Source organism: Dermacentor andersoni, chromosome 10 (genome assembly GCF_023375885.2).
Source record: "Dermacentor andersoni chromosome 10, qqDerAnde1_hic_scaffold, whole genome shotgun sequence".
Taxonomy (NCBI): domain Eukaryota; kingdom Metazoa; phylum Arthropoda; class Arachnida; order Ixodida; family Ixodidae; genus Dermacentor; species Dermacentor andersoni.
The window spans coordinates 72,693,706-72,765,794 of NC_092823.1; the positions used below are offsets into that span (position 1 = coordinate 72,693,706).

Here is a 72,089-nt window from a genome sequence, read left to right on the forward strand (position 1 = left end):
CAAAATAACGGTAATTAAAAACCGCTAATTAATTAGCAATAGTTTTTCATCAACTAACCTTCATAAATTTTTCAGAACAACTTTATTTGTAGCGTAGACAATAAATAGAACGACCAAAAAAATTCGACTACGAAACTAGCGGTAACCGTGTGTACTGTTGCTAAAGAGCGCAAAACGAAGTGCGGTTGCACTGGCTTGCGCGCACACATACACACCCGAACGCTACCTTGACGTTCGTCGCGCCACCTAGAAATAAACATTACTACTAGTTTTGCTATTTTTACAAAAATAAAGCTTCTAATATAGTTTCTAGCGCCTTTGCAGATGACGAGGTGAGAAGTAAAGTATGATAAGAGTCCGTTACCTGTATTTCTTTTATTTTCCTTTGGTGTTCTTAACTGAACATACGAGACCTGCAGGCTTGGGAGATGAGAAGACAGTTCGGTGAGGCTCAAATATATCGCGTGCTTCTGGCAAGGCGAGAGACGGGAGCAGCCGCAGATACAGCGATTAGCTGTGATACTGTTGCGGCTGTTGCTGAATCCGAAGCTCTTTGAAGTCAATGGTTATAGCGGCTGCACGCTGCGATCTCAAAGCGCGTTCGTTCTTTGATCTCTAGTACCACGGACAATGGATAAAAAACTATATTTGCTTTACGGACAGAGGGTACGTCGCAGGAAATTCGAAGACGCTTGCATCCTCCGTTTCCCACAGCGCGTCCGATGCTCGAAGGTGGCGTCGTCGCCTGTCGGCACATGTGTGATCGCCGGCCGCTTTCCGCCGTGTCTCTCTTTGCCGCCGTCTACTCTTGGGGAACTCCACATGCGCGTATTCACCGTGTTTGCAAGTGAATTTCGCATTCTTCTGCTCCCCGAAACGTGCTCATTTCGGATCGTACCAAAGGTTATGTCATCTAGGGTGCGATTTTGTACGAATTCTATTACTTTTTCTATGCCTTTAGCCGCCATCACTGAGCAGCCATTGGTCGAAAATGACCGGGCCGCACCCATTTTGTCTGTCAATCACGCGACGTCAGGAACCCGCAAAAACTGTAATCGTCATCGTGACGTTGACGCACTCATTATGCGGAGCAAAAGGAACGGATTTTTGGCACGGCCAGAGGCAGGGTCGTTTCCGAAGGCATAAAAAAATGGCCGCCCCTCTGATCGCTATGGCCGTGGCTCTTCGCCGTCGCCGACGTGAACAGGGAGAGCCAGACGACGCGTTTGACATGCCGGATGACCATTTTCGACGGCGTTTTCGCCTCTCGAAGGGAACGGTGCGGTTGTTGTGCGAGGAACTGGCGGGGGAACTAGAAGCTGAGCGAGCGACGGGACTGTCGGTGGAGCGGAAAGTGTTGTGTGCGCTGCGCTTCTTTGCTACCGGGAGCTTCCAAGCGTCCGTTGGGAGCGAGGAGACGATCCGTGTGTCGTAGTCGACGGTGAGCGAGTGCGTGCGACGTGTGGCAGAGGCTGTCGTGAACGCAGGGGCCCGCAACAAGTGGGTCCATTTTCCAAAGACAGCCGAGGAAAAGGCAGCCGTGAAGAAGGGTTTCCTTCGGCGCGCCGTTATCCCCGGCGTCATCGGATGCGTAGACGGCAGCCTCATAGCCATTATCGCACCCAAGGGTGAGCGCAAGGCTGTGTTCATGTGCCGCAAGGGATACTACGCCCTCAACTGCATGTTCGTAAGTAAAACTCACGTTTTCTGCGATCCTTTATGAAAGTTACGTTGCTCCTGCCAACGGGCACTTTCTCTGGTTTACGTTTTACCTCAGATCTGCGACGCGGACATGAAAATCTTGGCCTTGGACCCTATGCGACCGGGGTCGGACCACGACGCTTTTGTCTGGCGGACGACATGGTTGCGCCGGCGGTTCCAAGCGGGGCGCATCGTGAATGCCGGGGAATACCTCCTCGGTGAGAAAAAAACATTTCTTTTGGCGCAGTCACGCTTCAGCAGCGCAGAACGCCGTGTCCGCTCCAACCCAAACTTTTAACGAAACCACAAGAACATGAGTAATTCCGGAGTAAAAAAAGAAAATTAAGACATTGACTGCCACCATTGGCAATGTTCGAAGTGTTAAGTTACAAGCACATTAGGTGTCTGCGAGGAGCTGACGAAAGCAACACGTATTAGTGCTCTCTGCACCCAGTGACTGCCTGAAGCAGAAGAAATGAACACACATTACTGCTACTACTGTCATTGATAGCAGCAACAAGTGTTGATTTCTTGTTTGTGGCAGGCACCGAGTAGTGCACATGTATATTGGTTAAGAGTTTGTGTCGGGTATGGACATGCTCAACTCATGCTTTTACTTGGGACTTGCAACCCTGAAGTCTACCTTTGTTGAATGATGCTCTAGCTTTCCTCAGTTGACAACTTGCCTCTCGTCAGCGGAGTACTCAATGTACTATTTCCATCTTTGTGCAGGTGACAGTGGCTACCCCTTGGAGCCGTGCCTCCTGACCCCGGTTCCTGGCCATCCTCCAGTGCACACAGCCGAGGGGCAGTACAACACAGCACATGCCGCCATGCGTTCCGTAGTGGAGAAGTGCATTGGGCTCTTAAAGAGCCGTTTCCGCTGTCTTTAGCGATATCGCACCCTCCTCTACGAGCCGGAACGTGCAGTCAACATTGTCACGGCATGTGCTGTGTTGCACAACCTTCGCCTTTCTGAAGGCGACGAGTCAGGCGATGACAGTGATGACGACAGCAGCAGCGGCAGTAGTAGTAGTGAGCTTGACAATAACGGCGACCCCATGCCGCACAGTCTGCCCCGTAACACGGGCTCTAGAATGCACTACTTGAGAGGGCGGGCTGTTCGCGACAATCTCATTGGCATGTTTGGCACAACCCGTGCGCAGCACATGCGTTATTTGAGGAGCGTGCGGCGGCAGCTGCGACGTCAACAGCAGCGTCAGCATCGTTAGGTGCATGCACACAGTTTTAAGTAATTGCATTGTGCATTTCATGCTGTGAAATTGCAGATACATTTCCCGTGCTAAGTTGTAGTTGATGTCTGCGTAATGCAAAGCATTCATGATTTGTTGAGAAATGTAAAAGTTGTTAAAAAATTAAATTATGGGGTTTTGCGTGCCAAAACCACTTTCCGATTATGAGGCATGCCGTAGTGGAGGGCTCCGGAAATTTCGACCACCTGGGGTTCTTTGACGTGCACCTAAATCTAAGTACACGGGTGTTTTCGCATTTCGCCCCCATCGAAATGCGGCCGCCGTGGCCGGGATTCGATCCCTCGTGCTCAGCAGCCTAACACCATAGCCACTGAGCAACCACGGTGGGTACATAAAAGTTGTGTAGCGAAGGGTTATGTAAAGTCTGCACTTATAGTAAGTAAAACAGTATCGTTAGAGGTGACAGATGAGATTGAAAGCAAGCTAAAAATAAGTGCATATTCAAAGTGTCTTCCACAATTTGCTTGTTGCTGCTGTCGTCATCTAGATGCATGTAGCCTGATTCTTACTCGTATCACCTTACGCATTGATGGACATAAGCGCCTGTCTCCTCACTTTCTACTAGCACAGAGAAGCTCACAGAAGCCAAGATGTACAGTGCACGTCACACCTTCCGCTCCATGGAACGTGCTGTTGCACGCGCAGCTTCTAGGTCCTCCACCATTTTGTCTCGCAACAACGGCAAAGTTCCTTTCGAGTGACGAAAATGCCGTCCAACTGGTCATCCGACATGTCAAGCGCTGTGGCTCCCGCGAAGTGTGTGCACGCACGAGCAGTTGATTGATTTCAACAAAGTGACCTCACTTGTATATAGCAGAACTCAGCAATGTTAAACAGTAATATTTGTACAGTGCAAGCTAGCACTAGAAATGTGGTTGCGATGTGTAAATAAAAGCACAAGAGGAAAACTGCACCTTTCTGTATTTCAGCCTTCAACATACACTTGTTTATGCACACATCACATGCGACAGTCTCTACATTGAAGAAATGTGAGAATCATGAGTACTCAGTAGTAGAGACATTATGCAACATATCACAGACACGTTGGCATAAATATTGGATCACATTTTTCTTGCATCATAATATATCACAGGTAACGGCATGCATCGCTTAAGAAAACTGTTGTACACGGCACAAGTACACAGTAATAACAACTGGCTTAAACTGCACCAGAAACAAATGAGCAGGTGCTTAAATCACACGCCAACCGAATATTTATCACAGCGAAATGTATAGGTACATCACTATATGTGAAAGGAACATGCTGTTGTGGCGCTCTGAAACTGAAAGAGCCATAGCACCATATGATATTCATTAAGACAAACTGCATAAATATTACACACAAATTGCACCACAAGGGCTAAATTACAATGTAGCACAACCTGAAAGTTACTGAATGACAACAAAATGTTTAATAATGAGAAAGATGTGCAAGAAAAGAGACATTCCAGCTCAGCAGGTAGTGACACAAACAAATATGCAACAAACAAAAAATAAACATTACAAATGAAAAGAAGGAGCATAGGCAAGGAATTTTCATAACGTTTTTTCTTTTTTGCTGTGTATAGTGACAGGTTGCTTTCGACATTATAGTAAGGCCTGAAAATTTCACCATTCGATGAGAAGGATTAAATTGTAGAACACTTGCAGTGTGGCGTCGTGCTTAAATTGACATGACAATAACTAGGCACCTCAAAATTGCAGCGCCGCAGTCGGAATGCCCGCACACACCAGGCCTACAGGCACTTTTGCAGGCGAGCCTGATGGTGTGCACGCTCTTATGGCTGAAGTAAACCTTGAAGAAAAAAATCATGCTGCAACGGCTATGCTACTTATGGTTGCATTAAAGGGTGAGTTCAGCAATTATTTATTTGCAAACTAGCAATACTTGCCCTTCATATCATTATTACATCAGCAAATTTTAAGATAAGTTACAAATTCCTTGCCTATGCTACCTTTGCATCCTTTAATTATGTGGGGCCTGAGAGGGGGGAGGGGCTTGGCTGCCACCATGCCGCAGTGCAGCCAGCAGCAGCTGAAGCAGGCGCTCGTTGGTCTCGTGCGACCGACGCGCCACTTCGAGGCGTTGCCGCTGCACTTCGAGGCGCTGCGACTGCACTTCCCGCATTCCCGCCACCTCCTCCCCGAGGTGCCGCAGGCTCTCCATGTGGGCCTCGTGGTGCTGCCGCAGGCTCTGCAGGTGGGCCTCGTGGTGCTGTTAGCAAAGATGTGTAATTAGTTTAATTACAGAAGCTCAGTAACAAGGCCTTCGTGTGTTGCATCCATCCCCATTTGCAGTCTATTGTCTTGTCATTGTATATTCAAACACTGGAAATATCTTTCTGGCCCATCAAACTTGTGCCGTCGCATTCCATTAAGATGTGTTACATTGCTATACCTGCTTCCTTGAATTCAACGCCACTTTTTTCTTTTTGCCACATAATTGCGTAGATATTCACACATGTTATATCACGCGAATGTGTACAAGATATCACCACAGGACTACACGTATACATTATGCTTGTTCACTGATTAATATAATTTTTAGAGAGGTCATATGCTCATCAATTTCATACGCAGAAATATATACATCTGTGGCCTTACACATACCTGCCGGTTTGGCGGAAGCGGGTGTCCTCTTGAACTCTGGCTTCCTCCAACTGGCTCTGGCGAACGTATGCGGCAGTAGCTGTCATCACAGCACCATCAAGTTCCTGCTGCCTGGGCTGTCTACGGGGTGCCCGTGGCTCTCGAGGGGTAGGCTGCGGCACCTGGGGGGTAGACTGCGGCACCTGCGGGGTAGGCTGCGGCACCTGCGGGGTTGGCTGCGGCACCTGCGGGGTTGGCTGCGGCACTTGCGGGGTTGGCTGAGGCACCTGCGCGGTTGGCGGAGGCACCTGCGTGGTAGGCCGCGGCACATGGGTGGTAGGCCGCAGCACCTGGGGCGTAGCCGGTGGCTCTTCATGCAAGGCAAAAGCAAAGACTGCTCATTCACTGTTATCCGACCTACATAGATTGATTGTCCTAACCAGTCACTTTGAAATGTCATTATAGCTGCATAGCTACAATAATGATACAGAAAACAGGTAGTTAGAGCAAAAGATGCCACAGAAAGTTGCTGTAGCAGTAACCCTTAAGAAGCACAAGGAATCTCTATTACAACATCATGTCATTTGTAGTCTTGCATTTCTCCTCCATGAATAAGAGCTGGATGTTAGACACAAATGTAATAGCAGCACAGTGACGTACTTTACTTCATAGCAAGATCATACAGCAACTGCAAACAACAATGCTATTACAAAAGCTAGGTCACTGCCTTACGTGTAAGGCCACTTGGCCCAGCCACAGCTGCAGGGCCCGACACCACGAAAGCAGTTGTCGCTGGTGGATGTCCGCGGGAACCGCTGGGCCCTGCAGCTTCCTCCGAACTTGCCTCGTCCTGCAATCAGAGTAGTGTTCAGACATTGCGAGCAGTGTGTGCAATGCGCATCATTTACACAAGTTGCTGCTCGAGTACATAACCTATATTGTCACTTGCACAAAAAAGGGCTTAAACATTTTGCAATATTGTGTTACAATGTAATGCTGAAAATTTGTGAGGTCGCAGCAGGTCACACAAACAACACTTTTTTAAATCCAATATACGCACCTCGCTATCGGGGAAGTACTCAGGGGGGGAAACAAGGACCCCTCCTGTCCTCATAAGGACGTCGAGGACGCGGCCGTCCACGCCACCCACTTTGCCACCTCCAGTAGCCCTGCAAACACGGGAACAACGACAACGTGAAACTACGTTACTGTCAGCATCATTAGAAGCTCAACTCTTCTCGCTTGCGGCCCTGGCCGCTTCTTTTTTCGCTTTATGGGCCATCTTGGCCCAATGGTTGCGCCAACGGCTGGTGGCCTTTACGGCTGGCCCCTGTGCGTTAAGCACCGCCGCCACCTCCTCCCACAGTTCGTTTTTTCGAGCAGCAGTCATACGTGGCGAGAACTCTGTAGAAGCTCTCGCCAGGTATGGGTGCTGCTCGATGAACTGCACGAGAATAGCCGCCTGCTCTTTTGACACCCGCGGCCCTTTTGCTGCCATTTTCTCTTTGTCAATTTGGGAATTTCAGCCGGCCCGCAGCACAGTAAGAAATTTAGAGGCAAACATTCTGTCTAAGCTAAGCGCCTGCATAAAGTGCTCACTACGACTTATTTCTGCCTTTTTATACCACTAATGTCAAAAAAGGTGAAGTCACTACTCAGATTTATTGTTGTAGCAGCTTCTTTCTGGGAGCGTATCAGTGCAGGAAGTATTACCGATGCAGCGATAACTTTGACGAAGCTACCGTTATGTCATGGCGGTGCCCTATGGAAAATGCCTTGACAGTTCTCGATCCACCATGTTGCAAAGTTTGTGGGAGATACGTGTTTCTCCTCCGTACTCTTGGGGACAAAGGAACGACAACACAGTAGTGCTAACAGTCACAAGGGCATTTATTGCACCTTTCATAGATCCATGCCTGCTAGCCGAGTGGCTATCCACAAAACATGCCGATGGGCGCGCGACAAATCTAGAAGTCCGACTCACCGCGAGCGAGCGAATATGTTCGCCCCATGCTGGATCCCAACGCCTGGTCGTTCGCGTGTTCGGTCACGCCAACGGAGGCGCGCTCGAAGGCCGCCACGCGAGGCGGTCTCGCAGAAGCATGGGTCGCCGCGCGCGCGTGGGACGTCCACGCCGTGCGCCGGACCCGCCGGGAAAAAGACAGCCCCTTCTCCCTCGGCGCCCGAGTAACCCCGCCGCGGTGCGACGGTCGCGCCATCTCTCGCACCGCGCTTGTACCACTCCGAGCGCCGCGGGCGCCAGGCCACGCGAGCCGTGCGGGAAAACAGCATATCAGGGGATGCGCTATGCGGGAAAACATCAGGGGAGGCGCGAGGGTCGCGCATCCCCACATCCCCCCAACCTTAAATCACTTATTCCGGCGAAACATGTGACACGGTCTAACATCAACACGTGCTTCGCGAACAAGGTGGTACATGCAACAGTGGCCGCGCCGGGGAAATGTCCACACGCTGTCCATAACATGCGAGCCGACTGTCCTTGGGGTACACCGCTGGCGTCCGCCGGTCACCACAGCAGCTTTGCGACTCGACGGCACGATCCCAGGCCAGGACTCCGGAGACGACGACGCAGTAGTCGGTACGAGCAAGCGTCGCTCGCGCCGACGCGCCCTGCTGGCAAGAGCCGCCGTAGCTGTCGGTGACCGCTGGCTCCTTTGTCCGCCGCCGAGGGTTGTGAGCTGGATGCAGGAGGCCGCCGAAGTCGCTGCGCCGAACTGGCCACAGCATCACCATCGCCCGGGGTGACACGATCGTAGTCCGGGGCAGCCGCGCAGACGATGTGCAGGTGACAGCCAGCCAGGGGTGACTCCAATCACGCTGCGTACACTCAAAACACTCGGCAAACACTAAAGTAGTGCAAGGGAGAGGAATTCTGCATGCGCATCGCCCACGTGGTACGATGTTCAACTCGGCTAGCAAAAGATCGGGCAGCTACTCAGATGCTAAGTTCACGTGAACGAAGCTCGCTTTCTTGAGTCGAACGAGTAATTTCAATTCGTGCGAGGCTAACTAGAATGAGGGAAGCAACTTGCAACACCTCAACGCCACGGTCCACCAGGTTGTGTCCCTCCACGTGCGACAGGCAGCTTCGTAAAGCCTTAGACCTAAAGCGTCGCTACCCTTACAACAACCGGCATCCAAAAACAACACTCAAAATGAGCGCAAAACAGGCAGCCGCGAGAAGACGTTAGCTCTGTGAGGTGGTCCTACTCCGCTCGGTGCACACAGCATCCGAGTTGACGGCGCCCACCGTCCCAGACGGTGTCGGAGCGCCCGGTGCCAGGCCGCAATACCAGTCAGCCCGTCGTGGCACCCGTGGCCCGCGGCCACCCGGCTCCCAGAGCCGCGACTTCATCCGAGTCAAAGAGATAGTAGAAGCTATTTACATAAGAAATTCGGACCACCCACGAGGCTTCCGTACTCACTCGCTTCAGGCTTGCCACTGCTCCGCGGGCACTCAGCCTCGCTCTCCCAGGATGAAGACCACGTGGCTCTCGTACCGACGAATGTCATCAAAAAAAAAACACTTGCGAAAAGGCTTAGCATGTTGACATGTTCAAACACACTACAGCCACCGCCGCCTCGCTCAAGAAAGCACGCCGCCGACGCTAGCGATCAAAATCCACGCTAGCCCTACGCTTCGGTTCGAACAACGGTCTCGAACGAAGCAACACTTAAAATTATCGTCCTATGCCCCAAGAGGTCCACGTTGGGCAGCCAGATGTGGGAGATACGTGTTTCTCCTCCGTACTCTTGGGGACAAAGGAACGACAACACAGTTGTGCTAACAGTCACAAGGGCATTTATTGCACCTTTCATAGATCCATGCCTGCTAGCCGAGTGGCTATCCACAAAACATGCCGATGGGCGCGCGACAAATCTAGAAGTCCGACTCACCGCGAGCGAGCGAATATGTTCGCCCCATGCTGGATCCCAACGCCTGGTCGTTCGCGTGTTCGGTCACGCCAACGGAGGCGCGCTCGAAGGCCGCCACGCGAGGCGGTCTCGCAGAAGCATGGGTCGCCGCGCGCGCGTGGGACGTCCACGCCGTGCGCCCGACCCGCCGGGAAAAAGACAGCCCCTTGTCCCTCGGCGCCCGAGTAACCCCGCCGCGGTGCGACGGTCGCGCCATCTCTCGCACCGCGCATGTACCACTCCGAGCGCCGCGGGCGCCAGGCCACGCGAGCCGTGCGGGAAAACAGCATATCAGGGGATGCGCTATGCGGGAAAACATCAGGGGAGGCGCGAGGGTCGCGCATCCCCACAAGTTTGACCTCGGGGGCTACGGATAATTCTTCTTGGCCCTTCCTAAAAAAGAAATTATCACACGTCAGACATGCAGCGAAAACCACACGACAATGCAAGCAGTACACGAGCAATAGTTACTCACCTCAATCCTGATCTGACGGGGGCGGGGCCGCAATTACGGACACGCAAGGGACTGTCAGCTGTTCAGACGGACACGCTAGAGGCTGTCAGCTGTTCACAGGTAAACAAAGGCTGCCATTTTGCGTGCGCTCAACGGCATGGATTGGATGCACATCCGACTACTATGTGGCTACGGCTTTAAAAATAGAGCACTTGCGTTTGCATTTCTTTGGACTGCGGCAGCTTTTGCGTTGTAATGTAACAAAATGAATTTGCTTTGCGCAGCATGGAAGTCCGCTTTTATTAAGTGCCGTTTTACAAAACAAATTTGCCATACAGTCCCGGAAAAAGAGAAGAGAATACGAAAGAAACATCCGGCCAATGAAGGGAGCTTCTGATTGGACGATCCAAGAAAACGTCGTGCCTACGTATACAGAATTTCCAAAATCGGTGACGTCACGCGAAAAGGTGTTGGCATGAAAAAAGGCATTCCTACAAAATCGCACCCCTAGTGTATGTTAAAATGACTATGGGCATTTGTACACCGGCGAAGAAATAAATCGTTTTGAACTTGGGCGGTCATGAATCTAGTCTAACGTCGCAGTTTTTACGTAGCGAAAATGGCTACGAAAGTGGGGCGGTCCCGGAGATAGGCGCTTTAAAGCGCCAGCTGTAGCGACAGCACCAGGAAGTGGCACGCGGCGCACGCGCCAAGCACTTCAGAGCTTACTGGCTGTCGAATGAGAGGAGTATGCGCGCGCTCGTTGGTTAGAGTACCGGGCTCCACGGCCGACGTTTGATTCCACCCCATCGGTCACACATTATTTTCTTTTAATTAAAGCGTGGCGAAAGAAGAACCAACCTGCCACAAAGTGACAGGAATGAGGTTGTAACGCATCGAAATAAATGTTTGGAATGTTCATATGCGAGTCCCAATTATTGTATACTGGACTCAACTGCTACACAACAAAAGAACAACTAGAAAAATCAACACAAATTACCCAATAAATTGTTTATATAGAACACTCAACGGTAATATTGTTTTGCAAGGGTTGAGTGAACTCAATTGCTCTTGAAAACTTGTTGAAGTCCGTTGTTTCAACAGTTGCCCAAAGATATCTCAATGGTTAATCAACAATCATTTTTGTACTGGAAGAGCGCGGGTTATGGCGTAGCGGGTCGCGTAGTCAGCCGCGACTACAACCCACTTGTTTTGTGATGTAGATTCCAGAAATGGGCCGAGAAGGTCTAAGCCAACACGATGGTAGGGCTCGGCAGCGATGTCGAGCGGCTGCAGGTAACCAGAGGGTAGCTGGGAAGGCTTCTTGCGTCGTTGGCAAACTTGACAAGCGGCGACGTAACCTCGTACGGAACGGGCAAGGCCCGGCCAGAAAAAACGGCGACGTACACGGGCATAGGTTCGAGATACGCCGAGGTGTCCTGCCGTTGGTGCGTCGTGAAGCTCTTCTAGAACGGTTGAGCGGAGGTGTTTAGGTATGACAAGAAGGAACTCAGAGCCGTTCGAATGAAGGTTGCGACGGTACGAAGTACCGTCGTCGAGGACGAAGAGGCGTAGAGTGGAATCGGCCGGAAAGTGTTCAAAACAGTCGATGAGTGCTCTGATGTAGGCGTCACGAAGTTGCTCGTCGGCGAAATGAAACAGCTGGGATACAGAGAATACGCAACCAGCACTGGTAATATCGGAGGAGTCAGTATCGCCAACAGGGTAACGCGACAAGCTTTCAGCGTCTTAGTGCAGGCGGCCAGACTTGTAGCCCACGGAATATGAAAATTCTTGTAGCCTCAAAGCCTATCGACCAAGCCGGCCTGTAGGATCTTTTAACGATGGGAGCCAGCAGAGAGGGTGATGGTCAGTGACTACGGAAAAAGGGCGACCGTAAAGGTAAGGACGGAACATCGCAACCGCCCAGACAACAGCAAGGCACTCTCGTTCCGTAATGGAATAGTTGCGCTCCGATAGTGCTAGGAGGCGGCTTGCATAAGCAATAACGCGATCCTTGTCCCGCTGACGCTGAGCTAAGACGGTACCTACGCCATGACCGCTGGCATCTGTACGCAATTCTGTAGGCACATCAGGGTCGAAGTGGGCGAGAATGGGTGGTGAGGTTAGAAGAGTGACGAGACTAGAGAAGGCGGCGGCTTCTGAAGTGCCCCAGGAGAATTGTACACTTTCTTCAAAAGATTAGTGAGGGGTCTAGCAATTGTCGCAAAATCTGGAACGATACGACGAAAGTACGAGCATAGTCCTACAAAACATCGGGCGTCTGCAGCTGTCTTCGGTACCGGAAAATGTCGGACAGCGCGGGTTTTGTCGGGATCAGGCTTTACTCCGGAAGCGTCAACGAGATGGCCAAGAAGAGTAAGTTGACGGTGGCCCAAACTACATTTGGATGAGTTAAGTTGCAGCTTCGCCTTGTGAAATACATCAAGTATAGATGTTAGATGCTCATGGTGAGTGTCGAACGTTCGCGAGAAGACAATGACGCCGTCAAAGTAGCAGAAGCGTGTGGACCATTTGAAACCTTGGAACAAGGAGTCCATCATACGCTCAAAGGTGGCAGGGTTGTTGCATAATCCAAGTGACATTACTTAACATCGATATAGACCATCAGGTGTGATGAACGCGGTTTTTTCTCTGTCCATATCCTCAACCGCAATCTGCCAGTATCCAGAACGCAGATCAGTAGACGAGAAATAGCTGGAACCGTGCAGGCAGTCAAGTGCATCGTCTATACGTGGGAGCGGGTAGACATCCTTCTTAGTAATGTTGTTCAGATGACGGTAGTCTACACAGAAGCGCCATGTGCCATCCTTCTTAACCAACACCACAGGTGACGCCCAGCACTTGAAGAAGGCTCAATGATGTATTTCTGTAGCATTTTGTTCACTTCACTTTGAATTACTTGGGGTTCCGAAGCAGAAACTCTATACGGTCGTCGGTGAATAGGCGTAGCATCGCCAGTAAGAATCCGATGCTTGACCGCTAGCGTCCGGCTTAAAGGGCGATCGTCGAAGCCGAAAATATCTCGGTAGGACGATAACAATTGGCAAAGGTATTCAGCCTGCGCAGAGGACAGGCCCGTCGCAACCATTTTCTGTATCTTGGGATCGGCGGCCGAGGCTGGCACGATGGGCCTGTTAAGCCCGCAAGAAGCATCTGTTGACAACGGTGCCGCGTGATGGTCGCCGAGACAACGTTGGCAATGCAAATACCTTGCGGTAGGTTTTGCTTTGCCAATCCAAAGTTACAAACAGGCGTTCGAGTGTGGTTCGCAGTAATAGTCAGTATACTGTGAGGCGCGGTGACGTCATACAGAAGTGGAATGTCGGGCAGAGGAGTGACGAGGTACTCGCCATTAGGGACTGGTGGGGAAGAAAAGAGTTCAAAATAGGCTATTGATTTTGGCGGCAGGCGAAAAAAGCCGGTGGGGCGTTAGCGGCACTGGGGTGCTTCAGAAGGTTCTACGAGAATCGGCAACTCAAGGCGAAGGGCGAACTCAAGGCGAGCAGTCAATAAGGGCAGAATGCGCGGAGAGAAAGTCGGGGCCGAGAATTAGGTCGTGGGGGCAATGAGCAATCACGGTGAAGATGACAGGGGTGTGGCGGCCGGCAATGCTGACTCGTGCCGTACACATGCCGATGATAGGCACAGTACCGCTATCCGCAACGCGCACGACGCGTGCCAACGCTGGGGTGAAGAGCTTTTTGAGTCGTTGTCAGAAGGCAGCACTCATAATAGAAATATGTCCGCCTGTACCGATGAGTGCAGTGACAGGATAGCCGTCAACGTTAACGTCAAGAAGGTTTTGGTTCGATGGTAACGTGAGCAGAGGATTTGGGGGCATGGTCGACAACGCAGCTTCACCTCCAGCAGCTGCAGTGCCTAGTTTTCCGGCTGGGTCCGGGACGCGATAGGCGGCGAAGAGAAGCGGCGGGGTTGGGGCGAACGAGACTGATGGCGGCGAGGTGATGGCGGCTGTAGCGAAGGTTCGGGGCAGGGGCAGCAGCAACAGTGGGTTCATGGCGTTTGTCATATGGAACAGAAGGTCCAAAAGTGCGGGAAGAAGTGGCGGCGTATGTCCGAGAAGGTGGTATCCATCGGTTGCGGTAGAGACGAGCGACGTAGCCGATGCGACAGCAGTGGAAGCAGATCGGCCTGTCATCAGGGGTACGCCATTCGGACGGGTTGCGGGGAGATAAGGCAGAAAAGGACTGCCGGGGACGAGGAGGGCCCGTAGAAAACTGGGGAACGTTGAGTTCAAACGTTAAAAAAAAATTTAATTATGGGGTTTTACGTGCCAAAACCACTTTCTGATTATGAGGCACGCCGTAGTGGAAGACTCCGGAAATTTCGACCACCTGGGCTTCTTTAACGTGCACCTAAATCTAAGTACACGGGTGTTTTCGCATTTCGCCCCCATCGAAATGCGGCCGCCGTGGCTGGGATTCGATCCCGCGACCTCGTGCTCAGCAGCCCAACACCATAGCCACTGAGCAACCACGGCGGGTGGTTCAAACGTTGTACACACGGAGTTCCGACCCACATTCTCAAATTCCTGTATGACTACGGCCTGAATCATTGCAAACGTGGTTGCTGGCGGATTGGGAGGCGTCGCGGCGAAAGCTGGCGAACAGGCGGCCTCGAGCTCGCGGCGAACAATACGGGTGACGTCGTCACAGGTGGTAGCCTGACGTGGTCGACCCTCACATGTCGACATAGCCGCAGTGTTGGGTAGCCGCGTGATATGGTGTGTGATACGGCGGCTCTTAGCCTGTTCAAGGCGACGGCATTCCTTAATGATGGCGTCGATTGTCGAGACGTTGCCGAAAACAAGCAAATTGAAAGCGTCGTCGGCGATGCCTTTTAGGACATGTGAAACTTTATCTGCTTCGGACATAGCGTCATCAGCTTTTCGGCATAGAGCCAATACATCGAGCATGTATGAAACGTACGGCTCTGTAGATGTCTGCACACGAGACGCAAGAGCCTTTCTCGCGAAAGCCTTGCGCCCAATGGGGTCGCCGAACAGTTCCCTGAGCTTTTCTTTGAAATTGTCCTAACTGGTCATCTTATCGGCATGCGGCTGGTGCCACACGCGTGGGGTGCCGCCGAGATAAAAGATGACATTGGCGAGCATAATGGTTGGGTCCCACCTGGTATTAGCGCTCGCATGTTAATATAGCTTGATTCATTCGTCAACGTCCTGTCCCTCCAGGCCAGAGAACACACCAGGGTCGCGATGTTGGGAAACCGTGACGTCGGGAGCAGTCGGACAAGCCGAAGCCGTTTCAGAGGTGGCCTCGTCACCGGGAGGCCACCTCTGAACTTCAATCTCAGAGGTATCGCTAGCGTGTGGCCCCGCAACCACGATTCCGACCTCGGCACCTGTCCAGATTTCAGGGCGCGCATTACGCAAGTCTTCGGTCACCATGTGCTGCGGAAGCTCCGCGCCGAAGAACACTTGCGCAGCCGTTCCCAGCAACCCGGTGAAAACATCACCAAGTACATGTAAGTCGTTGTGGACCTTTGCAAGCGTGTCGACCCATCGATGACTAAGTCTGAGTAGATCCGTCACCTAATGAAGGTCATAGAGGACGACGCATTCCAAATTCTCCTCTCGAAAAGCCCGCGGACCCTGGTCGAAGTCTCTGAAATTTCTCAAAGCTACGACGAACTCAGGAGGCAACGTCTACTCACTCGACGTTCTTCGATCCCCGATACTTCTATTGCATGTTTAGCCGCTGTGACTAACAACGACCATCTGCTCAGAGAAATCAAGGAATTTATACGCTCCAAAGAGGTGCGCCAGCTAACCCTGTTCACTGCCGTCCCAGGGCCTACGACGTCCTTGGCTCCTACGTTCCGCCAGATGCTCCAGGAACAAGCGTCCGAAGCTATTCAGCCCCCTCTTGCAGCGCCACAATTGCGTGTACATCTAAGCTACGCCCAGGTTGCAGCATGACCACCTCCATCGACTTTTTCAACGCCAGCGTTTGCTGCACCGCCACGTCCAATCCCTCCAGTGCACACCACCAGATCTCCAGCTAGCACGGGACCCTGGCCTACACCCGGCAATCGGCCTGTGTGCTTCTTCTGTGGAACGCCTGGTCGCGCGGCACGGCACTGTCGCAATCGCTTATGGCTCCAAGGTAATGACCAACTTGTCCGCCCCTACGTTTCGCCAGCTTCGTTCACACCTGAATTCACTCAACATCGGTTGCATTTCCTCGATCCCTCTATGCAACTGCGGCTGTTACCAGGTCTTCCGCGAAATGAGGAAATAGTCCTGTGCGACTTACTATGGGCGTCGCATTCACCAACGCTTATGCATTTCTGATTGGAATGGCTGATAGCGCCGAGTGCAATGCCTGCGGTGTCGAGGAAACCATAGAACATATACTGTGCTACTGCCCATCTTTTGAAAATGAAAGGCAAGACCTCTGCAGAGCTCTCAATCAACTAGATGGAAGGCCGTTCAGCTTAAAAAAGATCTTGGGACCATGGCCTCACATATCGCGGCTACAAAAGGCCACAAAAGTGCTGCTGCGATATTTGAAGGCGACCGGATTGAGTCAGCGTCTGTGATCCGGACTGAGTGACCGACTGATATCTCCAGTGGACTTTCTCTTCTTTTAATCTTTCCATCCCCCTTTCCCTTTCCCCAGCCTAGGGTAGCCAACCGGGCTCAGTCCTGGCTAACCTTCCTGCCTTTCATTTATCATTTTCTCTCTCTCTCTCTCTCTCGTCCTTGTCGCCCCCAAATGACTCCCATTTGCCGTCTACGAGCAACGTTATTCCTTCTGCTTGTGTTTGTCGCACGCCATTCCTCGTCTCCGCAAACCTATCCCCCACGCTGCGGCGTCCGGCCCCATCGGAGCAGGAAAACAAGCTACCGCAGTTCAAGAGGCGGGAACTGCGTTCCAGTGGAACCACACAAAGCCTCGCTCCCTTCCGACGAACGTAATCGAATAGTCTGTAGAAGCAGTCGCCACACTGGCATTAGCCGACACAGGCGACGCCGTTTCAGTACTTACGGCAGAACTTTGCCGCAAGGTTCAAAAAGCAATGACGCACTTGTCTGCGCTGTAACTCCGGAAAGCTAGTTCTGAGTGCATTACCCCAGTTGCCGCATGTACCGCCCGCATCGTCGCTCAAAGATAGACGTATACAGTCGAGTTCGACGTCCTCTCATCCTGTTAACACGACGTAATCTTGTGGTGCGGCTTCCTTTCCTATCATCAGGCCATCATTGATTGTTCTCGCGCCGAAATTGAATTTTCGTACTTGGGGCAACATGCTATCCATTTACGTTACATCGGATCAAACCAAGTGGGACCTTTTTTTGCCTTATGTTACGTACTTTTATAACACCGCTTCATAGGCTACAAAGGGATTTTCGCCATTCTTTCTCGTATATGGCAGTAAACCTACCTGTACGCACGACAGCATTCTCCCCTTCCTACCTGACCCATCAAAGCGCGCGCCTCAATCTCAAGCCTCCAAGTATGCCAAGGAATGCCGTCAGCTGGCCCATTCGTTCATGGCGGAAGAACAGTCTCAAAAATTACGTCGTGATGATGACCGACCTCCCTGCACCTACCAGCCGGACTCACTAGCCTGGCTGTGGATACCTTCAAGCAACTCTGGTCTATACTCTAAACTCCTCGCTCAATACCACGGTCCCTACCGCGTCGTACAACATACGACTCCAGTCAACTACGTGTTCTAGCCGCCAACGCCATCTACTCACATGGGTCCTCGCGGACACCAGACAGTGCGCGTCCAGAGGCTTACACCCTATTACGACCCGGTTTTCCTCGCTTCTCCTTGAGTCGCCAGGATGGCTCCTTCTTCTCCCGGGGGCAGTTGTAGCGAGGAAGATTGGCGCGCCCTATGGACGCACAATCATCGCCGGCCCGCTGATGAAGAGGGCATCGCGCGCTCTGTGTCTGACGCTCGACTGAGCCGGACGCGTTTCTGAGTGCCTATATATATATATATATATATATATATATATATATATATATATATATATATATATATATATATATATATATATATATATATATATATAAATATATATATATATATATATATATATATATATATATATATATATATATATATATATTGTGAGCATACTTCATGCGCGTCATGTTCTCACCTGACATACTCATCATCACCGTCTTGGGGACTGGTGGTGGGGCTCTCACTCGGATGAATAAAGAAGTGAATGGCAACCTAAACCTAACGAGAGAGAGTTGGCGCCTATGCCAGTGGCGCATTAACGAATGCCGAAAAGAACTACTTGATCACAGAACAGGAATGTCTCAGAGTAGTTTGAGCGACACAAAAATTTCGGCAATATCTTTATGGACGCCACATGACGGTCATAACCGACCACCACGCCCTATGCTGATTGTCGTCAATCAAAAATTTGTCTGGACGCCTTAGTCAGGGGTGGTCCGCTTGCAACAGTACGATTTCGACGTTGTCTGCAAGTCTGGGAAAAATATCAAGACGCAGGTGCCCTGTCTCGCTGCCCCCTGTTGCTATTATTTTCGAGTACATCTCTCCATCGCCCGCCCCATGATGATGTGGTTGAGGCACGTTATACTCCGACCGCGTTGCTCAACTCGAATTGTGTCAACGTTCTGATCGCTACTGCAACAGCATTATCCAACGCCTTTGCGATACTTCTTCTGCACCAAATGCCACAATATATAGACAACTGCGAGTATTTAAGCTCGTCAACGATGTACAGCACCGCTACATTCAAAGCTCCGACGGACACCGCTGGGTGCCTGTTCTATCAGGTTCGCTGCGTACACAAGTCCTTCAAGCCTTTCAGGACGACGTGCGCGTTTGTCATTTGAGTTTCCACAAAACATACCACCACGTTAGGAGCCGTTTCTTTTGGCCAGGCATGTCATCCTTTGTGGCCAAGTCTCCTATTCAATTAATCTTTGCTCACCAGTTTTCTTCGTACATATTGGAAGGTTGCCTGCGTGGTTCCTATATATACGATCGGGCATCTGGAATTAGTCTCTAATTACCGTCCTATATCCTTAATAAGAAATGTCTCTAAAACTCTTGAGCACATCCTATATACGAACCTAATGAATCATGCCAATCCCTTGTTAAATCCAAATTAGCATGGCTTCCGGCAGGGAACTTACTGTGTTACTCAAGCAACCGAGTTTGCTCCTGAGGTATGCGAATCTTTGGATCGTTGTAGCACCATTGACTGCATATACATTGATTTTAATAAGGCTTTTGACGTAGTCGGTCATGGTCGCTTAGTCCGCAAGTTGCATTCTTTAAATGTGAATGAGAATGGTTACTCTGTCACGTCAGCCGGTGACTTTAATATAGATGTGTTAGCAAACACTAACGAACAAAGAAACATGAAAATGCTTATTATATCAAATGGATGCGATAATGCAATCACACTACCGACCCGAATTACGAAAGACAATGAAACACTGCTAGACCTTTTTTTGTCAAATTTTGATAATACAGACATCACAGCAGGAGCTATATCATGTGGTCTTAGCGACCATCTTCCGATATTTGTTAGGGTATAGAAGCAGAATTTAGAAGGATGCAAAAGCCGACCACCCATTTTTTTTCAATCTATTACTCTGTCAAATTTAGACAGCTTCAGGACTGAACTACTTAAGTCAGATTTTACATGGGTAATGAAGATAAAAAGTGCCGACGAAGGGTATGGAAATTTTATCAACCAGTTCCTGCAGGTTTACAAGCGACATTTTCTAATAAAAACTTTTAAGCTAGGTAAAAAAATCCGCAAACCTTGAATAACTCCAGAACTGCGCCGAAAAATCAACGAGAAAAATATGCTTTACCATCAGTTTATTAAAACAAAAGATCCTGATACCTCAAAGCAATTTAAGGCGTGCCGAAATAAATTAAACAAGGAGGTTAAAAAAAGCAGATCTAGTTACATTTATTCTGAATTCCACAGTTGCCTAAAGAAAAGTGACCTCGTATGGAAAAAGTTGAACACTGTTTTTAAACGCACGAAACTTTCACCTGGAATCGAGAAGTTGTCAATAAATGACTGTGAAGTGTCTGGCTGTGCTCTTGCAGATTCCTTTAATGAGTATTTACTTCATTATTCTGATCAAGGTATACTTGTAGATTTTCTCAATTTTATGCCCGTTAGAAATAATTCATCTGCTTTTCTAAGCCCTGTAACAGAGGATCAAGTTACATCAGTTTTTTCTTCTTTAAATAATAGTTCAAGTTTCGATGCTGAAGGAATTCAGACACGTCCGGTGAAATATGTGTTGGATGTCTTATGTCCATATTTAACCCATATTTTTAACCTTTGCCTAACAAGTGCATGCTTTCCAAAGCGAATGCAAATCGCTAAAGTAACTATGCTCTTGAAGAAGGGTGATCGTAATGATATGAATAATTACCGACCCATCTCTGTCTTACCCATATTTTCCAAAGGCTTGGAGAAGCTTACCCATTATCAGCTTTGCTCGTTCTATGATTTAGACAAACTTATTTCAGATGCTCAATATGGATTTAGGAAGAACAAATCGACCGAATTAGCTTTGCTGGAACAGAAGGAATTTATTTTGTCTCAATTTGGACAAAAGAACTTTGTACTAGGTATTTATGTTGACTTTTCTAAAGCATTTGATTGTATTCATCACTTAACTTTGCTGAAGAAACTGGAAATTTATGGAATCCGAGGTCATTTTCTTGAACTCATTAAATCATATCTCAGTTTTCGACCGCAGTTCGTTCAAATCGAAACGTATCGTTCTGATTTAAAATCCATAGTGTTCCTCAGGGCAGCATTCTTGGTCCGCTTCTCTTTAACATTTACATCAATTATCCCACTAACCTCTCTACTAAACCTAAATATGTTTTGTATGCCGACGACGCTAGTATATTTCTATCTGCTCCAGACTGTCATATCTTACACAATGACGCGAATTCTCTCCTTACTAAGCTTAAAACGTGGTCAATAGTAAACCATCTGAACATAAACGTTAATAAGACGAAAGCTGTAATATTTAGACCTAAATCGAGGCAGCTAAATTCTCATGTAAGACTAAGTTATGGTGGCGCACCAATAGAAATAAAAAATAATATTAAAATTCTGGGTGTTACATTTTCTCAGAACATGCTATAGGATAGCCACATTGATGCTATTCTAAGTTAGCTCGAGCAGTCGGCATTATTTCCCATTACAGATCATATCTCCCGTATCAAGTAAAGATCCTGCTTTATAATTCCCTATTTTACTCTCATCTTAATTACTGTTTCTTCGTTTGGGGCATAACCACGTATACAAATTTGCAAAGGATCTTTATACTTCAAAAAAAGCTTATCAGAGTACTTTTGAATCTACCTCACAACAGTCACTCGCAAGGTCTTTTCTCCAACGCATGCATAATACCAATGTTCATTCTTTACAATTTAAGCTTGCACTTGCATTCCAGCGCGAACTAAAAAATTATCTTAAATATCTGCATAAGTTGTCATTACTGAAAAAGAGCACTGTGTTTTACACTACCCGTCATAAAGAGGAGTGGATTGTACCAATTCCTAGAACCAATTACACAATGGAAAAATTATCCTTCACACTTCGAACTCTATTAAACAACTGCAAAAAATCCGGGACTGACCTACTTAAAATATCTAAACGTGAATTACGACAGATTCACTGCACACATTCCTAGTAACTCCACCTGTATTCCTATAATGTGTGTACTTAATCCTGTGTTTATTGTGCAGGTTTATACCCTCTGCACTTATTGTATTGATTGTGGTTCGATTTTCTTTGTTTCTATTTCATTTATGAAATGATCCTGTTATTTTTGGCTCTGCTGAATTGCGAAGAGATTATATGCATACTTGTGTGTGTCTTTCACTGCTTTGCTGTTGTTGCCCTGTAGAACGGGAAAGCTGCCGTTTACGAGCAGCTTTTACCCAGAACCTCTCATCATCCCGATGTAAATAAAGATTATTATTATTGTTAATGTTGTTGAATGGATTGGGGAATACGTAACTTTAAGGTGTCGGTATTTCACAATAACCGGAGCCAAATCAAATGTAACTTCCGTCAAGTCAGGCGTCCCACAAGGGTCAGTCTTCGGATCGTTGCTTTTTCTTTTTTTGTTAATGACATACCAGAGAATATGAATTCCTACATGCGACTCTTCGCTGATGACTGTGTATTCTACAGAGAAGTGAAAAATTCCCAGGACTAACTTGCTTTGCAGGAAGACCTAAATTCATTGCACTGGTTATGGGAACAGGGGCAAATGAAGATATCTTTCCGAAAAACAGTGTACATATCTTTCACGAGGAAGAAAGTGTACCTAAATACGTCCGTAACATAAACGGGCACCTATTGGAAACTCTTCTCCAATATAAGTATTTAGGAGTTTACATCACCTCAAAGCTATGTTGGCATGTACATGTTATGTTGCTGGGAAAGCTTGCACAATGTTTGTTTTTTTTGCGCCGTAACACGAGACTTTTTCCGCAGGACTCTAGGGAATTACTATGTAAAACGCATATTAGGTCCACGCTGGAATATGCTTGTACTGTGTGAGACCCGCCGAAAAACTCCGAGAGACAAAAATTAGAAACAATCCAGAACCTTGCGACCAGCTATGTTACTGGGAAATATAGTAAATACATTAGTGTGTCTGGCATAAAACAGGAATTACAATGGGAATCCCTTGAAGTAAGAAGGAGAAAGCTAAGGCTTAATTTTTTTATAATATATATTACAACAGCATAGCTATGCCTAGGCAGACGCACATATTACATCCACGTTACAGATCCGAGCGGCTTCATCATGATTATAAAGTGCGCGAATTCATGTCAAAAACCGATATCTTCAAGATGTAGTTTTTTCCTTACGGTGTTCAAACATGGTATGCTTTATCTTCATTTCTTCTTAATATTACTGACAATGAAGTGTTTGCATTGTGATTGTGACTGCTCTTAATTGTACAGCCAAAACCCCTCGACTGTAATGCCACTGTGGCACTGTGGACAAATCAATAAATAAATAAATAAATAAAAATACCAATATAAATACATAAAAAATAAAAACAAAAACGTACGTCACTTCTTGCGTCCAGCGTCAACGGCGCAAACGGCATACTTCGCATCCTGCTGGGCTTTTATAACCCATCTCAGGTCCCGAGACACCCTTTGCCATCATTCGGTAGACCTGATAGGCCCTCTGCCCATGACGCTGGGAGGTCAGCGATGGATTGTGAAAGCTGTTGAACAGCTCCACGTTAGCCAGAGCCTCTACGCTCTAGTTCGGCCTTACACGTTGCTGCCTTCTTTCTGGATGCCCTTGTGCTGGATCATGGTGCACCTCGTGCACTGTTAAGTGACCGCGGCAAGACTTTCATGTCAGCAATGATCAAAGAAGTATTCGGAGCTTGTGGCACAGTTCATAAGACGACATCCACATATCACCCTCAAACAAATGGCATAACAGAGCGATTTCATCGCACACAACAGATATGATATCAGTTTTTTATCGGGCCAGATCATGAAAACTGGGACAAACTTTTACAGTTGTGACGTTTGCGCACAATAATGGTATCCAACGAACTACGGGGTACTTACCTTTCTACCTAGTTTACTGTCATTCACCGACATTCAACATTAACGCCGCTTTTTCTAATGCCCCAACTAACACGTCGACCAGTACACCCGAACAGTTCGTCTCAAGACTTCATTAATGCCGTGGACGTACTCGCTTCAGCACAGAAGTCAATCAGCTACATCGCAAGCAACGTTACGACATCTCTCGCTACGACATATCGTTTCGTCCTGCAGAGGAAGTAGTCCTTTGGACGCCCATTCGTACGCCCGGTATATGTGAGCAGTTGGAATCCCACTTCCTTCGAGCCTACATTATTATTGAAGAAGCATCCCCCGTGAACAATCGCGTTACTACAGTAGGCGTTTCTTCGGACCATCGCTATCGTGGTTTCGGGCCTCAAACAATTGGTTTGTCGCTTACCTCTGGGCAAAGTCGCGGCCTGTCCGGCCGCTTGCGGGCGCGGGGAAATTAGTGTGAGCATTATTCATGCGCTTGATATTCTCACCAGTACATACTCATAATCACCGTTTTGGGGCTTGGTGGTGGGGCTCTCACTCGAAAGAATAAAAAGATTGGCTGCATAAACCTTGTCCTATAATACACACACGCGCACACCCACATATAAATATATATATATATATATATATATATATATATATATATATATATATATATATACCATGGTCGAGACGACCCTTTCTTCCAAAAAGGAAAGAAGGCGTCGATGCGAAAACGAACACGAGCCGATGCTTGATGATGATGTTGTACGGCTGAAGATGAAGTCCGCATAAAGGCTTACAATAAATTCCCCCGTGGACGGAAGCGGCCAACCTGGCCGCACATTAGACAGTGGAACGGAGGTGAAAGGGCTTCACGCGGGAAACGTGCACGATCTCTGTTCCGCGGCAGCGTTGGTCCGTTGGGGCACCAACAGCTGTAACGCGATAGTTCACCGGCGAGGTCTGCTCTATGACTTTGTAGGGGCCAGTATATCGAGACTCGAGCTTCTAACACAAATCGAGTGTTGGTGCAGGTGTCCATAAGAGGACATCGTCGCCAGGACGGTAGGAAACGACGCGGTGAGAGGCGTCGAACCGATGTTTGCGATCGTCTTGGCTGGCTTCAGTGTGCATACGGGCGCGACGACGACATTGGGTAAGACGAGACACGAACTGGTCGCAACGGAATGGTGAAGCGTTGACGGGGCGAGAGAAGAAAGAAACGTCGAGTGATGAGGTTGGGTGGCGGCCGTATACAAAGACAAACGGAGAGTATCCGGTGGTCCGTTGAATACTGTTTCATGCAAATGTTACAAATCGAAGACTCGCATCCCAGTTACGATGGTCAGGTTGAATATAGATGAATAACATGTCGCACAGCGTGCAATGAAATCGCTCTGTTAGGCCGTTGGTTTGAGGGTGGTAGCTAGACGTTGTCTCGGTAGTGATCAAGAATCCGGAAATGAGACTGAAATAATCAGAAGAATAAGAATGGGCTGGGGTGCCTTTGGCAGGCATTCTCAAATAGGTACAGCAGGTTGCCACTATCCCTCAAGAGAAAAGTGCATAACTGCTGTGTCTTACCAGTACTCACGAATGGGGCAGAAACTCGGAGGCTTACGAAAAGGGTTCTGCTAAAATTGAGGACGACGCAACGAGCTATGGAAAGAAGAATGATGGATGTAACGATAAGGGATAAGGAAAGAGCAGATTGCGTGAGGGAACAAACGCGGGTTAATGACATCCTAGTTGAAATCAAGAAAAAGAAATGAGCACGACCAGGACATTTATAGAGGAGGAAAGATAACCGATGGTCATTAAGGGTCATGGTACGCATTCCAAGGAAAGGGAAGCATAGCAGGGGGTGGCAAAAAGTTAGATAGGCGGATGACATTAAGACGTTTGCAGGGACAACATGGCCACAATTAGTACCTGACCGGGGCAGTTGGAGAAGTATGGGAGAGGCCTTTGCCCTGCAGTGGGTGTAACCAGGCTGATGATGATGATGAAACTTCGCGCCAATTAACACCACAGGTCGTGGGCTAGAGTGCGACAAAAAGTGGTTGGTTCAAGTGCCCTAATTGCATGTATCTTAGTTAACTGTGGCTTAAATAATTTGTATATTGTCACGGGAATAAACTATTTACACGATATATTTACACGATGCGTATATATACAGCAGCGCAGAACACCGAGAGGCTGTTGCCACTTCGTCGTGTTTACCGTCGACGACTTTGTCCTCTTTAAACAGTACCGTCCCGGTGCCTCAGGTGGGACCATCGGTAAGGGCCTAGTACGGCTTAAGCCGAGAGACGTGTATGACGTCAGGTGATGTGGAAGCGGGTGGCATGACGGAGGTCTCGGGAATGATCTCGTAAGTGACAATGGTCACTTGACGTAGAACACGGTAAGGGCCTTTGTAGCACGGGAGCAGTTTCTCGGAGAGGCCCACTCGGCGGCAAGAGGACCAAAGTAGCACGAGAGAGCCTGGTGAAAAATATGTGTCACGATGGCGGAGATGGTGAGCGTGTCGTTGAGATTCCTGCGATGCCAACAGATGCGTACGGGCAAGCTGGCGCGCACCGTCAGCGTGGACGAAGGCGTCGCTTGCATACTCGGTTCTCGGATCCTGTATCAAGGGGAGGGAAGCGACCAGTGGTAATACTGGGTCACGACCGAAAAGTAAGTAAAAGGGGGAATACCCAGCAATATCGTGGCGTGATCAATTATAGGCGAACGTGATGTAGGGCAGCGCCACATCCCAGTCCTTGTGGCCGGGTGAAACGTATTTCGATAGCATGTCAGTAATAGTCCGATTAAGTCGCTAAATAAGGCTGTTGGTGTGGGGATGATAGGAGGTGGTCAGTTTGTGCTTGGTAGAGCATGATCGTAGGATATCTGCGATTACTTGCGAGAGGAAAGTGCGGCTGTGGTCAGTAAGGAGCTGTCGCGGGGCGCTATGTATTAAATGATATCCCGGAGTAGGAAATCTGCGACGTCGGCTGCGCAGCTCGTGGGAAGTGCCCGAGTGATGCCATAGCGCGTCGCATAATCAGTAGCCACAGCGATCCACCTGTTGCCGGAGCAGGACTCGGGGAAAGGGCCAAGGATATCCAAACCCACGCAAAAGAACGGCTCAGGTGGAACGTCGATCGGCTGTAGGTACGCGGCAGGAAGCGTTGCTGGCTTTTTGCGATGTTGACAGGGCATGCAAGCAGCTACATAGCGTCGCACGGAGCGTGCGAAGCCGGGCCAGTCGAAGCGGCGGCGCCCGCGGTCGTAAGCGCGAGCAAAGCCAAGGTGTGCCGCAGTTGGGGCGTCATGAAGCTACTGAAGCACGGTTGAGCGTAGGTGTTGAGGAACTACAAGGATAAGGGGAGGACCGTCAGGATAAAAACTGCGTCGGTACAATATCCCGTCGTTGATAATGAACCACCGTAACGGTGAATGAGTAGGAGCAGATTCCATTCGGTCAATTAGGGTCCTCAAAGTAGGGTCATGGCGTTGCTCCTTGGCCATGTCCAAAAGCTGGGAAATGGAAAGAACACTTGGGGATGCGTCCATGTCGGTATTGGCGGGTGTGTATACAGAATAACGGGACAAACAATCGGCATTCTTCTGCAGGCGTCCAGACCTATACACCACCGAATAGGAATAATCTTGTAGACTCAAAGCCCCTCGTGCAAGCCTGCCTGTGGGATATTTAAGGACGAAATCCAACAGAGGGCGTGGTGGTTCGTTACAATAGAAAATAGCCATCCATATAAATAGGGGCAAAATTTCGCCATGCCCACACAACGGCCAAACATTCGCACTCGGTAATAAAGAAGTTCGGCTCCGCAGGTGACAAAAGACGGCTAGCGTACGTGCTGATACGTTCATGGCCGTGTTAAGCTGGTGCCAAGACGGCATCGATTCTGTGGACACTGGCATCGGTGCACACCTTTGTTGGGGCTGAAATAGAGAAATGTCCTAGAATCAGTGGGGTTGTGAGGATGGTGATAAGGCGAGAAAAGGCGGTGGCCTGAGAGGATCCCCATGCAAATGGCACACTTTTCTTCAGAAGATCATTGAGAAGGCGTGCTATCGTGGCAAAATCTTTAACAAACCGGCGGAAGTAAGAGCAAAGGCCCACGAAAATTCGGACATGTTTTGCGGACCGTGGGATAGGGAACACTTTCATGGCGCGAATTTTCTCTGTGTCCGGTCGGATGCCAGTCGCATTGACGACATGTCCAAGAACAGTATTTTCACGATGGCCGAAGTTACATTTCTTGGAGTTGAGCTGTAGACCGGCCTTGCGAAAAACGGCAAGTGCAGCTGAAAGGCGCTCAACGTGTGTGCTGAATGAGGGCGAGAGCACAATAACGTCATCTAGGTCGCAAAGACAAGTCGACCACTTGAATTATTGGAGTAATGAGTCCATCATACGCTCAAAGGTAGCCGGAGCGTTGCATAGCCCAAAAGGCATAACTTTGAATTGGTAAATACCATCAGGTGTTATAAAGGCGGTCTTTTCACAATCTAGATCATCGACAGCGATTTGCCAATATACGGACCGCAGGTCGATCGACGAAAAATACTGTGCCCCGTATAGGCAGTCGAGGGCGTCATCGATACGAGGTAGCGGGTAGACGTCCTTCTTCGTTATGCGGTTGAGGTGGCGCTAATCGACGCAGGATCTCCATAAACCGTCCCTCTTTTTGACCAGACTTACAGGCGGTGGCTCAATGATGTCTTTCGCTAGCATCTTTTCAATTTCGGATTTGATGACATGACTCTCCGAAGCTCACACTCGGTAGGGTCGCCAATGGATGGGTGGATTATCGCCTGTATGTATACGATGCTTGACAAGTGATGTCTGGCCTAAGGGTCGGTTGTCCAGGTCGAATATATCCTTGTAGGAAAGCAATAGACTGCAGAGCTGTTCAGTCTCTGCAGGAGTGAGAGCCGGGGCGATGATTTTCTTAATGTCGTTGTCAGTACATTTAGCAGACCGGAAAGGCTCACAGGTAGCATCGACGGTGAAGGTGTCAACAGAACTAACTTCGAAAATAGTGATTGTAACCAGGGTGATATTTTTGGGCAGAACTTGCTCAGCCAGCCCGAAATTCACCACAGGGAGATACGTGCTACTGTCTGTTGTGGGTGAGAACGATGGTAGTTATGGGAGCGGAGATGTAATGACCATCGGGAACTGGCGTAGAAGGCGACATTTCAATGTATGTGCATACCTGTGGTGGAACGTGAACAAAATCAATCAGTCTTAGGCGAATTTCATGTGGTGTCGGAGGAACTTGCACCAGAGGCAGGTCAAGACTCACAGTACTTGAGGAACAATCGATGAGCGCTGAATGGGCGGAGCCGAAGTCTAGGCCGAGTATGAGGTCATGGGGGCATTGGTGAAGCACAGTGAAAAGGACGACAGTATGGCGGCCGGAAATGCTCACATGTGCAGTACACATTCCGACCACGGTCACCGTGCTACCATCGGCGATTCGTATGAACCGAGTAACGGCAGGCGTAACAATTTTTTTTAAATAGCGGCGTAGACTGCTTTTCATAATCGATATGTGTGTTCCGGTATATATCAGTGCTGTGACGGGTGTGCCATCAACTTGTACTTCAAGAAGGTTATTTCTCGTAAACAGCGTCAAAGGAGGATTTTGCGACGAATGCGAGATTGCAGCACCACCTCGAGGTGCCGCAATGCCTAGTTTTTCTGCTGGGCGGCCCTGGGCAGGTCGACGACGGCGAGCGGTGAAGCTGGGGCGGACGTGTCTGACGACGCTGAGGTGAGGGCGAGCGAGCATAGCAGTGAGTCGACGTAGTGGCGTCGGAAGCTTCATAGAAGCGACGGGGTGAGGAACTTCGGGGCGAACTTGCATTCCAGAAGGTGTTTGGAGGAGGAGATGGCCAACAGCTCCGGCAGTGATGGGAATTGAGACCGATTCGGCCAGAGCAGAAACAGATCGGTATGTCGTCAGGCGTACGCCAGTCCGATGGATTCCTGGTAGTGTAGGGATGATGGACACTGTGAGGTGGACTGCAATATGACCGAGGCATAGGAGCAGGGAGGGTGTCAGGGCGACTTACGGAGCAGGCGCTGGCAAGTCCCATATTAGCTATATTAGAGGCGAGGCAGGAAACGCTGCTTCGAGTTCGCGGCGTACAATTCGGGTCACGTTTTCGCTTGGTGGTGACGAGCTAGATTGGCCGGTGGTGTCGGTACAGGAAGAGGTCGCTGCCGCATTTGGAAGCCGTGTAAACTTATTGTATATACGACGACTCTTCGCCTGCTCGAAACGGCGACATTCCTTCACGATGGCCTCGACAGTCGATAAGTTTCTAAAGACCGGAAGGTTGAATGTGTCGCCCGCGATCTCTTTGATAATGTGTCCAACCTTGTCCGCCTCTGTAATGGACGTGTCGATTTTATGACCGAGGACTAGGACGTCCTGAATGTATGAGACATACAACTCGGTAGCAGTTCTGGCACGCGTGGCGAGTTGTTGCTTGGAAGCTAGTTGTCGACCGGGCGGATTGCCAAAGACGGCCGACAGATTCTCTTTAAAAAAGTCCCAGCTAGTTAGCTCTCCTTCGTGTGTGTAAAATCACGTACGCGGTGTTCGGTCGAGGTAGTACACGACATTGGCCAGCATTATGGTCGGATCCCACCTGCTCACCTTGCTCACGCGCTCATACATCTTCAACCATTCTTCCACGTCAACGCCTTCGAGGCCGGTGACCTTGCCGGGGTCTTGTGGCTGACGTAGAGCAACGTACTGGGTATGCGTGGTCGGCATTGTAGCTGCACACGCGGTGCCTTCAACTCGAAGCATGGTCCCAGGCTGGGTGAGACGTCCGCTGCGAAGCTCCGTGGCGAAGACACGTACCCCACACGTCCACCAAAATGTCACGGGTATAAACTATTTACACGATGTAGTTACACGATGCGTACATATGCAGCAGCACAGAACCCCGAGAGGCAGTTGACACTTTGTCGTCTTTATAGTCGACGACTTTGTCCTCTTTTCCACCGTAACATGCTTCGGTGAGTATAGCCACCAGGGACTGAAATACCAGCGTTGTGTATAATGATGTGGGGTGTTTTATGGCGATAAGGCCAGGCGTGGTCAAAAGTGCCATGACAAATGCTAATGTGTAATGAGCCAATAAAGAAAGAAAGAAGAAGAAAGAGCAGAAGATAAGAAGATCACACGAAAGGAAGAGGTGTCGGTGGAGAAAATAACGACAGAAAGAAGTCACCTTCCGAACGAAATAATAAAATGTATGATCGAAAAAGAAGTGATAAAGTGCACGAGGAGCTACGCGGGCAAAGGGAAAATGAGACACATAGCCTAGGAGAGCGGCGCAGCTACGTTCTGGAATGACGAGGGGCAAACTGAACTGGAGGCAGGACAAGGCGGGTGGAGCGGTGAGACGGCGGCGACCCAGGGGAAGGTGCTCTTCAGCTGCCGCGGTAATCTGGTCATGAACTAACTCATCTTAAGATAGATGTTGCGAGGTTTCTGGACGAGCAATTAGGTACACAAATTGATGCCGTTTTGCCTTTGTGTCCATTCGAGAGCCTGCGACTATATTCTAGAGATGCAGCAAAATAAACACAAAAAGTGTTGTAGCGAAAAAGCTAATGCCCATGTTGATTGCAAAGCAACTAAGGATGTGGCTGCTTTTGCGGCCGTACAAAAACACCCTCAAATAAAAATAAGATGTCACGCAATAAAATAAAGGCATACAATGTACAGTACTCTTAAAAGGGAGGTATAGATGGTAATAAAGTCAATGAATCCGGAACATTTGTTTATCTATGAAAAAAAAACAATGGCTGATAGGACACACAGCCGTATATGCAATGAAAAATCCGCTTGCCTTGATGACATAACTGCGTTGCAGTTGGTAGAAATTTAATAATTTGGGGGTCCACTTTAACTAAGCACCACACGGTACCTCTTTTTGCCACTGGCAACAACAAACAAAAATGCTTGAAGAAACGCACGAACATGCACATGACAATGAAAAAGCTAGTAAAGGATAGCTTCTAACAAGCGCGATGTGCTTAGATTGACCAGAAAACAAGATCTGTCAATAAAATGTATTTGAAATTAGGTCTGATTTGAACAAAGATTTGATTTGATTTCAAACACAGCTGCCAATAAAGCTAAGCTAAAGCGTTTCAGTTTAAAGTTCGTGGAAGCAAAAGCTATCTGCAATTATGAATAACTGCAGTGGCAAACAAAGGTGTTTTTCTGATGTGGCATGCGGAGAGCACCCAATACAGAAAAGGTAAGAAAAATGTGCCATCGCTCGTACTGAGTGCCCTGCTGTTTCACTCAAGTGGGTTAGTAGGAGGCCTTCAATAGTCTGCGAATGTCGATAGTGCAAACAAACACTCATTTGTGACATTAAAATCGGCACGGAGACAAACTGCACTCAGTAGCACATCTGCACTAAAAGCATTTGTCCGTTTTCAAGGTCTGCCTCTCTTTCTGAAAATGCTGCCTCTAGATTAAAGTAGTCGCTCCGATTGTGTAATGCTCCTCACCAATTCTTAAGATGCGCAATAGGAATAAATTTTCAGCTTTAAAGGGACACTTATGCAATATATTCAGTCGAGCTAGGGTAAAAGATAACGTTCCTGTAATAACGAATTCATGATTCAGATTGACAACAGAGCTTATGTGGGCTTCAAAATATTGGAACTGGAAAGCTGGAGTGACGCCAAATATTTTCGAGTATATTACCAATAATGCAACGTCAGCACTGATAGATTCACGAAGATCGGCAAAGGGGAGGGTCACGCGGATATCATGTCAACTGATTCATTTTGGTAAGATCAACTGAAGCTGAAAAGCAGCAGCGGGACCTTGGGTGGCAATTCTTCATACAACAGTCATATCATAGGACACAAAAACAATAATAGACTTCTTGACGAATAATCTACACATAAACTTTGGCTTAGTACTTTTCATCAGTTTCCCTTCAACATCCATAGCATACAGTGGACTATGATCAATAGTGTGTAATAGCGGTGGTGGTGTGGACACACATATTTGAACACTATTAAGGTGATTTAAAACGAGTGAAAGTGCGTTTTTTCAACTCTAGTTTTCAACTCTAGAGAAAGGCTGGCACCGCCTCAATTTGATCTTGTATTCTGTAATTCTTTGTCTACAACTAGCAAGACCCATAACTACTGCGAGACTACCACGTCGTCAGCATCAATGCCTCAATGCGTGACGTCGTCAGCAAACACGGCATTGAGCACGCTTTCAACAATGTCGCTGCTGTACTGCAGTTACCAAACGCAACCACCTAAACACCTTCCGCCGCTTTGTACCTAAATGCGGCGTAAGTTCCTAAAGTACTTCCGCCGTTGTCCGTGACATCGCTCCTTACGCAGCTCTTCGGCACAAACGTCAAACCAGGACCACACCGTCTCTCTGGACGGATGACTATGAAGGCGCCTTTTAGACTCTTCCGCGACGTCTCACATCAGGTGTTTCCTCCCTTTTATCCCACAGCCTTGACACAGGGGGCCATGGCTTCGGCGCTGTTTCGCTGCAGTGGAGCCAGGCGATGAAGAGCAAATCGTCGGGTATGCGAGCCGTACTCTTTCTCTTACTGAGCGATGTTATGCTATCAATAAACAAGAATTCCTTCGGCTTTACTAAAGTTTAGCCCTTATTTACGTGGCTGCCACTTCACACGTGTTACCGAAAACTTCATGTTCTCTGTTGGTTATCCTCCCTGAAAAATTCGTCCGGACTCCTCGCCGCAGGGCGCTTCGCCTACACGAGTATGAGTACACAGTCAGATATAGGTCTGGCAGCCAGCACCAAGACCATGACGCTTCGTCGCACTGCCCCTTATCGCCAAACGCCCGTGTTTCTCCTTCCATCTGTTCGACACCGCAAAGTCAACCGACAAATAGAAGGACTGTTAGCCGTATAAGATTCGTTACGTCGGCAGACATCCTTTCCTCAGCGGACCTCGGCTCCCTCAAGCGTGCAGATACATACAGCCCCAGTATTATGCACCGGCTCATTGGCCTATGCCGTCCACCCAACATCCTCTTATGAAACGCACTTGCACGTATTAAATTGCATGGTGCATAATTACTTTAGTAAGTTCACAACCAAAGAGTACAAGTTTTACAACTACAACTACAAGTTTTACAAGCATTTCACTACGATGCCACGGCTGACAACTTAGGATTTAACAAAGCCTACGATCGCCTTAAGAGTCGCTGTTTTCGGCCTGGCCTGTACACTAGTGCTGCCAAGTACGTCGGTTCCTGCGCGTCATGTCGACACCAAAAACGTTCCACACCTCGTCCCCCCTGCCCTTTAAAACGAATGTGGCGCCCGTTTTTCCCGTCGCAATGGCACGTATAGACTTGTACGGACGCCTTTTGCTTACACGCACGAGTCAGGGCTGGATTGTCTCCGCCGCGGACCATATGACTCGCTGCGCAGAGACGGCAGCATTTCCTTCTAGTGCTGCCTCTGAATTCGCCGAGTTTCTCCTGCACGCCATAATCTTGCGCCACGATGCGCCTCGTGTTCTGAGCGACTGTGGCTAGGCTACTCTTCCTGATGGCCCTGGAGGCATCTAACACCATCCATAAGAAGCGTATCATCCCCAAATACATGGTCTTGCCGAGCGTTTCCATCGAATTTTGTCTGACCTGAGCTCTGCGTATGTTAAAGCTGACCACAAAACCTGGGACACTACACTTCTTTTCGTGACGTTTGCTTATAATATTGCTATTGATCGAACAATAGATTCCAAATTACAGCTCCACATTGCTCGTGTACGGTCATGCACTGTCCTTTCGTTCTGTATACCATTTAACCCTCTGCGCTGTCTGTCCCATCCACATCACTTACCAAAGAGTTCGCCACCCGCTACGCCCACTGTCATGAAACAGCACGCGCCATCACTGCCACCATTCAAGACAAAAGAAATGTCCGTGGTGATGGCACGTGTCGTCTCATTTCGTTCCGCCCAGGCGACGAATTCCCCCTATAGACACACGTTGGTGTACTGGGGCTATGCGAAAAATTTTCTTCATAGGAATCTTGGCCCGTGCACGATTATTGAAAGAACGTCTGCAGCAAACTAACGTAGTGGCGGCCAGCTCGGCTACTGGCCGCCACTACCGCAGCGTCCAAATCGTTCGCATCTCTCGCCTGAAGCCGTATCATCTCCGTTGCTGCTGTCTATGGCTTGCTGTCTTGCCGATCACTGTTCTAAAGACTGGAAGTTAGTGCGTGTGAAAAAAAATTTGTTCTGAATGTATACAGCCTACCTCACAGTCATCATGAACGTTTGGCTGTCGGGTACTAGCTCACTGACTTGAGCGGTTGCGTTGCCATGCAAACGCTGCGCCTTATTACCGGGCGTCGTGTAACACACAAGCATATATTTATATATATATATATATTGCTGCGACAACTTGGTCACATTCAAGTTGCGCGGCCTCCGTACTGGACACAATCCACGCCGTACCGCGGTGTTGTTCAGAAACAACAAGCAGCGATCCTCGTGGCAGGAGTAGGCGGGTGGACCCGGCTCGCATGCGCCACGCGCACGAGGGTTCGCGCGAGAAGGCCGAAGCCGACGGTTCGAGGCCAGTTTGAGAACGCGACTGCCAGGCTATTCTTCACGACCGCAGTGACATTTAGTTGTGGACAAAAACTCGCCCTTAATATACATCGTTGTTTTATTAACATCGTTACATTGCTTGTGGAGGTGCGGCGTATGAGGCGAAGACCCACTGACGGAATCAGCATTGCCTCGACCACCAGCAAATCCATCCCGTGGAACTGACATCTGTACACCAGAGGACCACCCGCCGTCTTCGAGGTGACTCGCCCTAATTACGCCCTCTTCTCTTCATAACTGGTCGCGCTTTTGACTGCTTTGTTTTCAAGACGGTGCATGCGGTCAATGCGGCGGTGAGAAGTACCAATCACAGAAAATAAATTTTCCTTTAGCCGCTTCGATAAATATGCCTTTGTTTCATTTTCTTGTTCAGGGAAACCGAACAGGATAAGGTTATTGCGGCGCTGGCGATTTTTCTTATCGTCAACTTTTTTAGATAGCACTGTTGCTGTTCCATTCAGACGAGACACCGTCCGTGGTGTGTCATCAATTTTCGAAAAAGAATCAACTTTAGCTACGCGGTCTTCAATAAGTTTTATGGGGCACCATTTAGTTTCAATTCTTTTTGAACTACTCTCTGATCACGTTTAATGTCACTGAACGTCTTGCTCTGGCCGTTCAACGTTTGGAAAATCTGTTCGAGTTTTTCATCTATAGTCAAACCGGGGCCGAATTCAACTCGACATCACCACTTTTGACAAGCTTGAGACATACAGACGAACAATCACATACAAGCAGCGCTAGAATGCGGGGGCACGGCACGATGATCAGAGACAAACGATTACTCCTAATTAAAGCGATGTCGTGTCTCTGCGTGTGTGTTATTCCTGCAGTGTCCCGGGTCATATATCGCGGTTTTGTGGTATCGCTTTTTTGGCCAGCCGTCTGAGTTTTCTACGCCCCTCGAACGACCACACGTTGCCCCGTGGCCAGCAAACGTATCATCTGGCGATGAGTATTGGCCGAGCAGCTCCCGGAATCACTCCTCGGCATCTGACAGAAGTTTGGCACCCCCACCGCAAAGTCGTGCTCTGCGTTCTCCCTATCCGCTGCGTCGCACCAAGTCCCCTTCGGCACCGGAAAACTAGCTAGCGCGGTCGATCACAAAGACGTGCTAGTGACAAAGATACATCCTGTTTTGATGCTGAAAAACAAAGTGCGTATTCTTGTGGATATTATCCCTGTGATGGCTTTGGTGGATACAGGCACAACAATTTCGGTCATGAGGGTCTTTTTTGAGCACGTGTTAGGGCGCAAGGTTTTGTTTACATGGGACGAAGATTCAAAGTTCTGTGGAGTGAGTGGCGAGCCGTTGCGACCTATCGGGGTGTGTAGTGCTGACGTGTTTATGGGTGGCCATTTCATTACGACAGAGTTTGTAATTATTCTTCGGACGACCCATGAAGTGATTCTCGGCATGGACTTCTTGCGGTAGACTGCCGCACAGGGAAGGTGTTCATAAGTGGTAGGATTCCGTCAGGACTCATGGAGAACCCCGTAGATCGCGAAACTACACTGTGTGTTTGTTGTGATACGGTCGTACATGCATCATCTACCACTTGTACTCCCGTTGTCTGTTTCAGCGCGCATTCCTACAACTTCGATGCCACCGTAGAACCAAAGCACTTTAACCGCGTGACGAAGAATGTGTTGGTGTCTCGACGTGTGGTGTCGATAGAAGGCGGACGCACTGGCTGATGAACCGTAAGCTGTTCTAAGGAGCCCGTGATAGTACCAAACGGCATAACACTAGCCTTCGCTAGTGAAGACGCGTCTTTATCAGTGGCTAAACTAACAGAGGTGCCGGAAGAGCCTGAAGACCACACTTCGGAAACGGCCCTTTTGTCGATGGTAAATAAATAGCTCAGCACGAGTGAACGCCGAAGGGTAATGTGTGTGCTTTAGAAGCACGTTTCGGTATTCGACTTTATGCAGAAGGGCAAAACGCCAGCAATTCCCGCGTGTCAAACGCGGCACACCATCAACACGGGTTCAGGAAACCCGATTAGACAAAAGCCATATCGTATTTCATGATCAGAGCGCCAGAGTATCAACGAACCAGTAAACGAGATGATGCAAAAGGGAGTCGTACAAGAGTCGGCGAGTCTGTGGGCAGCTCCAGTGATTCTTGATAAAAAGATGGATCTTGGAGATTTTGCGTCGACTATCACCGTTTGAATGCTTTAACAAAAAGGGACGTGTACCAACTCCCACGTATTGATGGCGAAATAGGCTGTCTTCATTCCACCTCTTACTTGTCTTCGGTAGATTTACGATCCGGCTAGGGGCAAATTCCGATGCACCCTGACAAGGAGAAGACTGCCTTTGTAACCCGTGACGGGCTCTTCGATTTTAATGATATACCACTTGAGTTCTGCAACGCTCCAGTAACTTTCGAGAGATTTATGAACACTGCTCTGCGCGGCTTGAGGTGGAGCATCTGCATGTGCTACATCGACGACGTCGTCATCTTTGTCCGCACCTTCAGCAAACACAACTCGCGTCTGCATATTGTCCTGAACTGTATTAGAAACGCTGGCGTAGTGTCAAACGACAAGAAATTCCACTTTTGAGATCTCCAAACCCTTATGCTTGGGCGCCTCGTTGATAAGAATGGCATCCGCACTGATCCCCAGAAAACAGAGCCGTTGAAGCGTTCAGTGCGCTGTGCTCAGTCAAGGAGCTCCGTAGTTCTCTGGGGCTTTGTTCCTATTTCCGCCGCTTTATTCCTAAATTCTCCGACGTCGCGTATCCACTGACAGGCCTGCTACGAAAAGACACCTCCTTTGAGTGGACTCCGGAGTGCGAAAATTGTTTTCATCATTTGAAGTTTGTGCTGAGGTCACGTCCACTTCAACACTTCAGCCTTTCAGCTCCGACGGAACTCCATACGGATGCCAGTGGCATAGGAATTGGTGCCGTCCTAGTTCAACGCTACCGTGACCTCGAACACGTGACCGCATATGCATGTCGCTCATTAAGTAGGCCCGAGCAGTATTACACTGTCATCGAACAAGAAGGCCTCGCGGTAATATTAGCGGTTTCGTTCTTACCTTTATGGACACCCCTTTACAGTGGTCACCGACCACCACTCATTCTGTTGGCTTGTGAATCTCCGTGACGCTTGTGGCCACCTTGCGCGGTGGGCGCTCCGACTGCATAAATAAAGCTTCACCGTCTCTTATGAGAGCGGTCTACGACAAGCTCACGCGTACTGCATCTCGCATATGCCACTTACCACTACGGGCGGTGACGCCGATGACTTACATTACCTCGTGGCTTCTGTGTCGCCGCGTTTATCAGCCTTCGAGTGCTTCAAAGCCGAACAGCGAAAAGACAATAAATTAACACCGCTCTTCACCGCTACGATCGCCTCGACGACAGCAAACCATTTCTGTGTACGTGATGGACTCCTGTATTAGAACTTTTCCAGCACTGGAGCACGTTTTCTCCTACTAGTACCGGAGAGCCTTCGCGCAGCGATTCTGAAGGCTATGCGCGAGGACCCTATGTCTGGCCAATTAGGTTCGGCGAGGACGCTCTACCGGATCAAGGAACGCTTTTATTGGACTGGAATGCGACAGTCTGTTGAGACCTATGTTTGCAGTTGCATTCAGTGTCAATGCCACAAACAGCCATCAACTGGTCCAGCTGGTCTCCTGCAGCCGATCAAGCCTACAAGCACACTTTTCGAACAAGTGGGCATTGACTTCGTGGGCCCTTTTCCAAAATCAGCCAAGGAAGATCGTTGGATAGTTATTTGCGTCCACTACCTCACACGCTACTGCGAGACAGCGGCCGTGCCCTCCGCAACTGCCATTGGCATTTCAACATTCCTGCTGCAATATGTCATCCTGCGACATGGTCTGCCTCGCGTGATCATCAGCGATCGTGGACGACAATTGACAGTGGATATCGTAGGGGAGCTGCTTCGTTTGTGCGATTCTCACTTGCGTCACTCAACACCATACCATCCACAAACGAATGGGCTTACGGAACGCACCAACCAAACAATTGTAAACATGCTATCTATGTACGTTTCCTCCTTCCGCAAAACTGGAATGATGTACTGACTTTTATCACGTACGCGTTCAACACCGCCAAGCACAAGACCACCGGCTATAGCCCTTCCTTCCTGCTGTACGCACGGCCACCCCGGTACACAATCGACACTGTTTTCCCTTACTGTAGTCACGAAAATCCCATTGTCGCGGAGGCCCTTTGCCTTGCCGAAGAAGCTCGTCGTATTGCTTGTTTGCGCACATTGGTATCGCAGGACAGATCAAAAGAACGCTACGACATTCGCCACAATCTGGTAACCTACCGCCCTGGTGATTTAGTCTGGCTTTGGAATCCAGTATGCAAACGCGGGTTATGCCAAAAGCTTTTGGCCACCTACGATGGACCGTTTGTTATTATTATCAGACTCACGGAAGTCACCTATAACACAGCTCGCCTCACGGCGAATGGTAGAAGAGCTGCCAAGACCCAAGTGGTCCATGTCTCCCCCTTGAAATTGATCACGTCAAGACAAATGGATTCACTGGCCCGGTGGGTTTTTTCTGCGACGAGAGTAAAAAAACCGCCGCGTCATTCCACTGTTCCTCCGGCTCCCTAACACGACTGTGACGTCGTCTTGCGTTGAACTTACCACTTCACCACCTGTAAACGTGTACGTCACACGTATTCGCTGCGAACTAGGGGCTGCAAGTCCTGTGCCGTTCCATTCACGCCCAATTGAACCCACCATTGAACAACCAGCCCCAGCGATCTCCCTCCTACAGGCATTTGTACGGAAACAATTTGCAAACGTAGGTTCTCTTGCTGCCTGTTGCGTCTGCCGACCTGACGCCCGACCGGTGCCGACTTCTCCGCCTCACGGCGATCTGTATTCCCTTCCCAGATACTGCAACCCTGCCGAGTGGCGAACTCCTGACCACAAGCCTATTTGCTTCCGTTGCCTCCGCAATGGCTAAGTCGCTTGCAATGTCGCACCTCCAGGACGTCGCCTTAGTTGAGCTCCTTTTCCCCGTCTCCTCGCCCATATACCGATCCACGCCTTTACTCGCCTCACCGGATGCCTGCTACCTCTGATGTTTTCGTCGATGTCAGTCGTCCAGCTGGCTCGCCATCACCTCAGCGCCGTTGGTCCCCGTCGGCTCAGTCACGCCGCTATTCGTCGCCGACAAATTATGGAACATCCCGGACGGAAAACTAGGTCACGCAGATCACTGAGGTACTGCTGAATCATGTTCGTCCTTTCTAAATCCTCCGTTGGGGCTCCTCACCAACACGAACCTAATTGAAGTAGACGAACATGGTGTTCTGTTGACGGCATTATTCAATACTGGAGCCCAAGTGTCCATATTGAACACTAACCTACGTCGTTGGGCACTAACGTACGGCTACTTTTCGCCGACTCCATTCGGACGCCGCTTCCAGCCGGAAACTAGACGATGCAGCGCCTCGAGGTGACGCTGCATTGCTCCGTACGCCGCCAAACCCTCTACTGACGTTGCCCACTCATCTGAACCTTCTTGGCGTGCAAGTTGACGGTATTCCTGTATCTGCTCATATAGACACTGGGGCGCTGTTGTCGGTCATGAGCGCTGACCTTCGTAACTGGCTCAACAAAGTACTCACGCCCGCCACGACGCCTGTTGTCCGTGTCGCCGATGGTGGAACAGCCCCCGTAATTGGTACGTGCCGTCCGCGTCTCGTTCACCGATCGCTCCACTACCGTGCAATTTATTGTCATTGTCCACTGTCCCCACGACATCATCCTCGGCTTAGACTTCCTCTCCGCACACTCTGCTCTGATCGATTAGTTGGCCAGTACTCTCCGCCTTGACCTGCCTGTTCTGGATACCGCAGAACAACACCTCAGTCGCCTCAGTTCCATCGACTTCGTTCGCTTGCCACCTGCGGCACTGTCTTACGTTGACTTAGTGTCATCCCCAACAGTGCCCGACGATCACTACTTCGCGGCTCCTATGCAAGACGTCCTCCTTACACACGGGATCACAGTACCTCATAATGTTTTGTCTATTAAGGCGAATCGCATCTGCCTGCCAGTGGTCAATTTTGCCTTGGCGACACAAGTGCTGCCACGCGGTATGTCTCTGGCCCAGCTTTGCTCATTAGAGGATAACTCAGTAGCATATATTGCAGTAGATGACAATTCAGCCGATCCTCCTCTACCATCGCTTTCGCCAACTTGTATAATCGCTGACTTACAGAAATGATTGCGCCCGACATACCATCGGAGCACGCACGTGAGCTATACCGCGTTCTGATTTCCAACCACGATATTTTTTTCACTTTCACGATCGTCCTTTGTCCCAAACTACAGCTGTTAAACATCGCATTATTACCGGCGATGCTTTGCCGGCTATGCTCACTGAAAGATCCTACAGGAAGACTTGGTCGCTGGGCCTTACGCCTCTAAAAGTATTCGTAATCTGCCACCTGCAAATCTGGCCGACTACAAAAGGACGCTGATTGCGCATCTCGCCACCCAGTAGACAAGACTAACGACGCCGAGGGTCTGCGCTCTACACTTTCCGATGCATCCGTTCGCGGGTATGTCGTCCACGGCGGCATTCTGTATTGAAGGAACTTCCTCCTTGATGGATCTGATCTTCTTCTTGTCGTTCCAAAACATCTACGGCAGACTGTGCTCTTTTACATGCATGACGCACCCACTGCAGGACATCTTCGGGTAACCCGCACGTACGACCGCGTACACCGCCGCTTCTATTGACCTAGTCTCGCTCGCTGCGTCCGCCGCTCTGTTGCTGCCTGTGATACCTGCCAGCGTTGGAAAACGTCTGAGGTGCTACCTGACGGTTGAATTAGACCTCCTCAGTCCATTCGCACGTCATCCTCTGGGAACAAATGGGTAGCCGTCGCAACTGATTACGACACCCGATACGCTATCACGCGGGCTCTCCCTAACAGTTGCGACACTGACGTCGGGGACTTTCTCTTACATGACATTATCCAGCTTCTTGGCCCCCAGCAACAGCTGTTTACTGACTGTGGTCGTAACTTCATCTCGAAAGTTATCGCCGTCACTGGGCGTTACTGCTCCGCTCAGCCCAAGCTGACTACCTCATACCATCCTCAAACCAATCGCCTGACAGAGTGGCTAAAGCGTCCTCTTACCGATATGATGTCCACGTGTGTTTCCAAGGACCAGCACGACTGAGACACAACCCTTCCTTACGTCACCTTTGCCTATAATTTCTCCCGGCACGATAACGCCGGATTTTCTAAATTCTATCTGCTGTAATGTCGCGAGACGACCTTGCCCCTTGACACGACACTTCCTCCTGCTGCAACCTCAACAAGCGAGTATGGGCGCGATGCCATCGCCCTCGCCAACCATGCAGGCCAGGTTCCCGTGCTCGACTGACGGCCTAGAAAACCACTCAGCAGCGTCGGTACAACGCCCACCACCGTGACGTACAGTTTTCACCTGGTGCGCTTGTGCTCCTGTGGTCGCCCTCTCGTCACGTCAGACTTTCTCAAACGCTCATTTCGCGATACATAGGGCCCCACCGCGTGCTGCGCCAGGTGATGCCTGTGTTGTACGAAATTGATCCCGTACGTTCAACCTCGTCCCCTACTTAGGCATCCAGTGATGTCGTGCGCGTCAGTAGCCTCAAGGCCTACTACACTGCTTCCGAGTCCGGTGTTTGATCCCTCCGCGACGGCGCTTTTGCCGCCGGGGCTAGAGCTACGGAACAGCATTTACGATGAGGTAGAGGCGAGCTGTGTGAAGACGACGACGACGATTGAAGGCTAGCGTGGGCTCTTGCCTCTTGGCCAAGTGCGGCGTATTTTCTTGTAAATATACTTGTATGTAGGTTTTCGTCTGCGTCCTCCTACGTAAGAATATGCTCTTTTTGCAATAGGCCACTGCGACATGAAGTGATTGTACATTTTACACCCCAGCAATAAAATACATAGATTGCGGGGAGAAAACTACAATACTTATGTCTAAGATTATTATTTCACATCGGCGAAATGAAGTATGATGTTATTTTGTTGTCTCACGATAGTACTCAGACGAAATGAGAAAAGCTTATACACCACATCCGAAGGGTCTATCCAGTCGGTAACATCTGTAGTTCGTTATACTGTTACGCGCGAAGGAGACCGCCTATCACCCTTACGGATGTATGGGGCTGTTTATTTTAGGTCGCGAAGGTGACGCAAGAGCGGCCAGCTCATTGATCAAATCAACGTTATTCTCTTCTTCTTGCCACCACTCGGGACCGCAAGCACGTTTATCGGTCTTCGTTTTCTTCATGCGTAACATTCATCTCGTCGCAGAAAAGAACCCACCGGGCCAGTGAATCCATTTGTCTTGACGTGAACAATTTCAAGGGAGCGACATGGACCACTTGGGTCTTGGCAGCTCTTCTACCACTCGCCGTGAGGCGACTATGCTATAGGTGATTTCCGTGAGTCTGATAATAATAAACGGTCCATCGTAGGTGGCCAAAAGCTTTTGGCATAACCCGCGTTTCCATACTGGATTCCAAAGCCAGACTAAATCACCAGGGTGATAGGTTACCGGACGGTGGCGAATGTCGTAGCGTGCTTTTGATCTGTCCTGCGATACCAAAGTGCCCAACGAGCAATATGACGAGCGTCTTCGGCAAGGCAAAGGGCCTCCGCGACAACGGGATTTCCGTGACTACAGAAAGGGAAAACGGTGTCAATTGTGTACCGGGGTGGCCGTGCATACAGCAGGAAGGAAGGGCTATAGCTGGTGGTCTTGTGCTTCGCGGCGTTGAACGCCTACGTGATAAAGGTCATTACGTCATTCCAGTTCTTGTGGAAGGAGGAAACATACATAGATACCATGTTTACAATTGTTAGGTTGGTGCGTTCCGTAAGCCCATTCGTTTGTGGATGGTATGGTGTCGAGTGACGCAAGTGAGAATCACACTAACGAAGCAGCTCCTCTACGACATCCGCTGTGCATTGTCCTCCACGATCGCTGATGATCACGTGAGGCAGACCATGTCGCAGGATGACATATTGCAGCAGGAATGTTGAAATGCCAGTGGCAGTTGCGGTGGGCACGGCTGTTGTCTCGCAGTAGCGTGTGAGGTAGTGGACGCAAACAACTATCCAACGATCTCCCTTGGCTGATTATGGAAAAGGGCCCAGGAAGTCAATGCCCACTTGTTGGAAAGGTGTGCTTGTAGGCGGGATCGGCTGCAGGAGACCAGCTGGACCAGTTGATGGCTGCTTGTGGCATTGACACTGCATTCAGCTGCCCACATAGGTCTCAACAGACTGTCGCATTCCAGTCAAATAAAAGCGTTCCTTGGTTCGGTAGAGCGTCCTCGCCGAAAATAATTGGCGAACCAAAGGGTCGTCGTGCATAGCCCTCAGAATCGCTGTGCGAAGGCTCTCCGGTACTAGTAGGAGAAAACGTGCTCCAGTGCTGGAAAAGTTCTAATACAGGAGTCCATCAAGAACACAGAAATGGTTTGCTGTCGTCGAGGCGATCGTAGCGGTGAAGAGCGGCGTTAATTTATCGTCTTTTCGCTGTTCGGCTTTGAAGCAATCGAAGGTTGGAAAACGCGGCGACACAGAAGCCATGAGGTGATGTAAGTCGTCGGCGTCGCCGCCCGTAGTGCTAAGTGGCATATGCGAGAGGCAGTACGCATCAGCGTGTCGTAGACCGCTCTCATAAGAGACGGTAAAGCTGTATTTATGCAGTCGGAGCGCCCACCGCGCAAGGTGGCCACAAGCTTCACGGCGATTCACAAGCCAACACAAAGAGTGGTGGGCGGTGACCACTGTAAAAGGGTGTCGATAAAGGTAAGAACAAAGCCGCTGAACCGCTAATGTTACCGCGAGGCCTTCTTGTTCCATGAGAGTGTAAGTCTGCTCGGGCCTACTGGATGAGCGACATGCATATGCGATCACGTGTTCGAGGTCACGGTAGCGTTGAACTAGGACGGCAACAATTCCTGTGCCACTGGCAATTGTATGGAGTTCCGCCGGAGCTGAAAGACTGAAGTGTTGAAGAAGTGGACGTCACCTCAGCAGAAACTTCAACTGATGAAAACAATTTTCGCACTCCGGAGTCCACTCAAAGGAGGTGTCTTTTCGTAGCAGCCATGTCAGCGGATACGCGACGTCGGAGAATTTAGGAATAAAGCAGCGGAAATAGGAACAAAGCCCCAGAGAACTACGTAGCTCCTTGACAGAGCACAGTGCACTGAACGCTTCAAGGGCTCTGTTTTGTGGGGATCAGGGCGGATGCCATTCTTATCGAAGAGGCACCCAAGCATAAGTGTTTGGAGGTCGCAAAAGTGGAATTTCTTGTCGTTTGAAACTACGCCAGCGTTTCTAATACAGTTCAGGACAATATCGAGACGCGAGTTGTGTTTGCTGAAAGTGCGGCCAAAGATGACGACGTCGTCGATGTAGCACATGCAGATGTTCCACCTCAAGCCGCGCAGAGCAGTGTTCATAAATCTCTCGAAAGTTGCTGGAGCGTTGCACAGCTCAAGTGGTATCACATTAAATTCGAAGAGCCCGTCAGGGGTTACAAAGCAGTCTTCTCCTTGTAAGGGTGCATCGGAATTTGCCAATAGCCGGATCGTAAATCTACTGAGGACAAGTAAGAGGTCGAATGAAGACAGTCAATTTCGCCATCATGACGTGGGAGTGGGTACACGTACCTTTTTGTTATAGCATTCAAACGGTGATAGTCGACGCAAAATCTCCAAGATCCATCTTTTTATCAAGAATCACTGGAGCTGCCCACAGACTCGCCGACTCTTGTACGACTCCCTTTTTCATCATCTCGTTTACTCGTTCGTTGATACTCTGGCGCTCTGATCATGAAACACGATATGGCTTTTGTCTAATCGGGTTTGCCGAACCCGTGTTGATGGTATGGCGCGTTTGAGATACGGGAATTGCAGGTGTTTTGTCCTTCTGCGTAAAGTCGAATACCGAACCGTGCTTCGAAAGCACACGCATTATCCTTCGACGTTCACTTGTGCTGAGCTATTTATTTACCATCGACAAAAGGGCCGTTTCCGAAGTGTGGTCTTCAGGCTCTTCGGGCACATCTGTTAGTTTAGCCACTGATAAAGACGCGTCTTCACTAGCGAAGGCTAGTGTTATGCCATCTGGTACTATCACGGGCTCCTTAGAACAGCTTACGGTTCACCAGCCAGTGCGTCCGCCTTCTATCTACACCGCACGTTGTGACACGAACACATTCTTCGTCACGCGGTTAAAGTGCTTTGGTTCTACGGTGGCATCGAAGTTGTAGGAACGTGCGCTGAAACAGACAACGGGAATACAAGTGGTAGATGATGCATGTACGACCGTATCACAACAAACACAGTGTAGTTTCGCTATCTACAGGGTTCTCCAGGAGTCCTGACGGAATCCTACCACTTATGAACACCTTCCCTGTGCGGCAGTCGACAGTAGCACCACACTACCGCAAGAAGTCCATGCCGAGAATAACTTCATGGGTCGACCGAAGAATAATTACAAACTCTGTCGTAATTAAATGGTCACCCAAAAACACGTCAGCACTACACACCCCGATAGGTCGCAACGGCTTGCCACTCACTCCACAGAACTTTGAATCTTCGTCCCATTTAAACAAAACCTTGCGCCCTAACACGCGCTCAAAAAGGACACTCTTGGCCGAAATTGTTGTGCCTGTGTCCACCAAAGCCATCACAGGCATAATATCCACAAGAACACGCACTTTGTTTTCAGCATCAGCACAGGATGTATCTTTGTCACTAGCACGTCTTTGTCATCGACCGCGCTAGCTAGTTTTCCGGTGACGAAGGGGACTTGGTGCGACGCAGCGCTGAAGGAGAACGCAGAGTACGACGTTGCGGTGGGGGTGTCAAACTTCTGTCAGATGCCGAGGAGTGATTCCGAGAGCTGCTCGGCCAATACTCGTCGCCAGATGATACGTGTGCTGGCCACGGGGCACCGTGTGGTCGTTCGAGGGGCGTAGAAAACTCTGACGGCTGGCCATACCACATGGTCATATGCTGGTTGCAAAATCGCGATATATGACCCGGGACACTGCAGGAATAACACGCACACAGAGACACGACTTCTCTTTAATTAGGAGTAATCGTTTGTCTCTGATCATCGTGCCATGCCCCCGCATTCTAGCGCTGCTTGTATGTGATTGTTCGTCTGTATGTCTCAAGCTTGTCAAAAGTGGGGATGTCGAGTTTAATTCGGCCCCGGTTTGACTATACATGAAAAACTCGAACAGATTTTCCAAACGTTGAACGGCCAGAGCAAGACGTTCAGTGACATTAAACGTGATCAGAGAGTAGTTCAAAAAGAAGTGAAAGTAAATGGTGCCCCATCAAACTTTCGAAGACCGCGTAGCTAAACTTGAGTTTTTTTGAAAATTGATAACACACAGCGGGCGGTGTCTCGACTGAACGGAACAGTAACAGTGCTATCTAAAAAAAGGTGACGATAAGGAAAATGTCGAGCGCCGCAATAACCTTATCTTCGGTTTCCCTGAACAAGACAAGTTTCCCTGTTTTAAACTCTCGCCCTGTTGACATTGTTGACCAGTTTAAATGTCTAGGCGTGATATTCATTACCAATCTGTCCTGGGAACCGCATGTGAATTTTGTATTAGCCAAACTTGCTCGAATAACCGGTGTAGTCGGCCGTCTCCGGTACATGCTTTCTACTAAAACGAAAATATTGGTCTACAATTCTCTTTTCTATCCACACGTCAACTATTGCCAACTTGTCTGCGGCACAACTACTTTCTCTAACACACAAAAAATATTCCTTATGCAAAAACGGTATCTACGCCACGTATACAATGCTCGTCATAATGCAACCACTGCAGAATTTTTTCACAGGGCACATGTTATTACAGCTCACAAGCTATACCGGTACCGTTTGAGTGCTCGGTTTAAATATGAGGTGAAAAAAAATATTCATAGCCTCGATGCCTTGGCACATTTAGAAACAAATGAGAAATATTACAATACTAGACGTGGAGAAAACTGGAAGGTTGCTGTACCACGCTTGAATTCTGGTATGGAACGTTTGTGTTTCTCTCTGCTATCTCTTTTAAACTATTATCAGTCACTAAATTTTGATTTATTAAGTTGCTCCACTGTTACACTTAGAGACCTGTTTGCTTATTGACTAACCTGATTTTAGCTATTCTGGTGTTTGTTTTTATCTAGCTGAAGACTTTTTCTTTTCTTCTGCATTTATCAAGTGCCTTGAAACGCTTATTGCCTGTTCATTCTTTTGTGTTGACTGTGTTTGATTGATCTGGCTCAGGACTTTTTATTTTATTTATTTGCTTTGATCAAGTGCCTCGATTTGTTTATTGCTTGTTTATGCTCTGGTGCTGTCTAGACGCTGCCTTATATATGGGTCTGCGGACTCGTCAAGCCGCCAAGTGGCAGCTTTTCTTCCGTAGCCCCTCCATCTGTAGCACCTGATGGAAAATAATGATTTGATTGATTGATTGAAGACAATGAAACAAAGGCATACTTATCGAAGCTGCTAAAGGAAATGATTGGTACTTCTCACCGCATCATTGAGCGCATGCACCGTCTTGAAAAACAGCAGTCAAAAGCACGACAAGTTATTTTCGGGCTGTATGATTTCAAGGAAAAATAGCAAATTATGCGCAATTCTCCTAATTTGAAAGGCATGAACGTTTCGATAAGCGATGGTTTCTCAAAGAGCGTGGTGCACAGCAGAAAGTGCCTTTGGGAAAGAGCTAAAAATGAGAAGTCGAGTGCGCCTAGTTTATGACAGGCTTTATGCGGCCGGCAAGGCGGGTTACTAGGAGGATGATACTTCCACACGTAGGCCCTGTGGGGAACCGCGTCGTCATGACAAAAGTAGCAACATAGGCGGCAGATAAATGTCGCACGAAAAGGGAAACAGATCTGACAGCAGGGAAGAGTGTTCCTGGCAGACAAGTAGTTTTAAACGTCAATGCACGGAGCACATGCAACAGATCTTCACTTTTGGAAGCTGTCCTCTTGGAACATAAACCGGATGTCGTAATTGTAACTAAAACCTGGTGAAATAAATCAATTTAGAGTGCTTGTTTCCTTCCGCCGAACTATATGGTTTGTCCCAAAGACAGAGAATCCAGAGGAGGAGGTGTTGCTATTGTTTATAAAACTTCGATGGATCTCGTTGAAGCTTCATCCCCTCGGGAACTGGAGTGTATTGTGGGTACCACAGAGATCGGTGGCCTGTATTTTCTTTTTGTTGCAGTATATCGCCCCCTCCACCCCCCGATACCACCGAAGAATGCATGCTATTCCTCGAGTTCTTTCTTGAAAAGTTTAGCAACAGCAATTGCAGGATCTAATGGCCGGAGATATAAATTAACCGAATATTGACTGGGTATATTATCGGGAAGATCAAAATGATCAGGCAGTGTCTCGTGTTCTTCTTAATCTGACTTTTTCCCTTGACTTAAGACAAATATTAACTATGCCCACATGGAACCTACGAATCAGGAGAATCACTACTGGATTTGGCGTTTTCGAGCAGATCCGTCACACAATGGAAATACGGGTGTGATATTTTAGAAGCAATTTCTGACCACGAAATGGTGATCAGCTATGTCTCTACCACATGTAACCGAGAAGAAGAAGAAGTTTATTTTACCACATAAGTACACTGATATATACAAAGCGGTAGGGATGGCAGGATAAAAGCCGCATAACGGCAGCTTGACTAGTCCCACCTCCCCGTGAACAGGCAGCAACATGGCAAGATATTCGTAGCACATACTTGTGGCAGGGTCAATATATACATATTCACAGACGCATGTATATACACACATCTATACATATATATAGATATATAGATACACACATGCATATACGCATACATGTATGGAAGAAAACCAGAAAAGACAACCTAGAAATAGCAAAGAAATAATTTTCAGTCGACAAACCAAAAAGTTAAATATTCACAGAAATTTTTGCAGTAATGTGCTCTTGGATATATGGCGTATGTTTACATCATGTAGACTATATTTGTTAAGTGTAGAGGGAAGACAGTACGACAGTGCTTGAAGGCCATAGTTCGTCCGAGGGCGCGGGACTTCCCAGTGTCCCGTATATCGATTTAGGCGAAAAGAAGGATTCCGCTGCAAGTTCGCGATGTTTATGATATGATTAGAACCCTTAATCAAGTCACGTTTAAAAGAACAGATGAGTTGATACTCGTAAAGGTGGTCTACACGTAAAATCTCGAACTTCCGGAATATGTCACGCGTATGTCCAATGTAAGGTAAGTCTGATATAGCACGTAAGGCATTCTTTTGAACTGAAACTAAATTACCTAATGATTTCTTAGTACTATTTGACCAGACCAGGTTACAATAGCGCAGGTGAGAAGCAAATAGTGCGTTATAAACCATAAGTTTCTGTGGTATTGGTAGTAGCCTCTTGCATCTGCGCAACATACCTAACGCTTTACTAAGTTTATTTCGTAAGTAATCGGTGTGGTGGTCCCATAGCATCAATTCATGAAAGATAACACCCAATGTTTTTGCTGTAGCGGAAAGTTCTATTTTTGTGTCATTGAGTGTGAGGCATTGGGTGAGGTCACAAGGCGTGGACTGCGCTCTAAAGAGGACTGCTTTTGTCTTGGAGCAGTTTAACTGGAGAGAAATTTTACAGACCAGTTATATATCTTGTGAAATATTTCCTTTGCAAAATTGGCGAGTTGATCCTCCTTAGTTCCTGAGAAGAATAAACCAGTATCATCTGCGTAAATAATATAGTTAATGGTAACATCAATATTAACAATGTCATTTATGTAAATGATAAATAGAAGTAGTCCCAATATGCTACCTTGAGGCACACCTTGCTTAATAAGTTTAAACGAAGATGATTTTCTATTTATTGATACGCATTGCTTTCTGTCGGTTATATAACTTCTAATTCAATCTAAAACTATACCGCGTGTACCATAACAATTCAATTTTTGTAATAGTGTTTCATTGTTAATTCTGTCGAAAGCTTTTGAGAAATCAAGGAGTACTCCCAATGTTAGTTTCCGCGCCTCTATATTTTTCAAAATTAGTTCCTTTTGTTTAAAAAGAGCAGTTTCAGTCGAGCAGCCTGACCTAAAGCCATATTGACATGGTGTTAAAACAGAATACTTGTTAAAAAAGGCAGTCATTCTAAGGAGAATAATTTTTTCTAAACCTTTCGAAAACAGTGGAAGAATTGAGATTGGTCTATAGTTACTTAAGCTTTCCCTTTCTCCGCCTTTGTACACCACAGCTACCCTTGCAATTTTCATCTGTTGAGGAAAAACACCAGAGGTTAGGGAGATGTAAATGTGATTGAGGCAAGGGGTGAGCAGGTCAATAAAAAACAATTGGTTGTATTTTTAATCCGTGCACATCCTCACTTTTAGATCGCCTAAAATTTTTGAACACATTTAAAACCTCAGTGTCATCAGTCTCATCAATATACAAAGAATGCGCAAGGGGACTGGGCAAATACATCAAGGCATCTTGATCATAAGTGCTTTCAACTAGTGAGGCAAAGTAATCATTAAATTTATTGGCGAGTGCTTCATCTTTAGGAACCTCATTACCAACATTGAGCTCTTTAATGGTACTGGCGGGTCGCCTTGATGATATAACAGAATTCAGCTTATTCCAAGTCTGTTTTGCATCAACGATACCATCGAACATGGAGCAGTAATAGTCGCATTTAGCTTGTTTTTGCAGCATAGTCAGGTTATTTCGATATTTCGTAAACTGCTTCAAATCATCTGGGTCACGGCTATTCAAAAACGCATAGTACAGCCTATTCTTTTCTTTTATCATTTTGATTAGCTTAGAGGAGATCCATGGCTTGCGAGCGTGTTTAGGTTTTTTTACGTGCCTGTAAGGAAAGTGTTTTTGGTATACTGTGCACACGATCTTAATGAAGCGGTCATAGCCGCTATCAGGTGATGATGAGGAGAGTATATCATCCCAGCTCAACGAGCTTATTTCGCCACGAAAGCAAGAAAGAGATTGTGAAATAATGTCTCGGAAATAAATGTCTGATTTCACCGGGTGCCTCTGTTTAATTTCAACCGTAGTAATTAGGCAAATTGGCAAATGATCACTGATAGCGATACTTATCGGACCATGCTGTAGTAGATTAGGAGAATTTGTTATAAATAGATCTATCAAGGTGGCTGTAGCAGCTGTAATACGAGTTGGGGTAGTTTTAACATATGAAAGGCCATGCGAAAGAAGTAGATTTGACAGGTCAGTTTGTGTGCTAGTCTTTGTGAGCATGTCAATGTTGAGGTCACCTCCGAGTACTAATGTATAATTATTTTCATTAACAAACCAAAAGAATTCATCTAAATATTGAAGAAAATTGTTGATGTTGCCGTGAGGAGGCCTATACACAACAGTAAAGAGAGAGTTTTCGAATTTTAAACACAGAATTTCAATGTCTTCACAGCATCGAGACCATTCATCAATATACTGATAGCCGATACTTGTTTCAACATATATGCATACACTGCCGCCTCTAGTTTCGCTATTTATGTAGGCCACATTATGCGCATCAATATGCACAATGTCGGTGTCGTTGCGGTACCAAGTTTCAGTCAACATAATCACAGAAAAGTTAAATTTAAATTCATCTAGAAAATTCCACAATTCGTCTTCTTTAGAACGGGCTGACTGTATGTTCATATGCAGGAAACTCAGAGTCGATAGGCGCTGATGCGCAACAATCCTGCTTAATTCAGAGGGACTAGTACATTTCAGAGCCATTTTGAAACTTAATTCTCAGGGGAAAAAAAGACAGCCATTGCAATGTAGAAACAGTGCCGTTGGCATAGACGAATAAGATGCTATATATGCAAAACCAACTGCTGAAGAGAATATTAAGGGGAATTTAAATTTTTATGTGGGTGACGCCCTCAACCGCAACACTGTAGCAAGCAAGAAGAAATGAGTGCAACACTGATGTACTATGGACTCTAAGGTGTACAATATTGGTCAAAAGGTTAACGTTCATAAACAGAACTTCTGTTTCCGACAGTAGTTTAGAGCTCCCATACATAAAGACACTATCAGGCGCATTTGCTAGGTACGAAACCACATAGATTCGGAAAATGTGCGTGGGTGTCTGATGAATCGCGCCGTTAACTGTTTTCAAAAATATCGAGAAAAGCAAGAAGAACCATAGGTTCCTAGATTGTTCTTGAGCCATTCTATCTGTTGGCACCATGACATAAGTGGCGTTGAGTATGCAATAGCGGGTAACCTAACGCACCTTGTCTAGGTACGAGTCACAGGTAACATGTAGGACAGGCGAATTTTCAGACTTCCACATCAGGATCTTTCCCTGTGACATCCACACAAACTTCCATTCTTTTTCTCGCCTCAGTTGTCGAGCTCTACCCAATAGACCCTTGTTTTCAACGCACAGATGCTCATTGATATATACAGGATTACTCTCTTCCAAGCCCAGGGTCCCAGTGCTTAACTTAGCGGTTCGCGCAGTAGAGAGTACGCTGTCTCGTGCAGACCTAGCCGAAAACTTTATGATCACGTTTGGTTTGTTGTTATCTTTAGAAGGGACACGATGTACTACATCAATGTCACTGTCCGTGACACTTGTGCCTATACATGTGGCAATTTGTCCAACACTTCTTCTCAGATCTTCGTTTGCAACTAACGGTAGTCCTTTACCCTCAAGGTTCATGTTCCTGCTGTATTGTTTCAGCTCAACTATTTCTCTCTTTGCTTCTTTCAGTTCTTTACTTAGTTGCTCATACTCTTTTACATCGCTGATTTTCAGCCGTCACTGCAGTCAGCTCGCGACGGAACGCGTCAACATCCTTTTTGAATTGTTCGAAACCGTCGTTCATAAAGCCAATGGAGTCGCGAATGGCTCCAAGTTTACAGCGAATCTCTGTATTGGAGTTAGCAACAGCACCGACGACATTTCTCATGTCCGTCGCAAACGCCTCAAGCTTAGCTGTCAGTTCAACCAACACTTTTGTGACTTCCTCTATAGTACCTGGCTGCTTATCAGCAGGAGACTTTGCGACATCGCGCAGGCTTCCAGAGCCAGAACCCTCCATAGCCTAAATGCGGCACAGATATGGCATATACGACACTCTAACCAGTAGTCACAACAAGGTAAAAGCACTACAAGACTCGTGGCAGCAACAGCGACGACAGGGGAGGAGCTGTGCTACAGCACAGAATAAGAAATGCCACCAACCTGCAAAAATCCACACAGTTGATAAAATGACATGCGTACGTCGCCGCTGCCGCTACCAGAGTGAAACCAGCTTTCCATGAAAACACCGCCCCCAAGACAGAAGCGACAGAAGGCCGTGGTTACAGTACAGTCAGGCAGATGGCGGGACGCGCAGAACAGTCCTGGTCAGGTATCAGATGAAGCGCCGGCCTCTGCAAAAATCCACACAGGTTGATTAAATGACGTGCGTACGTCGCCGCTGCCGCTGCCAGAGTGAAGCCAGCTTTCCATGAAAACACCGCCCCCAAGAAAGAAGCGACAGAAGGCCGTGGTTACAGTACAGTCAGGCAGATGGCGGGACACGCAGAACAGTCCTGGTCAGGTATCAGATGAAGCGCCGGCCTCTGCAAAAGTCCACACAACTTGATTAAATGACGTGCGTACGTCGCCGCTGCCGCTGCAAGAGAAAATAATAAAGAAAATAATAAAACTTTGCCATCTATATACTAACTCTCTCGAATCTGGCGACGTTCAAAGAGACTGGAGGGTGCTAATGTAGTACCAATTCACAAACAGCGATACAAACATGTGGCTAATTACCGACCCATCTGTTTGACAAGTACTTGTTGCAAAACGATACAGCAGATCTTAAATACCCACCTAAATTTGTATAAGAAAACGACATTTTGGGTAAAACCCAGCATGGCTTTCGCCGTGGGCACTCCATAGTCACTCTCCTCACTGAAGTTACGCCTGAAATCGGTCAATGTCTTGATGAAAGCGGTCAAATGGATATTGTCTTTATCGATTACGCAAAGCATTCGACAGAACATACCATAGAACGTTCCTTATGAAACTGTCTCATTTCTTCGGTAATACTCAGCTATTAAATTGGATTGAGGCATATTTGTCAGAAAGGGAACAATTTGTTTCATCATATTCTCTTTAAAGTACCAATAAATCAGGTCGATCAGTGTGCCGCAAGGGTCTGTTGTAGGCCCGTTAATATTTTCCATTTTTATCAATTATATGGGAACATGTTTTTCACCACAAATAGCCTTCATGCACTGTGCTGATGACACCATTATATATGCTAAAATATACACTCCTAATAATCAACAGAACCTTGGTAACCATTTACAGAAAGTCAGTCTCGGGTGGGCGAGGGGAAACGGAACTTAATGCATTAAATACTCTTTGTATGCGCAGACGTGTAAAAAAAGATCCTTTTTTTCCCCAACAGCATCGACGGAGCCGAGTTAGGTGAGGTTAAGGAATTGAAATACATAGGAATTCATCTCACACATGATTTGAAGTGGTCGGTACATGTTGATAACATCTGTAATAAGGCCAAGTGTAAACTTTGGATATTACGATGCAAAGTTCACGACGCCACTCCAGAGATAAAACCAATGGCCTATAATATGACTCTACATCCTGTAATGACTTATGCAAGTCATGTTTGAGAGCCGTACACCCAACAAAATGCAATAAAATGTGAGCGCGTACAAAACAGGGCCTTGAGGTTTATTTTTAACCCATACGCTAGAACCTAGTCCGTCAACGAACCCTTAAATAGAGCTGGCCTCACGACTGTCAAGCAGAAAATGCAGCCTAAAAGGCTGACACTATTTTTTACGTATTAAGCGGAGACTATAAAGTGGACTTAGAAAATCAGACACATCACATAACAGAGATGTGCTAACCCCAGAACAAAGCGTTCAAAACATATTAAGCAACTGAATTATAGAGCAGAATCATTCAAAAATTCACTCTTGGTTCGAAGCATACACGAGTGGAACAACTTGCCAGAAGATATAGTAGAATGTACCGATTTACAATGTTTCGTAAAGCCTGTTACCAAATTATTTGTGAACGTTTGAGACTAGGTATTATTCCTGGCTGTCTGTCGGTTACACTTGCTTTGGCGCATTAGTTCTTCGTTAGACCCATATAGTGCTACATTTGTTAATTCTGGCTGATGTTGTTTATTCCTTCAAATTTGTTTATATGATGTGCCTTCCTATCCGGATTGCTTGCGATTGAATTGTTTAAAAACGCACTATGTACCTTGTGATTATATTCTACTGAATTGGTTAAGCACCAACCATGGCCATCCAGATTTATGACAGCAATGTAACCGTAACTGCTGCCTTGGCTTGTGCTGACAGTACTATTAAATAAATTAATAACAATAATATACATATTATTGAATAAATGAATAACACACACACACACACACACACACACACATATATATATATATATATATATATATATATATATATATATATATATATATATATATATATATATATATATATATATATAGCTTGTTATCCACCTGTTCGTAGCAATTGCTAATCAGGAAACACAGGAAAATGGTAGTGCGGCTGCCCCGTGAAGGCGGTAGTCCCGGGTCCGAGTCCCGGACAAGGACGAATTTTTCTTCAACTGTGAGGTTTTCCGTTCTTTTCTGGAATCCATAGGGGCTTCCTTTGAAACAATTGCTACGAATGGGTGGATGCCCGATGTTCCCTTCATTAATTACTTCTCTCCACCTGGCGGGTCTCGGCCGAACTATTACGTCACAAACACAGTATCAACATATATTTAACTTGACGTGCAGCATAAAAAGCAGCAGCGAACCACAGGGTAGTAACTGACAACATAGTTTTTTTTTTAATAACAGAGCTTGTTCAGTGTGTTTGCTGCTGCCGCTTTAGGCTGCTTCAGTAATTTGTCCTGCCGAACTTCTATAAAGCAAGTGCCGCTCTGATGTACTCAATAGAGATATTGAATTGCTAATAATAAAGCAGTAAAATAGCATTACAATAATTTTTACATGCATTTTAACAATGTCATGCCACTCATCGCTCTACAGCTTTAGAACACCTTAACCAACGCAACTTGATTCTCTTTTTGAAGTGACATTGATGAAATCGTAAAATGAACGCACGTTTGTAAACCCACAAAAAATTCAGGAGAGTTTCCAAATATGAATGATACCAACAAAACCTGCAGCTCGTGTCAGTGGCAGCGACAGCTTTGCACACACCTTCTCGCAGCATGCCCATTAGGTACTTTGCCGAGCTATTGAGGCTGCAGAGGTGCCGCAGATGTTTATGTGGAGGTCCCTCTAGTTCACAACATCTTGACATCCCTAAACAATAATAAATGTTTAAGAAGGTCCTCCCTGCTGAAACTGCAAACTTTTGGTATAACAAGATCCCGTTACATTTTGAAAAGTCTCATACAACCAGTTACATGAAGCTGCATCTGGTTGTGCGAATAAATTATTGTTACATCACAGGCAGTTACATAACACGTAATTTGAACTGCAGCAAACATGAATCTATCTATAGAAAGCTTCACACAAACGTACATCTGTATGAACTGAAATGTGAATGTTACTATTAGGAAAATTCTTTAGTTCATCGAAAGCGTTCCAAATCACAACTTCTTTATGCGGCGGAACAAAGCACTGCCCCAAAGGACGATGCGCTCAAAATGACAACAGACCAACCGCTTTTCGGAGCGACAACACAAAAAAGAGAAATGATTTTCTAATAAAAAGAACATTGTTCTTGTAATTTCGGCTGCTCTGCAAGATCGGAATCCTTTACAAATGCACGACAACTCATAGGACAATAATACAGGCTATATGGCGACACTCGATTAACAGACGAATTTGCATATAAGCTAGAAATCTGGGCATGCGTCCACACAGCAGTCGGGTGGTATCTCTAGCGACTGTCAGCTGTGGAGGCGACACATCGACGTACTACTTCCAGAAATGCCTATACCATTTCTCAATGAAAAATTGTGCACACAAACAGTAATTTTCGTTTGTTGAGTTTTTGTTGCTATGTTGATCAAAGAACCTGGAAAACACTTGAGAACAAGAAAAAACCACTTTTGCTTGCAGCAAAACTAAACTCATAAGAATGCGCATGGAATAAATACTAGGAGGCCGATTCAACATATTTGCGGTCAATTTCTAATGCCAAACACGCATTTTTTCATACTGACCTGCCGAAGATCCTAACCAATAAACCCAGAAAGTTCTGACAAGTTCTTAACCCCGATTATGCGCCTATCATCACACTTACCGACACACATGGCGAGGAAGTGAGCGACATTGAGTGTGCAAATATATTTACCACTGCATTTTCATCTGTCTTCACAAACGAAAATGATATGCCAATATTTGTCCTAACTGCCCTACCAAGATCGCTCATGCCACCAGTCACATTCGCTGCACACAGCATCACTGGTATCATTGAAAATATTAAGATGTCATCTTCTGCAGGCACTGACGAAATCACCAGCAAACTCTTAAAAAACATTCGTCGTGCTTCTTCAGTGTACTTTTCATTACTGTTCACACGATCACTCTCCAGAGGTAGCATACCCACGATTGGAAGGTGGGAAAGGTCGTCCGGTCTTCAAATCCGATAACAAAAAATCGCCCCTTAATTATCGTCCCATCTCTTTAACAAGTGTGCCATGCAAAATCTTGGAACATGTAATATATTCTTCCATAATGAACTTTCTTGACTCTATTAATTTCTTTCATCCTTCTCAACACGTCTTCCGTAAGAACCTATGTTGTGAAACAAACTTAGCTATTTTTGTCCATGACCTGCGCGTGGCCCTTGATTCTAACCTTCAAACTGACTCAATCTTCTTAGATTGCGCGAAAGCCTTCAGCAAGGTTCCTCACAAGCGCTTGCTACTAAAGCTTTCTTGGTTGAACTTGCATCATAACGTACTGCAGTGGATAAAAGAATTTCTAGCAAACCGTACCCAATTTCTTCACGTTAATAATCAAACCTCTAGATCTCCTACAGTAACATCAGGCGTCCCGCAAGGGTCAGTCCTTGGTCCCCTTCTATTTTTAATATATATTAACGATCTACTAACACAGGTCTCCTGTAACGTTGATATCTTTGCCGATGACTGGGTTATCTATCGCACAATGAGGAACCCCTCTGATCAACTAACTCTCCAACGAGATTTAACTTGCGTCCAGGACTGGTGTCCCCAATGGCTCATGGAACTAAACCCCGATAAATACAAGCTCATGTCATTTGATCCAAAACGTAATCCTCTCCTGTTCTCTTATACAATCTCGCATGTCACGATAGCAATAACACAGTCTTACAAATACCTAGGCGTAACGTTATCTAACGATTTAACCTGGAACGCGCATGTAACTAGACTGATATCATCTGCTAAGAGAAGCCTTGGTTTCCTAAAGCCTCATCTACGTCTAGCGCCACCAAACCTAAGATTGCTTGCATACAACTCACTCGTACGCTCTAAGCTGGAATATGTCTCTATCATCTGGAGCCCTAACCAAAAATATCTAACAAACTGTCTAGAATCAGTACGGAATTGTGCCGCAAGATTCATGCATTCATGCTATTCATATAAGGTCAGTATACAATCGGTAAAAGAAGAATCCGGTTTAACAACCCTGGCTTGTCGGCGTCGTATCGCTACTACGTACTTACTTCATAGGTTTTTTTATAGCTCACTTCATCATCCACCCAACATCAGTCCTCCTGCCGCATTTCGCTCCACATTGGTCATCCCTTTCAAGTTACCCGTCCGCGTGCGCACACTACGACTTTTGCCACATAATTCTTCCCACGTTCAGCCACGGACTGGAACGACCTTCCACACGACATCGCCGCAACCACCTGCCCATCCACGTTCTTGAACTGTATAATTAACATATTTACCAGCGAGCAAACTTGTACCTAAACATCTTTCTCTTGCGTATATGATTTATCTTATTATCTACCCAACCCTTATGTAATACCGCCAATCCTGGGGCCTTCAATGTAATAAAGTGAAGTGAAGTGAAGAGCCAACCACGCTAGCATGCTAAAAAGGAGAAAATACATAAACCATAGATAAATATTTTGGGAACATCAATGCATTTAAGGGCCATTTCCATGCAACTTTTTGCTAAATGGGCACTGCCATATGAAGCACGAACATTTGAAAAGCACATTTATAATTTTTGTTGCTTTACTAATCTGGATTCGGTTGATCTACGGATCTTGCGATCCGTACAACAATGCACACTTCACGAGCCATAGATTAGAAGAATGCGCGCAACCGCCGGACTACCTTTCTAAGCGTAGTCGGGAAACACTTCTTTTAGTGTCACAGCTGCTGCTGCATCGACTGCACCGACGGTCCTTCCGGCGCACTTACTCTTGAATTGGGGATCAAGCACAGCATGCAATAGCACAACTTTCACCAAATTCTTCCGTACAGTTTGATACGATGCGAGAGTGCCAGAGGAGGAGATTCTTAAGACAGTGGCTTTTCATGAGCCGGGAACAAAGAAGGTGCGAAGGGTCATATTTACAATATTCGTAATCAGCTCACCACACGAAAGATATTGCGCGCTACATTGCGCGTTCCCAGGGCTCTGTGATTCTCAATGGATACAAAATGCACCACGATTTCTCTCGGCACAGCGTAAACACGATTAAACAACCACATCGACCAGCATCAATGGAGACGCGCACTTACATGTAGCTACAGCTGAAGACGGGAAAATAATATGATCAGTAGCTTTACCGGCGCTTCCGGTGCAGCTAACTGTAGGCCGCCACCGGAAGCGACCATGATTTCAATGATCTCATGGAAGGTGACGGCATGTATGACGGCATAACATTTTGATGTTATACGAGTCGTACAGCGTCCTGTGCGGCGTGTTTCAGCTACATTGGTTTTAAGAGGGAAGACAGCAATCTGCGTAGCAGCATTATAGACGTCTCAGGACCGGGAATCGGTTTGAAGTTCGCAGCATATCGTAGTTTGGTTTGTGAATGTTTTTTGAGGCGTAATTAACGACACATTTGGTGTATAGAAATGTGATCGACGCATTGTTTCGCCTTGTTTTTTGTGTGTCGTTTTTCGGGTGTGTACAGTTCATAAGCAGTGCCCTCCAGGCATCGGACGTTGCTGCCACGGTGGCTTGATTTCTTTCTTTATTGTGGACGTGTTTACGATTTGCGGTTATCACACGGCGCACTTTTGATCGCGATCAGGCCCGATCCGGATTGAATTTCTCGTTTGTGACTAGTTCCTTTGAGCAACAAGAATTACGATTCGGATTGGGCTTCATAGCGATTGAAATGTTCGTGTGACACCGGTATATAAACGTCCGTACTGTCTGTCAATGGCACTTTCGTACACGGCTTGCGTTGTTTGCATGTGCGTGCGTGCGTGCGCGAAGGCGTGCTGTATACGTTGTTAGTGTGCCATAGCTTTTCAAAAGTCTACGTGTTAATAAAAGACACGGCTTGCGAAATAACTTTGTGTGCAGTTGGCGTGCACGCAGCTTTATTTGAAAGCTACAATGCCAGCCATTGGTCACGCAATTTCTGCAGAGCAAGATAATGGCCCCAATATAGCACTAGGGTCTAAATTGTAAGGTTATCGAAAAAAAAATGTTCATTCCCAGTTCTGTTGAAGCATTAAACTGGTATGCATGATACCATCCACTATGGTTGCCACAAAGCTCAAGACTAAGCCAGCTTTTCTGCCAAAGAGGCGCCCCTGTCCGGCGCCAGTGCGTCTAGTATACGCAAGTTTCGTAGCAAAGACTGCTTGTGCCTAAACCTAAGTGCATGCCAAACGGGACACCGTTCAGACTTGTTCGTGTGTAAACTCATCCTCTTTATACACGTTTGTTGCTAAACAGGTCCCTGTCAAACCCAGTATAAATCTGTATAAACCAGTTTGGAAATAAATAAAATTTTGCAATAGGGAATGAGGCTAAAACGGATTCTCAGCAATGAAGCGTTGGCAGAGAGAGATCGTAAACGTGCTGAAAGTGCTCCAAAACGCTACACTGCAACGCAAAATTTTGTTGTACTAAAATAAACTAATGTTTTCCGGCAGGTGCGAGTAGCCAGTGGCTTAGGGAACCGCGGCTGCTACCTTTATTTTCTTCGGAACGGGGCAGCCTGCGGCTATTCAGCAAGAAAAATTACAATTTTGTTACGCATATTGCTGCATCTTTACCGGCTACACGTCATTTTTACGCGGGTACATTTCGCGGCAATTTGACATCGCGTGACAGGCCGCTGAAGTGGGTGCAGTCCGAGAACATTTGCCAAATCCGAGGGCTAAAGGCGGAACGGCCTCAAATCAGAAATAACCATCTTTTTAGTCGAGTACAATGATGCATAATCTGTGTGTACACCTCATATCAGATGGAGAGCTATCGTGGTTTTCGTGACGTCGCCTGACAGGCAGGTAAAGTGGGGGTGGTCCAAAAAGGCTTTCGACCGATCGCGTAGGCCTCATTGCCGAGTCGGAATACACAAGTTTTGAATAGCTTTACGTTACAGCACCGCAGGACTCTCGCCAATGCTTCAATGCGACGGAATAAGTCAGCAGGTTTGCATGCCAAAATGTACGTCACCATGCAGTTTTCACAGAAACTGCCCATAGCATCACTAGAAGCGAGAAGTGGTGCGAGCGCCAAAGTCAACCACTTGCTCTCTGTGGCTCACAAAAGTACAGGTTGGTCCTGATATCTGTGTCATGCCATCCTCAGCAAATTGTAATATTCCTCACGCAAGATCTGTTGACACAACGTTTCATATGGCCGGGAATCACAAAGGGCACAGGGGTTTGGGCATATTGTTGTCTAGTGTGCCAACAATCGCAGGTTCGCCCAGACGCAAGGGTAATTTCGGCTGCTTCACTCCACCATCTGAACGACATTGCTGAGTACGCATTGAAAATTTGAGTCCAACTCAGTGGTCATATACGGACACCTGTTTTCTAACATCCATAGATCGCTGTAATTGATGGCCAGAAGCTTTCCCACTGCCCGATATCCATACTGAAATCACCGCAAACAGTTCCTCCGGGACTGCGTATCATCTAGTATTGCTACCAATATTGGGTGCCAGTTTAAATTCGCACTATCCAGGGACGTAGTGACCCTCCTAAGCCCTTCTCCCATACGCACAACGGCATATCACCTCATCACCAAGGGTCTTGTTGAACGTTTCGACAACTATATCAAGGCCTCTCTCAGAGCACAACCTGATGTCCCTCAGTGGTGCACATGATTACCACTGGTGATAGTGACTCCTCAGGCTGCACTATAGCTGGAGCTGCGCTGTATGCCTGCCGAGATGGTTTTTAAAGCATAACTATGCCTTCCAGCAGAGTTCTTCCACCGTGACCTTTCATCGCCATGCCGTGACCTTACCAACTACATCAACAACCTGCTAGCCTAATTCAAAACTCTTCGTACTCCTGAATCCGGCTATCAGCACAGTACCTTATCTCATCTTCCCAAACTCTTGGTGACTTCCTCTTATGTTTTCTTCCGCCATGACTCCATATGGAAACAACTAAAATGCCCTGTTCATGCGGTGTCATACTGTTCATACCGTGTCATTCATCCTGCCGACTAGCATGTCAATGTGAACTTAAATGACAGACACGACACTGTATGTAGCGATTGCCTCAAATAAGATTTGGCTTAGCACCTATCCCTCTATCTCCGGATAAACCAATCAGCCGAAAGCCTACTTGTCCTCGGCAGTCATTGAACATACTGTGACGCCCCCTCGGACATAATCATCGTTGAGCGGCCAGGCCCGGCGGCCTGCCAGACTTGGTAGGCAACGTTGGTCACCGCACCCAATAAACACCGAGGAGCACAGCTGCTCGGTGGTCAGTCATCCTTGAACACCACCACGCTGCTGAGCGTCTGTCTAACAGAAAGTACCTCGAGCCCTCCCTCGTTCACGAACCCTGGCGGATCGAAACACTGGCGACGAGTACCCACGGATCTTCCGACGCCGCCACGACGGCGAAACACCGCCCCACGTAGTTACAGACATGCCGCTGTACGGAAGGCTCGAGCCCTTCGAAGGAGATTTAATTAAACATACTTCCAGTCAATAAACAAACCCGTCAGTAAACCTAGTCAGCTCCCAACCTCCGGTCACAAATTTTTCAAGGTATCATTTAGTCTACTTGCACGACTCCGACAATAGTGTTAGGGGGGAAAGGGAGTGTTCCTGTAGCAGCGTGGACATCGATGAAGATGAGGAGAACCACGGCTGTCTGGTATCAGGCCATTGCCTAGGCAGCAAAGCAGGCCCTTGTCTGACCGTCAGGTAGGGCCTTCTGCCCAGTGAAAATATGCTCTTCTTTATTGTGGCTCGTCTTCATCACTAATTTCTCATGCCACATCAGTGTGTTCTGTGCCATCAGTTCTTTTACGAAAACAACCTCGAAATCGCCACCGCATAGGTGGCGCGACAATGTAGCGGTCATTTTCCAACTCAAAACAGGGTTAAGCGCTATTAATATCGCGCCCCAGAATAAGAAGCCTCCCTGTGACCTATTTCACATCCAGCTACAACAAGCACAGCTTGAACAAGAGCATTGAGCGCGTCATACATCGTAACCATGTTTATTCCCTCGATGATAAAGCTAACTTGCAGAAAGAAGGTGTCCAGTTGTGCTATCGGTTCCACTTGGAAGTAGGCACTTTAATTAAGAACTGTAGGCAGCTGCTCTCGGAAACATAACATACCTCATCCGCCATGACAAATAAGGCTGCCAGAGTGATGTAAACTTTGACGAACTCCATGAATTTCGCAGTTCACCAATCGCACAATATAACGAGGAGGGGTGCACAACTGCTAAGCTTTCTGAGGTGACACTGTATCCGACATCCATGATTAACCACGCTTCTGACGGGCATCGGTGCAGTCGGCTCCAATGCTTCCTTTAAGCAGTTGCACGCACTGTGCGTATGCAAAAGTGCCACGAGCCGAGATCGCGCACTGGGAAACCATCCGGAAGACAAAGTAGGAGCTATGCAACCTTGTCCGATAGGCCTTACACCGACAAATCAGCCCGCACTCTCGAAGAACGCAAGTTTTCCTCACGGGAGTGCCGTGATCTGGTAAAACATTTCTACTCCACCCCTTCGTGGACGTCCACAGCAGGTGCTGTAACCGTGCTAGCACAGACAATGCAAAGGCGTGCGTGGCCTGTGGATAAACCGGAAAAGCGGCAGTGGCACTCGTTTAAATAATAGTACACGTAGAGTTTAATCGTAGCCTCAAGAGGAACGACGCATTCCGGGACCACGAGTGTAACACCTTTCGCTATGCATTCAGGAGTGGTAAACGTGTGGTTACTGAAGAAGTTTGTATGATATCTGCCTACAAAATTCATAGAAGGGACTCACGCCTGCGCACGATCAATTGCAAATATCTGAAGTCTTTAGTTGCGAACACGACATTGTAGGCCGAGACCTGCGGAATCTTACCGCCATTTGTGCAGCCAATGTGTTCAAGCGCCTAGAGACGGCTGCTCCAACTAGAACAAAAATTGCACGGGACCATCTCTAATATTTTTACACTCACCAAATTCACATTGCAAAGTGGTCCAAGGTTTACGACTGTGCTTGCGAAAATAGGAGACTGAGACGAAATAAACCAGGAGAAAATCGCATTGATCGCGAGTCGCCTCATCACATTACAGCAAGCATACATTTCTTGTCCCGGATGCATCTGCGTGTTCCTCTGTAACAAGGCATCGGATTACCACAACATAAGCACGACCACACGAGCTGAGGTGAATGCTGTAGCACGCTGCGCGCAGGATACGTGTATTGGGTATAGTTTTACACTAGATGAGAGAGAGTCAACGAGCAAAGCTGTAACACTACCAAAAGCCTAACAATAAAACTTGTGACCTTATAATGCTGCGCGTTAGCAAACCATGCATGCTCAGCTTCAATGTCCATGTTTCCAATAGCCTAGCTAACGGGTCGCTAAAAATGCTGTCATAAATCCAATACGACCGACGTGAGAGAAAGTGAGAGAGGTATTTATTATTTGTGAGAGGACTCAGCGTTAGGGGGATGGGAAAGGGCGTCGAAAGAATAGGATGAATATAGACACGTGTGCTTATATTTATCGGGCGACCACGTTTCGCCGCCTAACAAATCTTATCGCACAGCGCGGCACGCGCTTGCATGTATCCGAAGTTTCTGGAAAGTTATCGATGCTTCTATCCGCAGTCTGTTGTCGCCGAACCTTGTGTTATCTGATTTATTCGCCTGACGTGAATGGTGTAGAACTTTGTGGAAGGCACGCGGGTCCGAACGATTAGTCTGGAACATTCGACGATTCTGTATAAAAGCCGACGCGCTTGACCCGCTGATCAGATTTTCGACGATCGCCGACTGTGTTCGCCGCTTTCGTTGTGCTATAAGTGTAGCCTGTTTTGTGGGCACAGGTTCGCCCAATAAAATCTAGTTTTGCCTTTCACAGTATTGCTAGTGTGTTCTTAACGTCACCACCACGTGACATCTGGTGGAGGTGCTATTTGTTCATGTACCGGACGCCCCCGACAAGCTGTGATCCAAGCCCGGACCGCAAAGAGAACACCAATGTAGTCCCCGGACCATCGAGCAAGCCGCCGTCTTCAACAGCTGCCCCCGGAGCACGGATTTCTACCGGAGAAGACCAAGAAGATTGTGACCAAGGCAACCCCAATGGCAGCCCCCGCGTCCCCCATTGTGCTGCAGCAGCCCAGGGAACCACCGACGTTCCGCGGTTCCACATTTGAGGACCCGGAAAGCTGGCTGGAAACGTATGAGAGGGTCGCTACGTTTAACAACTTGGCAAGCGACGACAAGCTATGACATGCCTATTTCGCATTGGAGGACGCCGCCAGGACGTGGTTCGAATCGAGAAGCCACATTGACGACGTGGGACCTCTTCCGAAGCGGCTTCCTGCAAACATTTACAAGCGTCGTGCGAAAAGAGCGAGCGCAAGCTCTACTGGAGACCAGAACGCAGCTGCCGAATGAGACGATCGCAATCTTCACTGAGGAAAGGAGCCGTCTGTTCCGCCACGCCGACCCAGAAATGTCCGAGGAGAAGAAAGCACGGCTACTGATGCGTGGTGTAAAGGAGGAACGTTTCGCCGGAATGGTAAGAAGCCCACCGAAGACCGTCGACGAGTTTCTTCGTGAGGCGACGAGCATCGAGAAGACACTGGAATTGCGGAACCGACAATTCGGCCGACGCACCAAGCCGACAAGCTACGCCGGAATTCAATCACTGGCCACAGACGATCTGTGCGAGACCATCAGGGCCATTGTGCGCGAAGAACTGGGCAAGGTCTTGCCACCGTCGCAGCCTCAAGTGGCTTCAATCGCCGACATCGCCAAAGAAGAGGTGCACCGATCGCTTGGTGTTCCTGAGGTGCAACAACAAGTACCGCAGCCCCAGCCAGAAGCAATGACTTACGCCGCCGTCGCACGCCGTCAAGGTCTCCCTCCGCGACCCCGCCAGGGCCCTGCAACGCCGCAATTCCGTCGTCCACCGCCGCCGCCGCCAGCACGCCCACCCATCGCCCAGCGCAGCTACGCGAGGAAGACGGACATTTGGCGAGCCCCTGACCACCGCCCGCTCTGCTACCACTGCGGCGAAGCCGGCCATGTGTACCGCCGATGCCCATACCGCGACCTGGGATTGCCAGGGTTCGCCGTCGACGCACCGCGCCCTCGGGAAGGTGAACGCCCTCGTGACATCGCCGACTACCTCGCCGCTACTCAGTGGAGCCCTCGACGACCGTCCCGTTCGCCGTCACCAGGCCGCTACCTGTCGCCACAGCGCTGACCATACACTGGCCCAGCCCGGGGTGTGTCCGTCAACCCATGTCCGTCAACCCATAGTCCGGAAAACTAAAAGCAGCAACCGATGGAGGTGCGGTTGCTGTTCGTCGAACTGACGAAGATCCTCCGCCGCCGACGAAGACGCCGAAAAGACTAACAGACATAACAAAAAGACATAACAACGACGTCACACCGCCGTCCCGACGAAGTCTGGCAGGAAAGAACACGCCGAAGAAAGACCACCTGACGACGCCACGTACCAACCACAGGTCAACTCGACGCAGCCGTGATCCGACGCCGAGGCCTAATTGTAACGCAAGACGAAGAACCACCGACCTCGACGTGCTTCTCGACGGCCACGCCGTTACCGCCTTAGTAGACACAGGAGCCGATTACTCCGTCATGAGTGGACCCATCGCAGCCCAATTAAAGAAAGTTAGTACTGCATGGGAAGGCCCGGTAATTCGGACCGCTGCAGGACACCTCATCTCGCCGAGTGGAATCCGCACGGCAAGAATTACCATTCATGACCGGACTTACCCTGCCACTTTCGTTATCCTCCAACAATGTTCACGCGACGTCATTCTCGGCATGGATTTCCTAAACCAACACGGCGCAGTCATCGACCTGAAGTTGAAGTCGATAACTCTGTCTGAAGATCAAGCGATACCGCCGGAGAGCTCTCGTAGTCACCATGCCTTAAGTGTGCTCGAAGATCAAGTGAGCATCCCGCCTCGCTCCAGCATTGTTATTTCGGTCGGCACCGAAACAGCCGCTGACGTAGAAGGCGTCATCGAAGGCGACCAACGTTTACTGCTCGACCGTGAAATTTGCGTAGCAAGAGGGATCGCTCGACTGCACGGAGGAAACACGAAAGTGTTGCTGACAAACTTCAGCCAGGACTTCAAGCACATCAAGAAGGGCACGACGATCGCATACATCGAGGAAATTCAGGAAACCAGCGATGCATTTGTCCTCTCGGATTCTGTTGCATCTACCCCGACGACCGTAGTTCCCGAGCCAGACTTCGACATAAATCCAAGTCTCCCCGTGATTAAGCAGCAACAGCTCAGAAGTCTGCTTCGACGACACAAAAACTGCTTTTCGACGTCATCGAGGATTCGACAAACACCAGTCGCAAAGCATCGCATAATAACCGAAGAGTGCGCTCGACCACTACGCCAGAGCCCTTACCGAGTTTCGACGCGAGAACGCGAAGCTATAAGACAGCAAGTCGACGAAATGCTGCGCGACGATATCATCCAGCCGTCGAAAAGCCCGTGGGCGTCTCCAGTTGCTTTAGTGAAGAAAGAGGACGGAACCCTACGTTTCTGCGTCGATTATCGAAGACTCAACAAAATCACGAAGAAAGACGTATACCCTCTCCCACGGATAGACGACGCATTGGATCGGCTCTGCAATACTAAATACTTCTCATCGATGGACCTCAAGTCTGGCTACTGGCAAATAGAAGTCGACGAAAGGGATCGCGAAAAGACCGCCTTCATAACGCCAGACGGCCTCTATGAATTCAAGGTTATGCCATTTCGCCTGTGCTCGGCGCCTGCAACGTTCCAGCGCGTGATGGACATGGTTTTAGCAGGATTGAAGTGGCAGACCTGTCTTGTTTACTTGAATGACGTCGTCGTCTTCGCCGGAAATTTCGACGTTCACCTTAGGAGGCTTGAAACAGTACTAGAGGCCATCAGGTCATCAGGACTTACTCTGAAGCCGGAAAAGTGCCGCTTTGCTTACGAGGAGCTTCTATTTTTAGGCCACGTCATCAGCAAATCTGGAGTCCGCCCCGACCCGCAGAAGACAGCTGCCATAGCAAAGTTCCCACGGCCCATCGACAAGAAGGCAGTGCGTAGATTTCTTGGCATGTGTGCCTACTACAGGCGATTTGTCAAGAACTTTTCATGCATCGCAGAGCCGCTGACGCAGCTAACTAGATGTGACGTCGAGTTCAAGTGGGAAACGCCGCAGGCCGACGCATTTCAAGAACTCAAACGACGCATGCAGTCGCCGCCCGTACTTGCGCACTTCGACGAGCACGCCGATACCGAAATCCACACTGACGCCAGTAGCCTAGGCCTCGGTGCCGTCCTAGTCCAGAGAAAAGATGGACATGAACACGTGATAGCTTACGCTAGCCGGTCGTTGTCAAAAGCGGAAGGCAATTTCGGCGATCACCTTAAGCGGCTTGCGACAGTATTAGAGGCCATCAAGTCATCAGGGCTCACTCTGAAGCCGGAAAAGTGTCGCTTCGCTTACGATGAGCTTCTATTCTTAGGCCACGTCATCAGCAAATCTGGAGTACGCCCCGACCCGCAGAACACAGCTGCCATCGCAAAGTTCCCGCAGCCAATCGACAAGAAGGCAGTGCACAGATTCCTTGGCATGTGTGCCTACTATAGGCGCTTTGTCAAGGACTTTTCACGCATCACGGAGCCGCTAACACATCTAACGAAATGTGATGTCGAGTTCAAGTGGGAAACGCCGCAGGCCGACGCATTTCAAGAACTGAAACGACGCATGCAGTCGCCGCCGCTACTTGCACACTTCGACGAGGACGCCGATACGGAAATCCACACTGACGCCAGTAGCCTAGGCCTCGGTGCCGTCCAAGTCCAGAGGAAAGACGGACTTGAACGGGTGATATCTTATGCAAGTCGGTCGCTGTCAAAAGCGGAAGGCAATTATTCTACGACTGAAAAGGAATGCCTCGCCATCGTTTGGGCTACAGCAAAATTCCGCCCTTACCTCTATGGCAGGCCATTCAAAGTCGTCAGCTACCATCACGCGTTGTGTTGGCTAGCTAACTTAAAGGACCCTTCAGGACGGCTGGCCCGGTGGAGCCTCAGACTACAAGAATATGACGTCACGGTAATATACAAGTCCGGAAGAAAACACTCCCACGCCGACTGCTTATCACGTGCCCCCATCGATCCCCCGCCGCAAGACGACGAGGACGACGACGCCTTCCTTGGAATAATAAGCGCGGAGAGAGAGAGAAAAACATTTATTGAATTATAAAATGGAATTCTCGCGGATCAAGGTCTTCTCTTCTTCACGCTGTCTTCTCGTCGAAGGGAAGCCTCTTCAGCACGGGTGGTCCCTCAGTCCAGGGCTCCACTGAGTTTGGCCGCGTCCCTAGCGTGCTCCACCATCCTTCTTTGGACGGCGAGTTCGCAGCTGACGAGCCGGCTCTCCCAATGCTCCGCACTCGGGGGTTTATGATCGCGGAATGCGTCGTTTCGTTCGCACTCCCAAGTTATGTGATAGAGTGTGGGTGTAGCCCCGCACCAGGGGCAGGTGTCCCTATACTGCGTTGGGAACATCTTGTTGAATATGAAAAGGTTGGAGAAGGTGTTTGTCTGCAGCCTACGCCAGCCCGTTGCTTCCTCCTTCGTCAGCGCTTTATGGGGCGTTGGGTACTTGAATCTAGTCCCCCTGTAGTGTTGCAGTAATTCCGAATAACTGTCACTGAGGATCCCGGCGTAACTAGCGCGGTACTCCTGCTGCTGCCCAGCCCGGAATCTATTAGCTCGAGCTAGACCGTCCGCCGCCTCGTTACCCCTTATGCCCTCGTGTCCAGGTATCCAGATCAGATTGTGTTTGATTTTCGCCTCCTCCGAGGGGTTACCCCCTCTGAGGATCCTAAGGGCAGTTTTGCATATTCTGCCCCTCATGTAGTTGCGACAAGTCTCTTTCGAGTCTGTGAGAATATTTAGCGATTTATTCTCCCTATATCCTTGCATCGCCGCCAGCGCCACGGCGATTTCCTCGGCTTCAGCTACGCTCCGTATCTCGGCCGA

At 48.1% G+C, this 72,089-nt stretch overlaps 1 long non-coding RNA gene across 1 annotated transcript; it reads right to left on the reverse strand.

Annotated features, from left to right (window-relative positions):
* Positions 1–6,314: 6,314 nt before the first annotated feature.
* LOC129380683 (uncharacterized) lies at positions 6,315–54,985 on the reverse strand. Its single transcript, XR_008608879.1, has 3 exons — positions 54,588–54,985; positions 6,625–6,733; positions 6,315–6,414 (listed from the first exon to the last, which is right to left on the reverse strand). It is a non-coding gene; the product is annotated as an uncharacterized lncRNA (long non-coding RNA).
* Between the last annotated feature and the right edge of the window lie 17,104 nt (positions 54,986–72,089).